The sequence below is a fragment of the Pavona decussata genome, unplaced genomic scaffold (assembly GCF_977016875.1).
Source record: "Pavona decussata unplaced genomic scaffold, jaPavDecu1.1 SCAFFOLD_67, whole genome shotgun sequence".
NCBI lineage: Eukaryota > Metazoa > Cnidaria > Anthozoa > Scleractinia > Agariciidae > Pavona > Pavona decussata.
In genome coordinates this window covers 959,366-1,031,454 of record NW_028145486.1, presented here as the reverse complement: position 1 = coordinate 1,031,454, position 72,089 = coordinate 959,366, and the positions used below count along the sequence as shown (strand labels likewise).

The window sequence follows — 72,089 nt, the reverse complement described above, 5'->3', positions numbered from 1 at the left end:
TTTTTCCTCGTGTAGTTCGTGAGGTTCCCGTCGTTTACATCAGCCTGATCATAGGTATTACAGCATGTGCTTTGTTGGCATTTTTCTGGAAAGAAACAAGTTATATCGCAGGCGTCGAGCGAAGCACAGCGTTGCTAGTCCTTTGTTTCTTTGTTGCAATGGTTGATTGCTCCTCGTCTGTCACGTTTCTACCTTACATGGCTATTTTCCGAGGGGTATACATGAGCCCATATTTTGGCGGCCAGGGTTTAAGCGGTCTGCTGCCAAGTCTTGTGGCATTAGGGCAGGGTGTGGGAGGGGGATCACATACCCCTTGCGTGGTGAACCCCACGGAACCCCCAGGGAACACTACCAATGGAACATCAGGAAATGATACTGCCGGTGGAAGCCCGGGTCCTGGACCAAAATTCTCTGCTGAAGTGTTTTTTTGGTTCTTGAGTGCAATGATGGTGGCTTGTTTTTTGGCATTCCTGGGTCTGAATTACCTCCCTGTGGCTAGGCGACAGCAAGTGCGCAGAGACTATGAAGGAGCTGACCAAGGAGCACAAGCAGGTGAACAAGCCTTGGAACTTGTATGCCAAGAGGAAACACAAGGGGAGGCGAAAAACTCACTGGATGAAGACTACCAAGTTGAAACTTTGTCCTTCAGTAGCACTGTCTGGCTCTTGGTAATTATAAAGATGGTCAGTGGCTTGAGTAACGGAGTAATACCAGCTATCCAGTCATACGCCTGTATACCATACAGCTATTATATTTATCATCTGACACTCACTCTTTCAAATATCGTTAATCCAGTCGTATGCTTTGTGTTCCCTTTCATTGCTACCACATCAGTAGTGATCATTACAATTCTGAGTGTTGCATACTTTGGTATGTGCACTTACATTGTCATCATTGCATCACAAAGTCCCATGGTCCTGCTACGGTGTCAAGATAGTGGTGCTGCCTTGATGGTAAGTAGACCATCTTGTAAATCAGTTTTACGCTGTACTGTGCGAGTCAGCTAGAATTCGTTCTGGAATGTTTATTTTGTTGAGAAAGGAAACCAATCAGAAATGAGAAATTAAACTGCAAGCTGTGATGCAGTTAATCTTTGTTGTGGTTTGTGATTTTTTCATTCATCTGATTGGTACTGGAACAATAAGCATTCTGGAAATGATTTTTAGTGTGCATAGTTTCCTTAGTCTGTAGACATTAAAAACATTACTGTGTTGTTCCAGAAAATATCTATACCCGGTAGCCCTCCCACAGGAAGGTTTTAGGTTTGGACCCTTCCCCCACCCCTGGAATTCAAATTTTACTTCATACTACCAGTAGTCCAAGAGGTCTCTTTGTTTCAAACGTTGTAAAGCTACATGTAGCTTGATGAACCTATACTAAGGGGTTTAATGTTTTGCCACAATGCGACTATACTTATAGTCTGAAAACTATATTTTTCATGATAGATGTATTTCATAAGTTAGTGACACAGGTAATTACTGGGAAAAAGAAAGTCTGAGTTGTCCCAACAAGAGTTGAACCTAGGACCTTCTAGCCTGTGAGCAAGCGTTCCCGTACAATCTAATTTTTTCCGCATTCTGGCTACGCCAAAATTTTGGGGCGAGAGCAAAAAATCAGTGGACAGGGGTGGGAGTAGGGAGGCGAGTAGTTTGGATGCTCTTCTACTGAGCAACAGGAGACTAACGGGAGCTCAAGGCCATTAAACTAGGTTCACATGACAAACATCCTGCATATGTGGTATATGTGAAAGAAATGTGATATTATGTTATGTCATGATAGAATGATGTACATGTAATTTTTCCAAAACAGTACATGCCTGTGCCACTAACTGAAAAATACATCTAGATCATTTATTCACCAGGCTTAGAACATGACTTCACATTTCTTTTAATATATAATTTTCTTGTAGGTTGTCATAAGTGTCAGCGCTATGGCTGTGGTGACGTACATCAAAGTTGCCATTGGAGGAATAATGCGTCAAAAGGGTCGTAAACATCTGCTGTGGTTTGGTGTCAGCACTCAAGTTGGGTCATGCAGTGGTGCTTTGGCCATGTTTGCTCCTGTGAATGTCTACAAATATTTCAAGCAAGAGTGAGAATTTGCTAGTTCACTATCTTTTTTTAGTGTTCATTTAAGTTGGAGCGAGCATTTGCTAGTTTAGTATTTTCTAACTTGTTAAGTAAAGTTAGAGTAAAAATTAGCTAGTTCCGTGATTTGTAGGGTTCAAAAACGTGTAAGTTAGAACTTGTGAATCTGAAGAGTGAAAATTTGCTAGTTCAGTGTTTACATGTAAGTCTCAACTTGTGAATCTGAAGAATGAGAATTTGCTAGTTTACTGTTTTTGTAGTGTTCAGTGAAGTTAAGAATTAGATGTATTTAGTCAGTTCTTAATAAATTCCATGGTGATGAACATCTGAAGAATCGTTTTCCTTTTCTTGGAGAAGAAGACTAGTTTTTTAGTCTGATTAAAAATGTCAGTATGGCTGGCATTTCAGACTAACTAGTTTTTCAGCAATAAGCTGTCTCATTCTTGAAAAACAGGTATTTTTGACCTTTTTTCTAGGTGAAAATTTCTGTTCAAAAAAGTAAATAATTAAAAGTAATGTGTAGTGAACTCAAACAAAGAGCAATGTATCCTTAGCTATTGATCACTTATGCAAAGAAAAAAGTAGTAATTGAAACCTGTAAGAAAAGCTACAATTTGCGTGTCAGAGGAACACCTGTTGACATGGTTTTATTTGTTGGTAAAGTGTCTGTTCAGAAGGCCTTAGTTGCATTAGAATGTTTTAATTCAGTAGAGGCGAAATGTCACCTCGGACTTTCAAAATGTGGCAAAATTAAATCCCTTTGTATTTGAAGGGACAAAAACTATCAGCAGCTGGAAAATTAAAGGATTAGCTGGCTTCTGTTCCCTAAAATGTCTTCAATTTAAAAATTCAGTTGTAAGAGAATTCAAACAGATTGATCAAACTGTTTTTAGCTTACACGAATATCCTGCATTTTAAAGGACTGCAAAATGATTTTGGAATTTAAGTATTTTTATTTATTTATTTATTTAGTTTTTTTATGGATGTCTCTGAAGTGACAAACAGCCAAGAAGATTAACAACGTTGTAGTATGTGTACGCCATTTCATGTTTGAGGCATATTTTGCATAAATTGTAATGAGCGAAGAGTCGATTAAAGGAGTGATCTAGGAAGCAAATATTTAGCCCTAACAGTGATTAGCATCAAATTCTCCTTATAATATCAATGCTTATTCAGCCCCTGAAGTCATGAGCATTAAGGATATGATCACCCAAGGTGGATTTTCTTGATATTTTAGTAACTTCTCCACAGTACTTTTATAAGAAACGTATGGTGACAAGACGGGAGAATTTGTTCGTTGATATAGTTAGGGGTTTTAAGGTTAAGATCTAGTTTAACTAATTAATAATTTATTTCTATTTATCACGATGTTGTATTTAGTGAACATGCGTTAATTTAAAAAGATGTTTGCGGCAGTTAGCTGGATAAATGTTGCTAGTCGGTTCTTAAACTTACGACAATGAAGCCAGTCTGAATATGAAGCTCGTTTTTTGTAGTTCGTCAGTTGCAGAGTTTAGCAGCAAAATTTGCTCTTTTAGTTTCATGTGTGCAATTGTCGGTATTAAAACGAGTTTAAACAATTAAATTGAGTGTAAATGAGTGTAGATTTTGATTAAAAGAATATTGAAAGTAATGACATTTCTGGGTATACATCGTAAACGTCGAATGCATATCATTCATGGAAAGGCTAATTTGCAAATTCTAATATGTCTTGTTAAATGCTTTAACAAGCAATTGGCCATTCGATCTCTTAAATTTTAACGTTCTCTATATAATATCTAAATTAATAGAAGAAAGTTCCTCGCAGTTAGTACGCAACTTAAGCAGTTGCGAAAAGAAAGCCTGAAAAAAATGACCTCTGCGATGCCGATGCAGTACTCTACCAACTGAGCTATCAAACCATCTGGGAGCTGGTCATATTGTGAGTTCGTAATATACCCATGAAGGATATATAAATGAATATGAAACATATATTTTGAACTGCGGATGAAAGATTAAACTGCTTAAGTTGCATACTAACTGCGAGGATCTTTCTTCTATTTAATCTTTCATCCGCAGTTCAAAATACATGTTTCATATATTTATATTCATCTAATATATCTAAAATTAGTTCATCTAACAAGTGCGCAAGCTGCCCAACTGAAACAAACGTCTCGGCTTCTTCCATGCATGTCAAACAGCCATTACTTGTTGTGAGTGAAAGACAACTCCAGACTACAATACAGTTCGATCGTCAACTGGAAAGCATGTACAGTTAAACTTCTCGTAAGCGACCACCCAAAATGCCAAGCTAAGATTTAGTGGTCGCTTACGAGAGCCGAACCACAAGGAGTCTCTTTTTATAGGTCTGACACAGTGTAGTACATACAGCGAACATGGAGATCAGATCAATTGTCAAGTGGTCGCGTACAAGAGGTTACTGAAAAGCAATGAAAAAATTATATTGCCGTCACCTCAAAAAGTCACGGTCGCTTACGAGAGGTGGTCAAGAGGTGAGAACTATAGCGCTTTGACTGGGAAAAATTTGGTGTTTTGGACAGGTGGTCGCTGTGGATAGACGGTTGCGCGTCGAGGTCACTGTATAATCTCGCGAACTCAAGTGAAATCGCCTGCCAACTCGGATTTCTTCTACAATTTTCTAGTCTTCCGCAATTTTGACAATTTTCATGCGGTGGGACAAATAAATCTTCCACCTTCAGAATTTTAGGTCGATACATGTAGTTTAATCTTACTAATGGATTACTTTTGCAACTACCATTGTCTGCATTCCCCATGCAATTTTTTGGATCGTCGAACGTAGACGACTGTGATCAAAATGACATGCTAAAAATTCATTACCTATTAATAATCAACTGAAAGTCATTCCTACAACGAAAGATGTGTTCGTGCTTTTAATTTGCCCTATTTTGTAGAATCAACGCCAAACAACTTTTCGTATGCTCTCAAGGCCTTACTACTTTAATTCTTTAGATAAATTCGATCTCTTTTCTCCCTTAAATCTAACCTATTATCTCACCATTTCTAACTTCACATATAATTTTTTTCAGCTGTCCATTGATCGTTTTCCGCGTATTCGTCTGTGATTGTTTCAACTGAGGTCACTTACTGCTCGTAATTGTGTCAACCATCTCACAGTTTCCATACGATGTTAATTTTTTCCATGTATGCAACAGCACTGTAACGAGGACACCTTATTCTATTAGCCCATAGGTTCCTTCTAAGGCTTCCTTGTCAGTTTTTTCTTTTCCCTTCCGAAATAAATACTGTTAAGTAAATAAAATGGGTCACCCCTGACGTCACATCGGTCTGACCTGGCGGGTAGTATAGCCTCCCATCAGTCGTTTTAAGGGGACTCGCATTACCTCCTCCTCCCTGCTCAAACGTGCTTGAAATGAATAAGCTTTCCGGGGTGATTAAAAGAGGATGTACTGTATTTGCTAAAGAGCACGTTTGCCTGGCTTCACGGACCGCATTGAACGGCAGCCGGCTAATAAACGAATAGCCAAATAGAGCCTTTATACTACCCCAAAAATAGATATGCTGCCTCGCCCAGTTTGGCCTAACAGCCAGCCCGAAGTAGTTCTTTTGTAAGATGTTTTGCAAACAAAACAAAGGTTAGCTCGTCTAAACAAGAGGTCAGAGACAATGGACAACTCAACTCAAGAGCAGCAGTTTTCCCAAACGTGGATTTTGGCATTTCTTAAAGATGACCTTTGAAAGTTAAAACGCGGGTTAATGGGTCCTATTCACCTAAACATCGAGCACCTCTGCTGTCCTATTATTCCAAACGTTCACTAAGTCAGAAACTGTCTCTCTTTTCCCCTCTTCCTCAGCGTGCAATTGCGATCGATCGTTCGATTCGACATGGCCATTCTTCTTCTGTAAAACATTCGCGTTGCTTGCGGTGAGGTCTGCATTCGAATCTTTGGAATTCTTTGAATTTTCTGAGCATTCTGCAGCGTCTTGCGAGGGTTCCAAGAAAGCTGCCAAACCGCACTATACTTTTCTGTTTCGATTTCGCATTTGCGTTTTCGATGCCCACCATCTACATCATGCGGAGTTAAATTCATAAGCGTGCTGCTCGTGCGACAAACCTTCCAAAGGTTCATGATTTCTTGCTCAACTGTCACCCTCGCTAATCAGTCGAAACGGAATGCACCATGTTCAAGCTACCTCCTCTTCTCTTATGCATGCTATATCCACGGGCCTTAATCCTTACGTTTTCGCTTACTTCGCCACTCGACATGCTATCATTGCCTTCACCTTTTTGTTCTAACGACTCCAGAACCCTCTCTGCGCTAAGGGAAACGTTCACGAACGCTTCACAACCGACGCCAAATGTTTTGACTCGAAAGAATAGTGACTCGCAGAATACATCGGGGAAAGGGAGGGGGAGCTAAGGAAGCGAAAAAAAATGAGGGAGTTCGGGACCCTTCCCTCCCCTTCCCCGATTACTTAACTCGGCGCCTCACGGCCCGAGTACAAAGAACGCGAAGAATTAAGATAACGCGACCGAAAACTTTACTCGTGCCACCCGAGTACAAAAAACGAGACCGAGGACAATAACTCGTGGCCCGAAGTCTTTATCTCTCGACCCATCGCGACCAAAAAAAAAAAATAAAAAAAAAATTTGATAATGCTACCGAAACCTTAACTCGTGCCGCCTTACGGTCCAAGTGATAACTATTCACATATTCACATATATACTAGCGAATGAAATAAAGGACCCTGAACGCTGGGTCCGGCAACAACTCCTATCTTGAACGTAAACATTATTTCTATTGTTGCCGCCGGGCTGCAGGTTGTAACTATATGACCACTAGTTGCTGTTCTCAGCTTGAGGAAGTTAATGGGGTGATCATTTTGAGACATCCTCTGAATATATTTACGGCAAAGCTGAGTTCGCCTTTCTCTTCGTCTTGCTTTTATACAATTCGTGTTTTCAAGCTTTTTCTTATTACTGTAAATGGTTTGAACCCAGGAGTCATGTCATAAGAACGTGAATTATGATCATCCGGGTGAGTGTGGACTGTTTGGGGTGACATTGACTGACGTTTCAACAACCTGAGCGGAAGTCATCTTCAGAATCATGTAAATCAGGAACAACCAGAGACATCTACCCCACAATAGGCCTTATCACGGTTTTCGACGCCATTTTGACGAGTAGGGAAACACGTCTGAAATAACAGTGTTTGTATGGGAATCCGATGTCAAATAATTTTCATAAAACATTGCTTCTGAAAAAATCATGAATTGGAAACTTTTGGAACCGGGGAAAGGATTTTAAGAAAAAAATTGGAGGGATGTAGCTGTGCCAGAAAGCGCCCAGTCGTGTTTTGAACTTTCCATACATTTCCCTGTATTTTTTTCCCGCGAACTATTTTTAGTAGCAGTTCACGGCTGGTTCGCTATACAGACAAATGTATGGAAAGTTCAAAACTCGACTGGACACTTTCTGGCACAGCTACATCCCTCCAATTTTTTTTCTTAAAATCGTTTTCCTAGTGCCAAAAGTTTCCAATTCATGAATTTTTCAGAAGCGCTGTTTTTTGAAAATTATTTGACATCGGATTTCCGTACAAACACTAGAGGTATCGAATGGTCTTTGCGAGCAATGTGTTTATTTTTGCGAGCACGAGCAGTTGTCAATTTTTCTTGCGAGCAGCGAGGATAGGATAAATGTTTTGCGCCAAGTAATAGGTAATAATCTGGATGACATCTCCAAAACAGAACAATAGTCACAGGCTGAACTGTTGAAGAAAGACTGAAACTAGAGGTAAGGATGTTTAAACCTTTTTGTTTTAACCTATCATAACTGATTTGTCGTTTAAATATGTATAAAAAATAACTACAAAGGAGGATTAACGAAATTTCGAGCAATTGTTAACGAGAATGCGAGCATGCGAACAGTTGCAAAAATTTTGCGAGCACTAGCAAGCGAGCACCCGTCTAATTTTTGCGAGCACTTCGAGCAAAGGCCAAATTTTGCGATCACCGGTGCAAAAGTGAATGGTGAACTCCCCCTCCCCCATATGTCCAACATACAGGGTACATCCCAGAGTTAGATAAATTGTCAAATAAATAGGCCTTATCACGGTTTTCGACGCCATTTTGATGAGTAGGCAAACACGTCTGAAATAACAGTGTTAGGGGTATCGAATGGTCCCATTTAAAGGGACACAGTCACGTTTGTGACAGCGTTGCGCATTTAAATATAGAAAATGCGGTATATAAATGCATTACCATTATCAGTAAATTTTCCATGGTAGCAAGAAAATGAGTGTTCTAATATGACATTAGGTCTATAATCACTATAATAATTTTGACTGGCAAACACTTCGACTCTACAAGGTTTGTTTAGATTTTTCAAAGGATGCGCTTCTCAGCGCGAGACTTGAATGAAGTGTGATATGCAAATCAGCTAAGAAATGGTATCTAATGCGCATGTGCACCAGGTGACTGTGTCCCTTTAATGGTTCTCACTTGCACGGTAAATGTCCCGGTCATTCCCGACGCGGGGGGGGGGGGGGGGGAGGGGGGTGTCCAGCGGTTTTAAATGACTGGTGCACTTTTTAAAAAAAACTCCAGTTATGCGTGACGCCTGGTTTGAAATAAAAATAGCTGGTGGCACGTGAAAAGTGCTCAATTGTAGCTCCTTGATTCGATTGTCTAGCAAGATCCGTGATCTTGTTTATTTGTGGCCCGTGATTCGTGAGTCATGAGTAAATCTTCGTGAAAACCGAGAATCTAATACTGTAAGCTCGTATACCCACAGGCGTCCCAAGCTCACGTTTAGAGAAAGCGAAAAATTAATTATCTATTTATTCATATATGCGTCACGGCTGTGTGAGTTGGAACGTGACCTTTCATCTTACGCGGTGTTAGGTTACATGAGAACCGTTGAGAATTTGAGCGCTTTATAAGACGTATGGGGAATAAAATATCGTTCATTTAGAACGCTAAATACATTAAACTAGTAATAGTTTTCACTAGAGCTGCCCCCGCTTTTGAAGATCTGTTTAACACCTAGGCTCGATTTTCGCCGTCTCCCGGGTCCGGTCTGTGATCCTCCCCGAAGAGATGAGTGCGGGCTCATTTTCCCGAACAGCGGCTGGTAATCGAGCCTATTTAACACCTGTATATGGTTTTTACTGGATATAAATTCTGTGCATACGATTTTTAAAAAAGAAACGTTTGAATATTTATTGAAGTTAACATCCATGTAACTGGTTAGCATATTTATCTGTAAATTTGACATTGAAATCTATTACAGTCATACAGTTTTGTTTTGTGAAACAGCAACGTATTGTATGTATAATTACCTGCCATATATTATCCATAAATCAGTTGATATAAAGGCTGGTTTCCATATGATCGCAGACGATCGCAGTCGTTAAAATCTTTGCGACTGCGATAATAAACACATTCATAACGTAGACCGTTCCTACAATCGTCGGAACACACGAGCGTTGAATCGTGGGAGAGAACTCGAAACTTTGGTTTCCATATGATCGCAAAATCGCAATTGATCGCAGATGATCGCAGACGATCGCAAGAGATAGAACATGGTTCCATCTTCTGCGATCGTCTGCGAAACGCTGCTCGAAGATTTGAACTCGTGGTTTGAAAGGCTGCTAAAGATGCAGAAGATGGCGAAACGTGACTTCGTGGTTGCAAGACCTTGACACGGCTGCTAGAAGATGGCAAAACGCGAACTCGTGGTTGAAATGCTGCTAAATGATGGCGAAATGCGAACTCGTGGTTGCAAGACCTTGAAACACTGCTAGAAAGAACTCGAAATGCTGCTAGAGGACGACGAAACGCAAACAGTTGCTCGCAAGACCGTCAAACGCTGCCCGATGACAGCTACCCGACAGCACCTTGCGCGCTTGCTGAAATATTACCCGAGACGACAGTGCGCGCCTAGTTTGATAAAATCGAGATTTTTTTCGCATACTAACAAATTTACTTACAGTACTTACTTTCTTACATTTTGAAATTCCTTATATGTATACACGCGGGGAATCCTAGGGTGCCTCCTCGGGTTTTGGCCTCTGGGCCAAAACCCTGCGGGGGCAAATATCCTCATTTTTTACGTAAGATGATTAAAACAAACTCACCTCTTGTGTGTCCGTTGTGCTTTTGCGTTATTTTCGCTGTTTTGGGCGTTTTATGCCACCACTGTTCTCTCCTTCATTAAACGAAGTGAAGGCAGCACAGCGCGCCGGGTTTCGACCGTTTCCAACTCGGAGGCGGTTTGCGTCCAGAAAATCCATCCGATCGGAATTTTTTTCGTCCACAGTTAAAGCTCTATGATCCTTGCACCCGAAAAAATGTCTCTTCTTCGAAAATCCTGGCGCATTACGCTTAAGATGAGCATTTTCCACCGCAGATTCCACGATCGCTCCTTTCTGCGGCACCGTGTGATTTTGTGGTCGATCACGGCCGCAGAAGAAGCTTGGGTCCAAGGTCAAATTTCGCGCTACCCAGGGTGGTGCAGTCAATTAATGTTCATCACTTACCCCATCCCCCGATCAGCAAACGCAAGGCTGTCTTCAGCGTATTCGTAATTGGAAAGGAACCCGTCAGAAAAATATTGAAAGCAGAATTTCGATTGAATAACCTTCCTTCTGTTTCGTGAAAAGCGAAATTCAATTTTTATAGATGCAACGTCATAAACGAACGAACGAACGAAATTGTACAATGTTCAAAGCTTTGCATCTATACTTGCCAGAATTTCCAATGCGGCGGATACCTTGAACCTTTGCCGCTTTTTACTCTTTTAGGATTCGATTCGTCGTCGATTTCGATGGGTCTCTTCGCCTTCGATAACATTGCAGTGCTCGCAGTCGTGCTCGTAAGTGCTCGCGGAAAACCCCGCAGAACTGATTCAAATGGTGTCCGTTGTTTATCCCCCGTCGCGTCACCTTATGGCGCGTTTTTAGTGTCAAAATTCAAACTATCAATTCAAACATTCGATCCTTCAATTCAAACATTCAATCCTTCAATTCAAACATTCGATCCTTCAATTCAAATCTGCAATTGTTCGGTTCAAACTTTCGATCCTTCAATACAAACATTCAATCCTTCAGTGCAAAAATGGAATGGGTCGATTCAAACATTCCATCATTCAATCCAAATATGGAATTGTTTGTTTCAAACATTCGATTCTTCAATCCAAACACCCTTTTCTTCAATCCAGAAATGCTATTCTTCAAGTTAAACATGCATTCATTGTATTGCTTGGCCTATCGTTCAGTTCAAGCATGCATTTCGTCGATTCAAACATGCCATTTTTCAATTCAAACATTTGATCATTCAATCCAAACGTGTATTTCTTCAATCAAATCCTGAAACTCAAACACTACACCATAAATTCCGCGTTCAATTTCGATAGAAAATGCTGAAATCCTGCTGTTGAAACATTCTGCACTTTAATTTTAAGATATAAAATCCAGATTATAAATTCAAACATAGTCTCACAATGTAGTTGTGCAGTGACTCGATTCAAACATTCACTTCGGCGATTCAAACATTCAGCTCAGCAGTCCAAACTTTCAGTTCCTCTCCAGTAGTCTGGAACCGAGGGGACTCTGTAAAACAAGGATACGGACGGGCGGGCGGATGCGGACGGCGGATGGCGGACGGCGGATTAAATTTATTGGTTAATTGTCACCTTCTAAGAAATGCTAGCTTTGGCTTTTTTTTAATTTTATTTTTATTTATTTATTTTTTAATTTGAATTGATTTTATATTTTATTGTCAGTCAAACAGCGAAAACGCTATGGAATGTTTCTTCTCGTTTTTCAACCAAATCAGTCTGAGTTTGCAGTGGAACTCGGTACATTAGTACGACACACCATCCGGAAAAACAACAAGTTCACATTCATGAACATTTACAGGATAATCTGATTAACAGGTAAAGTACTGTACGAGCTTTTGTTAGGCATTAAAGATTGGAAATCGTGGTTATTGTTCGAATAGGCAGATCGATACAAGTTATTAAAAAATTATTTTAAGATGTCCAAAGATTTCCCGGCGTAGGATTTCTGAACGTGTCATTTTCTTCCCTTTAAATTTGTACACAAGCGAAATTTTCCTTGCAATATGGAGGCTTTTTTTGATTGGGTTTTGCGTCTTTTCGGTTTTGATATTCATTGCGGATTTTGGTTTTTCTCATCTTGGAACATTCAGATTATTTTATCTGACAGAAAAACATGTTTTTTTCGGTCAGTTTCTGGTTTTCCTCCGGTTGCCTCGGCGGCGGCCTTCAGTCCCCAGTCAGGTCAGGGGTCGTCTTCTCCGTGAACTTGGTACAGTCGAAACTCGATTATCTGGACTCGTTGGAACTTGAATAAAATGTCCGGATAATCGAAAATATGAATATTAATGAGACAGGAATGTAAAAAAAATGTAATAAAGAAAGCAGAATTTGTCAAACAAACCGGTTGATGCTTTGAAGCTTTCGCGATCGGTCGACTCCGCGTTCAACTACGCTGAGAAATGTTTCGCTTTTCTCCTGAAGAAGCGGACTTGAAAATTGGTGTTCCACTGCTGAGTAAACCAGGCCCCAGTTGTTCAAAGAGTGGATAACTTTATCCACCGGATAAGTCGCTATCCAGCGGAGCAAATGTACTCCAACTACCGGTAACGCCTTTTGGCAAGTTTTCCACACAATCCCATACTTAAATTTGACATATGTTTCTACTCTATCCATAAATTATAGGGCTATTGGGAAAATCTTGCACGCATTTCATCTGCTGGATAGCAACCTATCCAGTGAATAAAACTATCCGCTCTTTGAACAACTGAGGCCAGGCGTATAAAGTTTTATCCAATTGCTCTGACACGTTCGCAAATCTGACGCAGGGAAATCTTTGGACATCTTAAAATAATTTTTTAATAACTTGTATCGATCTGTCTATTCGAACAATAACCACGATTTCCAATCTATAATGCCTAACAAGAGCTCGTACAGTACTTTACCCATTAATCAGATTATCCTGTAAATGTTCATGAATGTGAACTTGTTGTTTTTCCGGATGGTGTGTCGTACTAATGTACCGAGTTCCACTGCAAACTCAGACTGATTTGGTTGAAAAACGAGAAGAAACATTCCATAGCGTTTTCGCTGTTTGACTGACAATAAAATATAAAATCAATTCAAATTAAAAAATAAATAAATAAAAATAAAATTAAAAAAAAGCCAAAGCTAGCATTTCTTAGAAGGTGACAATTAACCAATAAATTTAATCCGCCGTCCGCATCCGCGCCCTCCCGTCCGTATCCTTGTTTTACAGAGTCCCCTCGGTTCCAGACTACTGGAGAGGAACTGAAAGTTTGGACTGCTGAGCTGAATGTTTGAATCGCCGAAGTGAATGTTTGAATCGAGCCACTGCACAACTACATTGTGAGACTATGTTTGAATTTATAATCTGGATTTTATATCTTAAAATTAAAGTGCAGAATGTTTCAACAGTAGGATTTCAGCATTTTCTATCGAAATTGAACGCGGAATTTATGGTGTAGTGTTTGAGTTTCAGGATTTGATTGAAGAAATACACGTTTGGATTGAATGATCAAATGTTTGAATTGAAAAATGGCATGTTTGAATCGACGAAATGCATGCTTGAACTGAATGATAGGCCAGGCAATACAATGAATGCATGTCTAACTTGAAGAATAGCATTTCTGGATTGAAGAAAAGGGTGTTTGGATTGAAGAATCGAATGTTTGAAACAAACAATTCCATATTTGGATTGAATGATGGAATGTTTGAATCGACCCATTCCATTTTTGCACTGAAGGATTGAATGTTTGTATTGAAGGATCGAAAGTTTGAACCGAACAATTGCATATTTGAATTGAAGGATCGAATGTTTGAATTGAAGGATTGAATGTTTGAATTGAAGGATCGAATGTTTGAATTGATAGTTTGAATTTTGACACTAAAAACGCGCCATATCACCTCGCTATGTCATTGGTTGATCAGGACAATGGAGCAAGGCGATAGTTCACTCGGGGGATGGGGTAAGTGATGAACATTAATTGACTGCACCACCCTGGGTAGCGCGAAATTTGACCTTGGACCCAAGCTTCTTCCGCGGCCGTGATCGACCACAAAATCACACGGTGCCGCAGAAAGGAGCGATCGTGGAATCTGCGGTGGAAAATGCTCATCTTAAGCGTAATGCGCCAGGATTTTTGAAGAAGAGACATTTTTTCGGGTGCAAGGATCATAGAGCTTTAACTGTGGACGAAAAAAATTCCGATCGGATGGATTTTCTGGACGCAAACCGCCTCCGAGTTGGAAACGGTCGAAACCCGGCTGTGCTGCCTTCACTTCGTTTAATGAAGGAGAGAACAGTGGTGGTATAAAACGCCCAAAACAGCGAAAATAACGCAAAAGCACAACGGACACACAAGAGGTGAGTTTGTTTTAATCATCTTACGTAAAAAATGAGGATATTTTAATGTATTTAGCGTTCTAAATGAACGATATTTTATTCCCCATACAACGTCTTATAAAGCGCTCAAATTCTCAACGGTTCTCATGTAACCTAACACCGCGTAAGATGAAAGGTCACGTTCCAACTCACACAGCCGTGACGCATATATGAATAAATAGATAATTAATTTTTCGCTTTCTCTAAACGTGAGCTTGGGACGCCTGTGGTATACCAATTAACTTATTGTAAGCGTTACTTTCCGGTAATAGGTAATTGGTATTTTAATACCTGTCACGTATTTTAAATCTCAAAATATAGTTGTTCGAAAATTCTGTGTCCTAACACTATGAAAATGTAGTTAAAATTCTATCGATGCCTCGGAAGAACAGAATCCGGCCGTCGAGGACGATTACTGGCCCTTTGAAGTGGAAAATACCGCTCCATTTGACACTGAACGGAAATTTCGGAAATCCTAAATACTGTAGGAACTTATGGCCTTATTGGTCGAGCCCGAGGTTGTCCAAAAGTTTCGAAACGAATCTTTCAAAAATTGTCGTTCCATTTGATTCTGCACCGGAATTTCCGGAAATTTTGGTTGAATGGATTGCGACCGAGCAGCTATTGCCAACCCTGTTGGTGGAGAATCGTTGCGTGACAACCCTAGTAACGGCTACGTGGGGCACCGTGACACGGCTTACCTAAAATCAAGAATCCGGATTCCGGATTCCGGATTCCGGATTCCGGAATCCGGAATAAAAAAACAAAAATGAAAATTCGTCGACATGAAAATTTCAACGAAGGTTAAAGTCATTTGGGAAACAGTTTTTATAGCTCTTGACAAATTATAATATCAGTCAGGAGCCCAGTGAAATTTTCAAAAGTTTGCCTTAGATTTCAATTACTTAAGCAGTTGAGCCACTCATTTGGAATAAAGGTTCCCAATCTTCAAACGTACTCTTAAATACCCCCACACCTCTTCCTACTCGTTAACGCTTCCTACTGCCATTACACGTAAAGAGACAATGAAAGGTAACTAGAGAAAAGAGTCAGCGTTGCGTTTATATCACTCATCAACTGTTCGCAAGACTCACTGTCTTTTCATAGTAATATAAAAAGTCTTGAAACAAGTGGGTATGTCTGGTGGCTTAGATTTCATCTTAAAAAAAAAGCTTCGAATTGGCACCGACCCTGGATAGACAGCGGGCAAAGTTATTTATTCATTTATCAACTCATCCGTTCGTCCTTCCGTCCGTTCGTTCCTTCATTCATTTATTCCCTTCGTTCCTAGACCTTCCTTCGCTCACTCACTCACTCGCTCGGACGTGGTTCTGTCATGCCTGCCGGAATACATTCGTACGTTCAATCATGTGTGTATGTATTCATTTATGCACCTTTTTACAAAAGAGTGTCGAGCTGCGGGAATAAAGGAAACGTTTTATGTCGATGGCCTTTTTTGAAAGACAGTAAGAACTTCAGGAGTATGTGAACGATTTCCCATAATTTAGTAATCACAATAGCAGGATGTAGATAATAAATTATTTTATATCCTCTAATTCCAGGTACCTTGGAAGCCGTAGATCTATTGATTTTGATTTAGAGGTAATGAGTGTAAATATTTTAAGCCCCATTCCCACCCTTATGCGCAAACAATTTGTTGAGCCGTAATATACGTTAGTCACAATGTTATGACACGTGTAAAGATATATTTCCATCGTCACCATTGTGAATGCATTAATTTGCCTACTGTACCTGTCAAAATACCACCAATCGTACACATCTCTCTCCTCTAGCTCTTCCGAAAGAACGAAAATCCCCTACTCACAAGCCAATCAGCATACGGCAAGTTACACAGAAAAAGAAAAATAGAAAGAAAAGAAAGTCTTTCCTGATTTACGGATTCCGTGTATTTGATTTTATAAACATAGATAGTTGTCGTTCTGGTGTGTTTTAAAGTTTTACGCTTCTAAGGGACTGCCTTAGAATACTTTAGAATAAAATTTTGCTGGGCTCCTGACTGATATTATAATTTGTCAAGAGCTATAAAAACTGTTTCCCAAGTGACTTTAACCTTCGTTGAAATTTTCATGTCGACGAATTTTCATTTTTGTTTTTTTATTCCGGATTCCGGATTCCGGATTCTTGGTTTTAAGTAAACCCCCGTGACACCGAGGCGACGCTAACTGGTTTATTACGCGGGATGCCCTGAAGGGGCATACCGTGTCTAAAAACGGGTCGATTTCTTTTTTTTTTTTTACGCGGGATGCCCTGAGAGGGCATACCGTGTCTAAAAACGGGACGATTTCTTTTTCCTCGTAGCTACAAATCTGCACATTAATTTATTACGCGGGATGCCCCGAGGGGGCATACCGTGTCTAAAAACGGGACGATTTCTTTTTCCTCGTAGCCACAAATCTGTATATTAATTTATTCATTAAACTCTCCCCTCTCCTACTCGGGATGTATTGTTCTGATTGTCTTCAACAAAAGCAGGCCAATCAAAATCCATTCTTGGCGCTTATATTGCGAGGGAGGGGACCCACTCAGCCCTACCTGTGTGACGTCAACGCATCATTTGATATATTTATCAAAAACGGATTAAATTTGTGGCGCGATATTGTTAACATGTTGTGGACTCAAGTGTGCCCTTTTCAAACGGAAATTTCACCATTTTGAAGCGGTGAATCGAAAGAATAACTTCTAAGAAGCACTCGACATCTAAAACGGTGGAAATTGGAGAGTTCCTGGCGAAGGAATCGTGCTTTCTTTGACAGTCTTAGACGACGATTGCAGACAGAAAAGAGGTCATTGAGAAGCTTACGTTATCGCAATGGAATTCCCGCAATTTCCCTTGAAAGCCTGAGCACAAGGGAAACAACGTAACGCGATCGTCGTGACTCAAACTATTCCATTAGCAAGGATTGTTTTATAAATCTGCGAAACATACAGTTGGAATAAATGAATCAGCCGCAGCATCACGCGTAATGCCAGTATAGCAGGCATCTTGTTACGCGGGATGCCCCGAGGGGGCATACCGTGTCTTAAAACGGGTCGATTTCTTTTTACTCAGGATGCCCTGAGGGGGCATACCGTGTCTAAAAACGGGACGATTTCTTTTTCTTCGTCGTAGCTTCAAATCGGTACATTAATTTATTCATGAAACTCACCCCTCTCCTACTCGGGGTGTATTGTTCTGATTGTCTTCAACAGAAGCAGGCCAATCAAAATCCATTCTTGTCGCTTACATCGCGAGGGAGGGGACCCACTCACCCCTACCTGTGTGACGTCAACGCATCATTTGATCTATTTATTAAAAACGGATTAAATTTGGCGCCATACTGTTTATAACATGTTCTGGACTCAAGTGTGCCGTTTTCAAACGGAAATTTCACCATTTTGAAGCGGTAAATCGAAAGAATAACTTCTAAGAAGCACTCGACATTTAAAACGGTAGAAATTGGTGAGTTCATGGCGAAGTCCTTGACCACGACGCGAGACTAAAAAGAGGTCATTGAGAAGCTTACGTTATCGTAATAGAATTCCACACATTTCCGGTGAAAGTCTGAGTCGCGTAACACAAGGAAAACAACGTAACGCGATCGTCGTGACTCAAACTATTCCATTAGCAAGGATAGTTTTATCAATCGGCGAAGCATACAGTTGGAAAAAATGAATCAGCCCCAGCATCACGCGTAATGCCAGTAAAGCAGGCATCTTGTTACGCGGGATGCCCTCAGGGGGCATACCGTGTCTTAAAACGGGTCGATTTCTTTTTTTTTTTTCTTTCTCGTAGTCACAAATCGGTACATTAATTTATTCATTAAACTCTCCACTCTCCTACTCGGGATGTATTGTTCTGATTGTCTTCAACAAAAGCAGGCCAATCAAAATCCATTCTTGTGGCTTATATCGCGAGGGAGGGGACCCACTCACCCCTACCTCCCAACACACAAACGAAACAACGTAACGCGATCGTCGTGACTTAAACTATTCCACTAGCAAGGATAGTCTTATCAATCGGCAAAGCATACAGTTGGAATAAATGAATCAGCCCCAGCATCACGCGTAATGCCAGTGTAGCAGGCATCTTGGTTTTTTTTTCTTCGTCGTAGCTACAAATGTGTACATTAATTTATTCATTAAACTCTCCCCTCTCCTACTCGGGATGTATTGTTCTGATTGTCTTCAACAACAGCAGGCCAATCAAAATCCATTCTTGTGGCTTATATCGCGAGGGAGGGGACCCACTCACCCCTACCTCCCAACTCCGCTCCCCTCCCCTGGGTAGTTTAGACACTCTTCCCAGATCGCGCTTGCTTTTACAAACCAAGATGGCGGCAGCTCCATCGAAGCGTAATCCCACGGAAAAATAGGGGGACTGTGAACAGTCTAATTAGCAAGGATAGGTTCATCAATCGGCGAAGCATACAGTTGGAATAAATGAATCAGCCCCAGCATCTCGCGTAATGCCAGTATAGCAAGCATCTTGTTCTGTGATGTCTTCTGTTGAGTACACCCGTTTACTCTCCAAAATAAGACAAGAACTCACGGATTTGGAGAAAATCAATCAAATACTCTATCAATGTCGTACTGGAGGATTAATATCAAAAGAGAGTGAAACATACACCACCAGGAAAGTGAATCCAGACGAAGACTTTTCAGTCGTATTAGAGAAGTTGCTCGAAGATTTAAAAGCGAAAAACAATCTAGGAATTGATAATCTCGACGTGCTTAGAGGCCTTCTGGAAAGGGAGTGGGCTCTGATTGAAAAAATTGACAAGTTCGAAGGACTAAGAGAGGATTTCAATAGTTTGTTGGACGATGTCATTCGTAAACCATTTAACGATGATTATACTTTACAGAAACTGTTATCCCTCTGCGCTGATGACATTCCGGAGGTTGGAACAGACGACATAACTGACGTTCGGAAATTGTTCAAGGAACTTGAACAAAACAACCGTTTCGTTGGCCCTAAATTTCGAATTCTAGAAAAGATTGTGAGGGAGACCGGAGACCAAGATCTAATGAATGACTTCAAAGAGTACCAGAAGAAATGGGTAGAGGAAGAAATAGCTGAGAGAAGGAAAGGTAATCATCCCTTTTACTTCCAAAATGTCAGTTTAAACTTATTTGCTTTCTTTTATTGTGGTGGGTATTTAAATGCTGCGCAAAGTTAATTGTATCAATATGTGCTGTCTTTCAGACTCCGACCTTAACGAACATTGGGCCATTCCATTTAATATCTGCACCCCCCATATTGAGTTACTGGGAAATCTGAGGGGGAGGGAGGGGGTCTTTAAGAGTTATTTCTGCGGGGCATTTATGTCGGTATCTTTGAACTCTTTCTTTTTTCCTGAGGGGGGATGTGTCGGCACTTTGATCTTAATTTCTGAAGGGGTCTTGAAAAGTTATTTCTGATGGGGGTAGACACAAAAGAACTCAATAGGGGTGGTGCGAATAATAAAGGGAATGGCCCATTTGTGGCCACTCGCACAGAATCAGTCAGAGTGTATAAATTTCCGAGTATTTATAATATATTCAGATGTTCTCGCTCTTGCAGTAAGCCTGAGTAAGAAATTGAAAACTCGTGGAACGTAATGAAATAACTCAATAAGTGAATGATTCTATCGTTGTTAGTTCTCGAGGAAACTAAGAATGTATGTTGACAATAAATTACATATCAAATATGATAAATTTCGCCGCTCTCTGGCTGTCTGTGATATGCAAACATTATATCACGTATGATTCTTCGCCGCTCTCTGCCGGACTGCGTCTGCGATATGTAAATTGTTACTATAAAACGTCGCTGAAAGTGATAAAGCTCATTCACCACTACAACAAAATAAAACATGCCTACCAAATTGATAAAGAGAAAGTTAAGGTACAACTGAACACAAAGGGCTGGGTCGAATATGAGTCGTGGTAAATTTTCTTCTATGTTTAAACTGCTCAAAAATCGCAGATCCTCCTGGGGGGGGGGGGGGGTGCTCCCTCATTTCTTTTGGCTCGTCACGCAATCCTTCCTTGCTAACCTGAGTACCAGGCCTTCCTAAGGGGAGTGGGGAGTGGAGGAGGAGGGGATGGGTACACGAGATCGAGATGACATCAATATCCTCTGCTCGAGTAAAGGTCGAGTGTGCTTTTGGCATCCTTGAAAATCGTTTGAGAATCCTTATGAAGCGATTTGATAGTTCTGTGGCATTTGCGATCCAATGCACTGTGGCTTGAGCAGTTTTGCACAATATGTGTTTACGAAATTGAGATGACTGGGATCAAGGAGATGCATGGTCAGCCGAATTCAGATGGGGATGTTTTGTGCGATTTGGACGACATTTGAGACCTCCTAAAAGCAGTGTTATAAAGTTATTATTATTATTATTATTATTATTATTATTATTATTATTATTATTATTATTATAATTATTATTATTATTATTATTATTATTATTATTATTTGATGTAAGGGTTTGCCACCCCAATGCTGAATCGTATAAGGACCTGGAGCCGCAACAGATCTATGGTACACATGAGAATGAGAAAAAGCGCCTGTACTCAAGGAGAGTTCTCGACATTGAGCATGGAACATTTACACCTTTGGTCTTCACTACAACCGGCGGAATGGGCAGTGAATGTTTGAGATACCATAGTCGATTAGCGGAGCTGATTGCTATCAAGAAAGGGGAACAATATGCCAAAACCATGTCATGGATCAGATGCCGAATTTCATTCGCACTGTTAAGATCCACACTCGTCTGTCTTAGAGGTTCTAGGACATTAAGAAGAATTCAACGTGACATCAAGAACGCGGACATTGACATTGAAACTGCAGAAGGGGCCATTTGAGAGATGCTTATTTTGTTTATTTTTTTTTCTTTTCTTTTTATCAAGTGGAACTGATTTTAAAATGCCGAATTTAATTTTAAAAAAAAAAACTTCATGACATTTGTTTTTTTTTGTTTTTTTTTTTCGTTTTCTTTACAAAAACATTATTGCTTGAAAATATTATCTTTCTTTTTAATCGAAACGAATTGTGAATAGTTTTTTTTAATAGCTCTTTTTTATATACTTTTAACTTGTAAATAGCAATTTGTGTGGAATATTTTGATAAAGAATTATTACTTTTATAAAAAAAAATTATTATTATTATTATTATTATTATTATTGTTATTATTATTATTATTATATTAATTTATAGACAGTTGTTTATATCTGCTCTGTTGAAAACCACCAGACCACCAAGAAGTCTTTTTTAACTAAAGCTTTACCAAAACTTGTATTTAAATTTCTATTAATTTTTCAATGAGAAGAGTTAAATAAAATTTTCAATATTTTAATTTAATTAAAAAAATAGATAATAATAATAATAATAATAATAATAATAATTAATAATTTTTATTAAAATATTCCACACAAATAGCTATTTACAAGTTAAAAGTATATAAAAAAAGAGCTATTCAAAACCTATTTACAATTCATTTCGATTAAAATAGAGACTATTTTGAAGCAAAATTTCAGTAATAATTTTTTTAAAATATTCCATTGCGAAAAAAAACTGAGACTACTTTCAAGCATAATGTTTTCGTAAAAAAAAAAAAAAACAAATGTCATGAAGTTTTAAAAAAAATGAAATTCGGCATTTTAAAATCAGTTCCACTTGATAAAAAGAAAAGAAAAAAAAATAAACAAAATACGCATCTCTCAAATGGCCCCTTTTGCAGTTTCAATGTCAATGTCCGCGTTCTTGATGTCACGTTGAATTCTTCGTAATGCCCTAGAACCTCTAAGACAGACAAGTGCAGATCTTAACAGTGCGAATGAAATTCGGCTTCTGATCCATGACATGGTTTTGGCATATTGTTCCCCTTTCTTGATAGCAATCAGCTCCGCTAATCGACTATGGTATCTCAAGCATTCATTGCCCATTCCGCCGGTTGTAGTGAAGACCAAAGGTGTAAATGTTCCATGCTCAATGTCGAGAACTCTCCTTGAGTACAGGCGCTTTTTCTCATTCTCATGCGTACGATAGATCTGTTGCGGCTCCAGGTCCTTATACGATTCAGCATTGGGGTGCAGGCCTTTAGCCAGGATTTTGAAAGTGGGAGTCCAACTTTTAAAGGCCCACATAGCATGCTCCTAGGAGGGTCTGGGGGCATGCTCCCCCAGAAAATTTTGAAAAATTGAATCCTCATAGACCTGATTTCCGCGATTCTGACAGCTGTAAACGTCTTTCAATTTACCTATTAAACCGCTGTTTTTCCTTGATAATTTTACTAAACTATCCTTTCTTCAACTTACCTTGTTTAACATTGAATTATATTTGGGACAGGAATTCCAGTTGTTATGAAGAGTGATTGAAATTTGAAGTTGTCAAGCCATGATTTACACGACAGAACATATATGCGTGGTCGAACTGCATTCTGGTCTACAATTGCCAGTCTCCCAATCTCAGAAATGCAACATCTTTTATTATTTTCAGTAAATGTGTTAGCGCAAAGTCTAAGACCTGCTGGCCTAAATTGTACGTTATTTGGATTTTATATTCTGGCGGTCGAAAATTACTCTAGCTGCCTCGTAGTCGACGTCTTCAATTGGAATCCCGGCGTAGACAAGACTCGTATCCTCATAAATAATCACCAACGTGCGTATTTATTTATAGCAGCCGGCAAAGTAGCCTGGGCACGACTTGGTAAGCCAATATCACTGAACAGCAGCTTTGCCTGTGAAATCGCTTTGCTCAACTTTGATTCATTTGATCAAAACAGAAAGGAAACTCGCTAAAAAGTGTTAATATAGAAGAAAAATACAACAGCAGCACTAAAACAACTCTTGAGAGCAAAAAGGAATGTACGTTTTATTTAACAATTAGACAGCGAGCTCGAGGTTTCTATCGGCTGATAGTTGGCGAGGGGCGAAGCCCCGAGCCAACTATCAAAGGCGATAGAACCGAGAGCGAGCCGTCTAATTGTTTTAGCATACCTCAGTGATCGATCTATGAAGCAAAAAATCTTTTTATTTCATAAATTTTGATATATTTGTGCAATGATGCATGCTAAATCGCGCGCGCTCTGACAAACTGCCGTCTATCGATCGATAGACGGCACCTGTGTAGCCAATCAGATTGCGCGTTACGCAATAGTCGGTCACTGAGGTATGCTAATAATTTATAGACAATGTTTTGTTACATTAACCACAGAAGTTCGTAAATGGCCGCCCAAAACAGGCCGTCGAAAATCTCCCATTTCTGAGAAGTGGCCGTCCTTTGGACGGCTGGACGGCCACCTGGCTAAAAGCCTGTTGGGGTGGCAAACCCTTACATTAAATAATAATAATAATAATAGTAATAATAATAATAATAATAATAATAATAATAATAATAATAATAATAATAATAATATGTGTGCGAAATGTATGTACTTGTTGGATTAAAGTTACGAATATTTAATGTCATAGATCTAGCGGGAAAAAAAAGTCACTGGCAATATTCAATTTTTAATGAAAACCCTTATATTTCAGATCGATTGTCAGCTCCATTTGCTTACTTGTTTAGGAAATGTAAGGCTGTTGGAGGTGAGTATAATTGGTCTATTGTTTTGAGTGTCAAACGGAGGCAGCTTAAATTACATGGACGTTTACTGTTTGTTCGCTATTCTTGCTTTGAGCAAATCCAATATATGTTACTATATTTCTTCTGAGTTTTAGATGAACTTTTCAATACAAATTTAGTCAGCATATTGAAAGCCTTGATCTCAGATAACCAAAAGCGTGGCTAGAAGCATAAAAATCTATTGTAGAAACCTCATGAATTCACAGAGATAAAAATGTTACCGTATTATTCATCGCGAATGATCCCGTTTATATCGTTGAGTCTTCGAAGAGTGAAAGAAACAAAGCCTCTGAACTTGAATCGTGAGACGAACACAAAGTCTGCTGGCTGCCCTATACAAACTCCAAGGAGTTTTGTTCGTGTTTTGTCTGATTCAGCACGGCAGCATGTCAGTTCCAGTAATGAAGATGAATCGGTTTACAACAACATTCCGGATTTCTGACAGATAAGACTTCAATAAAATTATTTAAGGCAGTTCGTAAGGGTTTTTCATTGTTGTAGTGTTCGTGAAATGATAAAAGCTTAAAAGAAATTGTATCTGTGCATGTGGACAAACTATAAACAACCTCGTAACTCAGCTGCAGGGCAATACTTTTAGGCTAGTTCTAACGCCATAGCGCTTACCATGGCAACAGGTCAGCTCTACAAAACGGACCCCTTAATTTCAGTTTTTAAAAAGTATCTCCAAAACTAAGTCGACGGCCTACCTCTAGTAATATGACAAAAAGAGTTAAGTTATCCAATAGATCTTGTGTTATTTCAAAAAAGGCATTTTCTCACCTACAGAAAATTCTACCGGATTACTATCTCCTAAATGTTTCTATTTAAAGTGGCATATTGAATGTGTATATGCATGCAAAAAATCAAGATAGGTCGCCGCGCAAAATTTCGAGATAAAAACGATTTTACACTGCATTTCCACTTCCGGTGTTCTGCGCGAGCGGATTTGATAGACATTTTGATTCATTTAGCTGACGCGTACACCTTGCTGTAGTTATGGTGTGGGTGGGTTACGTGCGCGAAAGTCAGCCCCTGATAAAATCGAGACGGGGGGGGGGGGGGGATCATTTGGCAGGCCATTGTCTTTGAAATGACAATTTTTTCTGGCTTGTAGGACACGTGACACCCACGACCGAAGTTACAATGGCGTTCCTCTAATTCTAATTCTAATTATATAATCTGCAAAGGGCATGGCCCATCACTGCAGATGTGCAAACGTGCAGGTGCAAAAAAGTTTACCAGGGTCAGCGTCATTCAGACATAGTACTTGGCGGCCTTTTTAAAGGCCTCGAATTTGTACTCGAATTTGTACTTATAGCCATTTGGTTTACGTTGATTCTTGTAAATGAATATTGAATCACTTTGAGATGTTCATTTGGATTATAAGTTACCTGATTCTATCCTACTCGCTTTATGGTGTTTTTCTTTTCTTTTCTTTTCTTTTTTTTTTTACCCTTTTTCTCCTGACATGTTAATTAGGTATTCGTTTCTTGTACTTACTGATCAGCTTTCAATTCTCATCGTGTAGAAAAAGGTAATATAATCGCTGGTCATGGACCGATTAGAAGTTGTCTTGCACGCTTTTTTTCTCATATTCATCTAAGATTTCCGTTAGTTCGTTGGGTCTGTTTCGATCATTCCACTTACTGTCTGTAGTTTGGGGAACCACTGTTATATGAGACCATGAGTTGTCAAGGAAGTAAAAACACCAATAAAACATGAGATTAGAACGAAGGATAAAAAATCTACTTTGCGTTGATAAATTCTGACAGAAAAATAAATAACGTCAAGATTTAACCTCAACTACTTTATAATCAACCAAATGCCCGGAATTCCTTTTAAGGTTTGCTATTCTTGAGCGATATGAAACAGAAGTAGCCTAGTGGGTGAAAACGTACAGGAAAAGATTTGGTTCTTTCTGTAGTTAAAGGGGCAACTACTCTCTCCATTGAAATAGGACTTCTCGAGTCTTCAAGCAGCGAGCTGTTCATCCGTTGTGAATCCCTTGATAGCTCCCGCAAAATCATTTGAGGGAGGTTTGCACCTTGGGAAAGCTGATTCCTGTCCGCTAGTGGTCAACGGTTAATATTCCAGATAGAAGCCATAAATCTGGCAGATGTTGCCAATGGCTTTTTAGGGGAAATAGAAGACAGAGAGTAGTTTTTTGGGAAATGTTCTTAAAACGACATCCTAAAAATGTGTCGTTTGCCACGAAATAGGAAGTAGATTGACCATTGTTCACTCTTGTGACTAGTGCCATGCATCATTGTAGTTATTGAACACTGTAGTAGCAGAGAAAATTTACCGGGAAAATTATTTTATTACAGGGAAAAGTGGATTAACACTTTAACAACTTGTACCCCCTTGCCCCTTTTCTTTTCCAAGCACCTTCCACCCTAGTTATTTGGGTCTAGCTGTGAGCCTGCTTTTGTAGCAATTATAACAAACTGGTCACAACTTGTTAGCAAAGATGTATTTCCTACTGCTTTAAGGAGTCTTACTTTTGTGTGTCATTTCCGTAGAATTGCTCCTCCATTGTAGCTTCAAAATTCCAGGCAAGTGTTTGGTAGTTTCTGTTGGGCTTATTCTCCATGCATACAACCCGGCCTACGTAGAACAGTTTGAGGGCGCTCTTAACAAGATCCTCCCGCTGGCAAATAAAGTAACTGCAATTATGCCAGGCTCGGTGTGCTTCGCAGTTCAAGCCGAGAATAGAAAGTCGCTCATGGCACTCTGGGAGCAATACCAAGATGGTACTCTTCAAAGAAAGTTGCAAAGTTTCCTGGTGACGGAAGACATCAGACAACTTGCAGATGGAGAACAAGTCTTTCTATCTATTCATATTGATGAGCAGGACTTCAAGGATTCCTTATTAAGGTTTATCATTGCAGAAAGAGACGGTAAGGATCTGAACTGAGTTATTGTTGCTTTATAGGAGATGTGGTGTGAATCTTTCTTTCATGCGGTTTATAATGCTAACTTGATTCTGCTTATGCAATAAAGACAAAAATGTCCTCGTAAACTTGTACCTTTTATCACAAGAATCAGGTTAATGTTTGATATAACGTTAATTTGTTCTTGAATTAAATTTTGTCACGATGTGATGACGCCTGAAGTGTACCTTAGACGATGAGATCTCCTGGAAACAAGCTACTTTCTTGTTTTGTTTGTGTATCCCCGAATTTGCCAAAAAATGGGCTGCCTTCAGGCTCTTCATCTTCCAAAAGAGGCCCTTATTTTTACTATTTTTTTTCTTATCTCACCTGCTTGCTAGATTTCGTGTTTGCATTCTGCTGTATTAATTTTCTCTATCTCTCGGTATAGTTTCTGATGGGCTGTATAATCAGTGCGCCTAAAGTTATAAATACCGTAATTTTGAATTTCATTCATCTTCATCTCCACTACTGGTTCAACTGGTTAGTCCACACGGACATCAACCAGCGCCATGAAGCATGTTAATTTTAAAACGTAAATATAATACTCCATATCAAACAAATAGAAAATAAAAATAAAAAACCTCGCCTTGTTATATTAGATTTTTCATTTTCCGCGCTTTTCCATCGAGTTTTCGATACTAGATAACACAAAATAAAATAATGTTAATTCAAAAAGGGATTGCTGTCAGGCAATCCCAGGCGGTGTACTTCGTAGTTCATTCCGAGAATAGAATATCGCTCATGAAACTCTGTGAACAATATAAAGACGGCACGCTTGAATGTTGCAGCACAGGTCACCAAAGCGTATATGACACAGGTTACCATGCAAGCGTGATTTAAGAGTTTGTATGGAGTTAAAATTAAATCGAAATTTAGACAACAATTTTCCCTAAAAAACCCACAAAAAATATACTTAAGTCTGAAAAAGCTTACCCGGTGTGTTTTGCTGTGTTTTCAATGCTCTTCAGTGCTTCCAAACGCTGTTTTGAGCGGTTTATCTCTCAGCAACTGGTCCACGTGCATCACTGTATTGTGTTAATGGAAAGGTAGGAAATTACAAGTCGAATTTCAATGAAATTTTGCCCGTCATTTAAGGAGAGCACTTCGAAAACCTCGCTCAAAGTTGCTTGAAACTTAAGCTCTCGCTTACCTACCTCACCATATGGCAAGAAGGATGATGTGCGGTCCCTCCTGGGTAGCTCATTTACGGAGGAGTTCATTAATTGAGACACAGGCCTTTGTTGAAAACAAAGTTCATTTCAAATCGGGTGCCATTTTTGCCGCCGACCGAGCCGTGTCCCTGGAATGTTGGAACAAACTCATGGTCAAACCTAGGCACGAATACTAAAATGTGCCCAGCCGGGGAAATCCACGGGAAGCCTTTGGCACGTAACAAACCACACACACCCCCTCCCGGCTAAGTGCAGTACTGTACCAGCCAGCCGTACTTGGCGTGACAGCACGAAACGTCTCTTGAGAGTATGATTTGACTTTTGTGATATTATTTTTTTTTTTATTATGAATTGACTTCGCAATTTTCCAACTCGTTAGCTTACGAGTTGGCTTTTATTGAATAAAAGCTGACTGAAAGAAATTGTCTTTGTATACACCTTCTCCAAAAAACCTTGAATTTCGCAAAGTTGTTGTTTTGTCGAGAACGGCAACATTTTTTAAAAAACGTGTAAGGTCAATGTTTTGCTCATTAAACCTTTTGTATTTCGAAGTTCTCATTACCGGTTTCTTCCTTGCGAACAGGAGGGCAGAAATAAAAAATAATCTAAGTCGTTTGACAAGATCTGGCAATGAGTGTTTAGTCGTTTTCAGTAGGTCACAGTCAATACAATCAAATTTTGGTACGAAGTTACATCCGCTGCAAGATGTAGTCACTTTCGTGGATGAGCAAATATGTCGAGGTAATTCGGTTTAAGTTGTATATTTTCTCTTGTCACGTTAATGCAAACTTAGCTCAATTATGCCATCTTGCAGGCTAACTGATGAACAAGATAATGTTTTACGCGTTACTGAAAAAGGCCACAACAAGGTCGGCTGGCTGGTACAGAACTGCACTTAGCCGGGAGGGGGTGTGTGTGGTTTGCTACGTGCCAAAAACCGTGGATTTCCCCGGCTGAGCACATTTTAGTACTCGTGCCTAGGTTTGACCGTGAGTTTGTTCCAACATTCCAGGGACACGGCTCGGTCGGCGGCAAAAATGGCACCCGATTTGAAATGAACTTTGTTTTCAACAAAGGCCTGTGTCTCAATAAATGAACTCCTCCGTAAATGAGCTACCCAGGAGGGACCGCACATCATCCTTCTTGCCATATGGTGAGGCAGGTAAGCGAGGGCTTAAGTTTCAAGCAACTTTGAGCGAGGTTTTCGAAGTGCTCTCCTTAAATGACGGGCAAAATTTTATTCAAATTCGACTTTTAGTTTCCTACCTTGTCATTAACATAATACAGTGATGCACGTGGACCAGCTGCTGAGAGATAAACCGCTCAAAACAGCGTTTGGAAGCACTGAAGGGCATTGAAAACACAGCAAAACACACCGGGTAAGCTTTTTCAGACTTAAGTATATTTTTTGTGGGTTTTTTAGGGAAAATTGTTGTCTAAATTTCGATTTAATTTTAACTCCATACAAACTCTTAAATCACGCTTGCATGGTAAACTGTGTCACATACGCTTTGGTGACCTGTGGTTGCAGAAGTTTCTTTGTCTTGGGTTCTGCATTTTCCGCGGGTTTTCAGTTTGAGTTTTCGTTGTCATTTTCTTGTATAGTTATCTCAAAAATAGAATGCTAACAACGGTTCCCTACATAAAAGGGACAGTCACCTAAGCGCATGCCAACTCCTCAAATCGGAACTTGAAAGTTCAGGCTGCATTTTTCAAGTTTGAAGTACAATTTCAAAATGGCGTCGCGACTAGTGGAAGCAGTCACGGTGGAAAACGGAAAAACGCGGCGAGAAAAAGGGGATATAGAGAAGAGATAGATCGAGCTAGGACTAAGCTGGGAAAGATGTCATAAGAGAATATTTGGGAATGGAAGTGTATTCAGTCGTGCTTTGAGGTATAACACTTCTCACGTGCAAGATACTGTTCGCAGGAATTTGTGGACGACGACCGAACTTGCTTGTGTAGTTTTTGAGAACGTGCACCAACGGTGTACGCGGGAAATGAGGCATTTCTCCTCATTTGTCCTCTTACCAATTCTTTCTTGTCCGGCTTTTTAGTGATTCACTGTAGTAAAGAAAACAGTTCTGGGAAACGAAATTAACAAAGACTCGAAGGTTACCACTGAAATTAAAATCAGTATGGGTGGATTGCATTGCCGCCATGTTGGTGGTCAAAACAAAATTTGCTCACATAGTTTGCATAAAAATGGATGTTAACTCCCAGAGGAGAAAAATCTTATTGTTCCATACCACCAACATGGCCGCCATGACATCATGACGCCATGGCAATCAACTTATACTCAAGAATCACACTTCAAACCGGCGGTAATTGAGTGGAATAGCGCAAAATGTTTAGTCAATTTGAGGGCTCTTGACCTACAAATCGTCGTTTGCAGATAGATCTACAGTCCCTTAAAGATCAAATAGTGTGTTGAGCTTAGCAATCCGTTGAGATATTTTGAGGAAAACAATATTTGTGCGAGAGGTCAGCACAGGGCACTAAAAATATATTTAAGTTTACATTGAACCCAACTAAATCATCGCCTTCACAGATGAATTCTCTATTTTCGGGGCTTTCAAATGTCATCTCAAACTTAGTAATCTTTTGAGATTTGACTTGAGATAAACTTGAGACTAATTTGGTGGTTAAATTCAACAATAGTGGCTCATTTTGAGTGAGGGCATATGATTTTGCTTTACAGTCTTACAAAAAGACGAACAAGAAAAGCCAATAATAAGAGCAAGACGAAACTCTGACTCAGTTATGTACGTCAGATCAAAGGAGAATGAAGCCTCACTCATTCATGCAAAACTGAGACAAATTGAGGCCAAATTCCATGCTCAAGGATCAAAGGCCTCAGGAAAAGAATTCAAACAACTTGGATCCAAGACTGAGAAGGGAAGTGGCTCAACTGAAAAGGCTTTGCCTTTTAAAGAGACAACCGCAGATGGAAAAGGTAGGGCAGTGTTGTCATTAGAAAGAAATAAGCGTTTTTAAACGCTTATTTTTTATTTAATTTATTTTATTTAATTTTTTCTCAATATCATGACGCGTTTATATGGCCACAGTATAACTGTGACCTTGAATTCAAAGACTCTTACTTTTTTTATGTCAATAAAGGGGCTCATAAAAGATTTTTACATCCAAATGAGTATGGAAAGCGGCTCACACATTTTTTCAACCTCGTTCCTAAAGCTTTTCCCTTGTAAAATGGGGAGGGGCGGGGGAAAGCCCTGGCATCGGCTGGTCACGTGTTCACCATTATACAACCCGCTGGGAATCCCAACAATCAATAAGCGGATAATCCCCCAAGTACGTTGTTGTTCAATTTTTAGAAGGCTGATGTCACTAGTAAATCGGACAATTTTTAATCAGTTGACCTGAATAAGCTTGTGTATGGCGCAGTCAAATGCAAAAAATATTCACGCTCGTAGTCCAGTCAGTGATTCGGCTTTGTGGTGGTGCGTACAAAAGGCGTAATAAATCGGCAACAACAAGAACATTCCTCGTGCTTGTGGAATTGTGATAAATGAGGATGAGTGCCTTCCAAAGGACTGGGGCTCCACAGGGCATGGAGGAGTGGAAAAATACACACACATCTTACTCTTTGCCGTTGTGTTCTATTGTTTTTTAAAACAATAGAAGTATTTGTGTTTGTCTCTGTTAAGTAAATGTTAAAATTACAAATATATGCGAGAAAGACTTGTCAGTGTTTTATTTTTATTTGAGCTAAGAATCAAATTTTCTTAAATAAAGCAAATAAAAATAAATAAAGTTGTGGTTTTTTTTATATCACCTTAAAGCTTGAGGAGAGTGCAGAGCGAGAAGATATGTTAAGTTCCTTTGTGAAGCAATTATTATCATAATCGTAACCTAAAGATACCTGGTGAGTTTTATATACACTGGACATCTTTTTTAACAGCGGTAGGGTGTCGACGTAATCACTCATTTCAAATCCGTGAAGTTGAAACTATTTAACTCTGCTTTGTCCAATAAAATATGTTTAATCGGTTTTGTTGTTGTTGTTCTTATTTTTTCAAGAAAAAAAAAATCTAATGAAAGAAAACAACAGCCTCAAAGCCCAGATGGAGAAGATACGGGGCCTAGTTGATGAAGCTCTGTCACCTAAAGGAACTTCAGAACGCAGTGGAGGTAAGACATTAATGTTATAATGGCCCTGGCAGAACCCTTGTTGTCTTGCATACTTAATCTAGAAACTTGGCACTGTCTGTTACTTGCTCAGCAAAACAAACAAACATAGTGTTTTATGGTAGAAGCAAATAAAATAAAAAATAAGCAATCTCTGTGGTGAAACGGCTTGAAAATATTGCCAAAATTCGTGTGGAGGTTGTTTCTGACGTCACCGTCTTCCTTTTTTTTTTTTTTTCACTTGTAAAGATCTTTCACGCCTCAAAATTTTCTTGAAATTTCCAAATTGGTTGCATTTTTGTAAACATCTCAGCAACTGCTCCATCGACTTATTTTTAAGATTTTCATCAGGCGAGCTTGAAAATGTAAACAATTTTATCCCAAATTTTAATAGAAATTGATTTCCCTGATAATGTTAGATATAACAATTAATAGGCCGAACAAAAAGACGGAAAAGTTTTAGTTACCAATTTAACTTTGAGATGGTGTACTAATACATTTGAATTAGTGTGTATGGCTCTTTCAAGATTTTTGCATCATAGGTACGCAGTAGAACAATAGAACGATATTGGAACATCGTACACACTGCTTTGAAAGATATTATCAGTAAATGACGAGGAAACTGATGCATGGTTTTATGTTGTTGATGTTGATGGGCCTGCTATTTGTTGCTTACCCACTTCTTGTAAGCTTTATTTAGTGCAACGTTATCGCGCAATCACAGCAAGCACCATCAAGACGCCTTACCCAGTGATTAAGGACAAGACCGATCTTCAGCTATTGTACCCTGATCGTTTTAGTGGAATTGGCAAATTTAAAGGGGAACACCACATTGTCACTGATCCTGATGTACCCCCCGTGGTGCATGCACCGCGAAAATGCCCAATATACATTAAGAATGACATCAAGAAGGAACTCGATGAAATGGTTGCTCTTGGAGCAATTAGGCCCACCGACTGGGTCTCGAGTGTAACTTACTCTCGAAAATCAAATGGAAGATGGCGTGTTTGTCTCGATCCAAAAGATCTCAACCAAGCAGTTAAGAGAAGTCATCATCATACGCCAACGAAGAGACCACCCACAAGTTTAAAGGAAGCTCAGTGTTCTCAAATTTGGATGCCCGCCATGGTTATTGGTCTGTGGTTCTAGATGAGGATCCTCTTATGTCACAACCTTTAACAGCCCATTTTGCAGATTCAGATTTACCTTTCGGACTATGTCAAGGCCAATGTCAAGGCCCAGCCCCTTACCGAGTGATGAGCTTCCACAGAAATTGTGCTTAATGCAGTGTTCTGATGCAAGGTTAGACACCTTTAAGCGAGACACCTCATTAGGTCCCGAGCTTTCCGTCCTGCAAGAAATCATTTACTCTGGCTGGCCTGAAAAACAGAAACAAGTTCCAGTCCAGTTGAGAGATGAGCTGTCAATCGAAAACGGTCTTGTTCTAAAGTGGTTATTCCAGAAGCACAAAGAGGTGGCATCGTCGAGAAAATGCATCAGGCTCACCAGGGTGCTGAGAAGTGCCAGATACGAGTAAGGTCATGCGTGTTTTGGCCAAATAGCAACCAAGATGTCGAAGCTAGAGTGCAGAAGTGTGAAATTTGTCTGAAAAGCCAAAACACACAAGCTAAGAAACATTGGAGCCACATCAAGTACCCACACGACCATGGCAGGTTATTGCAACCGATTTGTTCTCTTGGAATGGAGGTGAATATCTACTTATGTGTGACTATTACTCTAAGGTTCCCATTGTCAAGTAAATACCAAATGGACAGTGCAACGGACAAACAGTTGTAGAAATTACAAAGTCTGTTTTGTCAGAACAAAACCCAAAGTCATAATTTCGGGCAATGGTCCCCATTATAATTGAGAAAGCCACAAGCAGCTCTCCCAGGAATGGAGTTTCCAGCACATAACGCCCAGTCCAAGATACCCCAATTCCAACGGGTTCATTGAGAGGCAAGTTCAGACTGTGAAAACACTTTGGACAAGGCTAAGAAGTCTGGACAGGATCATTACATGTCATTGCTTTGCCTTAGGTCTACCCCTAGTGACCCACAGCTTCCATCACCTGCTGAGCTACTGTACCGGCGTTAACTTCAATCAGACCTTCCCACCAGGATAGGAAATCAAGTACCCAACAAGGACGCAATAACGCAACACCTGTCTGAGCGCAAACAGCGGATGAAGCACTATCATGATAGGGATGCACATGAGCTCAGTCTCTTGACAACAGGACAACCTGTGGGGATACAAGACCAGGTCACAAAGAAGTGGTTTACAGGGATTGTGACCAGCATGAGACCAGAGCCCTGGTCATATGAGGACACAAACTCAATCTGGCTCAATCCTTCGCCGCAACAGGCGCCACCTCCGCCCAATAAGCACAAGACAAGTTCGGAAGTCTGAAGATGAGCGTTCTATTGTAGATCCTGAAGAAACTCAGACTGAAGCACTCCATGATTATCCAAGTACTCCTGTGGTACTTTGCCAAGCCTTACGAGGCGACAAGGGAAGAACTGAGGGCAAGTTGCAGTGCCTAACCTACCGAGAAACATTGCACCGGTACCACTCTTATCCAAAGAGGAGCTGCACACGCGCCACGCATCAAGATTTTGGGAAAAAAATTTAAGTTTTCATGTCAAAATAATAAATCAAAGAACATCAGCTCGGTTTATTTAGTGTTTTAAATTCGGAAAGTTGTTTTACGTTTTAATTTCCCAGAAATGACATAGAAATTGTTTACAGCGACCTTATAACTTTCTTATGAATAGATAGCTTTTACGAAACGAAAATAACACCTTTGTTATGAAATCCGGAAAATCTCTTTATTTTGAAAGAGATCTGATAAATTAACCGGTTAAGGTCTCTTCGGTTGATTATTTTACGTTCTCTGAGGCTCAGCTTTTTCACTCATTTATTTTTATAGACACTCAGAGAAGTAAGTCAGTATCTACTGCTTTTCTTTGTTATCCCAGCCACGAGTTGTTACCCTCGGCATCCTTAAAGCCTATGTAGTTTGTTATAGAGCTTGTAAGTTCTTGTTAAATTGATCTTTAAAGTTGTGCTAAGTTTAAGCCTCGTCATAAGCGCCCACGGTGATTCTTAGGGGTGAAACAAAAATCCTTTGAAACTCGCAGTACCTATAGGATCCGATCAAGTGGATTGATGTTTTGGGATAAGTAAATGAAAAGTCTCTCGACACACAAGAAATGAGCAAAATCTATTTTTCAAGTCCGAACAGCCAGAACGTTTTAACGGAGACTGCCCCTGAGCATTAGGCTACAGAAACACGACATTGATGTGTACGAGGCAAACCGCCTAGTTGATGACCTTAAAGGCGACCTCAAACTATCTTGAGACCTGAAGCTGGCTTGAGACAATTGCTACTCTTGCGAGGAAAGTCGGCATCGAACCTTCCATTCTAAGGCCGACAGGAGCATCGCAGTAACGTGGAGGCAACGACGCCCAAAGAGTATTATATATTTCAAGAGAGCCCTTGCAATTCCCTTTTTAGATCACGTAGCTACCCAGAAGGACATACTGTCTTCGCTTCCCTGCTTTGTTCCAAAGCTGCTGGTCTCTCGAGAACACGATCACCTCAAAGGTGCACTTCAGTTTTATCGCCTCAGGTCACCGACTTTGATCTCCTCCTTTGCGCTGAAAATAGCTGCAGCATGACCAATCTTAACTACCTGACAACGCGGTTAAAGCTCTGGCGAAATGCGACTATGATTTCTATCCCAACGTTCAGAAGTTGTTACGAATCCTCTGTACCCAGCCAGTAACCTCTTCAGAATGCCAATCTTTTAGTACTCTACGCCAACGGTAGACTTACTTACTCGCAAGTATGTATAATGAACAAGAATTTTCCCTTGCTCTCATAAATATTCACTATGACCAGGACGTTGACTTTTTTTTAAATTTTTTTTTTATTCATAGCAACGGCACATACAAACAATACTACGTTACATGACTATTTGAGTTACACTACTATTGCTACATTACATTACATTGCTTGACCTACTTACAGAAATTGTACTTACATTGCTTGTATTCTTTTTAACTAATTACGAAATAAATACACGTGCTACGTCATCCTGCATACGATGCTAACACAACACACACACACACATACACACACACGCACCCCACCCACACATACAAGAGATAATAAAAGATTCCCCTTACTCAACTTTCATACTTAAAGTGCTTCACGCATCGTAGTTGCTGAGAGTGGTCCACTTAGCTCTATATTTTTCGTAATTAGAATTTCTAATGGCTATTTGTCTTTCGCATTTGATCTTGCTGTCTAGTAAGGCAAGAAAGACCTTTAAATTTGGAGTCTCAGACTGGTTTCTTGCAAGAAAAACATGATATTTAGCAATAAGAAGATAATGGTTTAACGCGTAGAAGGTGGTCGTTTCAGGTTTGTAACCGTACAGGATTTCAGTATTCCTAGGACTAATGTTGTCAGAGCGCTTAGCATTCCACCACATCATTATGTCTTTCCAAAAGATTTTAACGTCGGGGCATTCGCAAAGCATGTGAATAAGCGTTTCGTTCGGAAAGAGGCAGCGTTCACATTCTGGAGAAGCCTTTATATTCATTTTGTAAAGAGAGTGATTAGTGGGTATGATGTTATGAATTAGTTTAAATTGGAAGCTCCTCAGTTTGTTTTCGACTGTGACTTTAAAAGGAAGCTCGTATACTGCCTTTACATTCAACCCTTGTTTTCTAAGATTGATTTCAACGATGGGGGGAGAAAAGGATCTTTCTGCAAGCATCACACGGGCTTTTTTTGTAGAGGAGATGTCAAGGGATGGAACTGGTTCGTTATCGCCGTTAGTGAGATTACCTACGATTTCGCTTTTCCAACTTTTAGGGATTGCCGCAAGAACACCAGCATAATCGAGAAAAGTAGAGCGAACGCTATATTTGCATTTGAAGTTTTCGAACGAAAGGAACTGGCCATGGATGTTTAGGAGGTCGCTTATTTTCAAAATGCCTTTACTAGCCCATGATCTATAATAAAACGATTTTCCGTTTATCTTTATAAACCGATTGTTCCAAATGATTTCTTGTTTGTATTCATTTGCGTTACGTGGGTCTTTGGAATTGAGCTCTTGCCATACAGCTAAAACGTCTTTATAAAAAACAGAGAGATTTTTGAGGTCGAGTAATTTAAGATCGTAGTTACATTGAAATAAGAGAGTTCCACCGACCTTACCTAAAAGCGAATCAAGGAGGGCACACCAATGGCGGTCATTTGCTAGACAGTAACGATTAACCCACGAAGTCTTGAGCGATTTAACAACGTCAGCAAAATTGAGCATATTAAGACCACCGTGGCTTATTGGGCCGGTCAGAGTTTTTCTTTTGACTTTATCTGGCTTAAATTTCCAAATAAAAGAGAAGATATTGCTGTTGACTTCTTTTACAAATTCTTTGGGAACATTTAATTCGGAACAAACATAAACAAGTTTGGCGAGAGCTAAGTTTTTGACGATGGCAATTCTGCCTAAGATCGTTAAATGTCTACTTGACCAAGTATTTAGAACTTTTTTGAGTTTGGCAAGCCTCTCGTCGAAATTGATTTTATTCCCAACCTGAACATGATAAGGAAAAGCGATTCCAAGCGCAATGACGTATTGCTTCGGCCATGAAATGCCAAAAGGTTCTTCTTTGCCTAATCGGCTTTTCAAAGGACCAAGCCAAAGACCCTCGGTTTTAGACTTATTGATTTTCAAGCCGGAAAGGTCACCGATCTGATCGAGAAGAGTTAGTAGGGACACCGCGGATGAATCGTCGCGAATGAAAGCGGTGGTGTCGTCAGCGTACATACTGAGTTTAGTGATCTTATTTCCGTTTTCAAGTCCTTTGATTGATTCATCGATTCTTATTTGGTGGGCGAGTGGCTCCACAGCTAGAACAAAGAGTAAGCCTGAAAGAGGACAACCCTGTATAACACCCCTTTGGAGAGAAAAAAATTCCGACGAGTAGCCATTATTTACAACACAGCTAGAAATGTTGGTGTAAAACGTTTTGATCCAGTTGAGGAAACTTGGACCGAAATTCATAGTGTTAAGCACTTTAAAGAGAAAGTCCCATTCTAAAGAATCAAAGGCCTTTTCAACGTCAAGGAAAAGTATCATTCCGTCCTTGTTTTCATATTGTTCAATTATACCCGAAATTAAGCGAATATTTTCACCAATAAATCTACCTTTGATGTACCCAGTTTGATCACCTTTTTTTCAAGTACGGAAGTACTTTCTCTAAACGTTTCGCAATACATTTGGTTGCTAATTTGTAGTCTGTGTTTAGAAGAGAAATAGGGCGCCAATTTTTTAACAGAAGAGGATCTTTATTTTTTTTTTGGGATCAGGGAGATGATTCCTTGACTCTGAGAGATAGAAAGTTCTCCTAGTGAGGCACTGTGATTGAAGCAGTCTATCAAAGGACCAGAAACATCGGGCCAGAAACGAAGGTAAAATTCTGCTGTTAACCCATCTGTGCCAGGAGTCTTGTTAGGTTGAAACGTTTTCAACGCGGCAAGGCATTCCTCTGCGGTTATCAGACCTTCGCAAAGGTCTTGCTTTGTGCTGTCGAGTTTTGGTAAGGATTCACAATCGAAAAAGGTAGAAAAGCGTTCAGCTGAAAGCTGGTTTTGAGAGGTGTAAAGCTGATTGTAAAAATTTTTCATGGCGGTTAACGATATAGTTTTTGGATCCTCTACAGTGCTACCGTCAGGTGTCTTCAGCTTTGTTATATGTTTCTTTACATAACTTCTTTTTTTCTAAGTTAAAAAAGTATTTGTTGCATTTTTCTCCTAATTCATACCATCTAGCCCTACTCCGGATAATAGACCCTTTAGTTTTTTGCACGGCAATTTCATCTAATTCGATCTTGAGTTTTCTAGCCTTGTTTACAAGGGAGCTATTTTCTGGGGTTTCGTCGATACGTGAGTTGATTTTCTCAAGCTTTTGGAGGAGGTTCAATTCCGTACTTCTTTCAGTGTTGGCTTTCTTTTTCGCAAAACGAATTGCAAATATCCGGATCTCCATTTTCAACATTTCCCAAAATAACCTTTTATCAGCAACATCCTTGTGTTTTTGGGCGGCGTGTTTGATGATGAAGCTCATTTTTGTGACGAAATCTTCATTTTCTAAGAGTGAATTATTAAATTTCCAGTAGCCTGGGCCTCTTTCTTCTTGTTTGTCTTCAGGCTTGATCGAGATGGTGACAGGGGAGTGATCTGAATCATGATAGGCGGAAATGTCGGTTTTCGAAACGCGGCATAATAAATGCTTCGAGATGAGCCAGAAATCCAGTCTACATTTGATTTTCCCGGAGCTATTTCTCCACGTAAACTGTGTATCATGTGGATGTTGTCCTCGCCAGGGATCGACTAGGTCATAGTTGCAACGGAGTTCGTCGATCGAATGTATTACACTTTTTTTGAATTGAATGTCTTTACCTCCAAATTTATCGGAAGCGGACAGTGGGCAGTTAAAATCTCCACCAATAGGAATTTTGTCAGTTTGCTGGCCACGAATAGACTCGGTTATCTTCTGAAAAAATGAAATTTGCTGGTTTTGGTCGTTTGGGGCATAAATATTAACGAGGCACAATTCGTCTTCGTTGACGGTGGTGTTTACAATAATAAATCTGCCGTTTTTATCCGCAGTAACATTCGTCACCTCTTTACTAAGCGAGGGACTGAAAAGAATCATAACACCTCTACTGTGTTTTGAGCCGTGCGCAAAGAAAATGTCGCCTCCCCATTCTGCTCGCCAAAAATTTTCCAAGCTAGCATCGCTGTACGTCTCTTGCAGAAAAATTACATCAAATTTTCCAATATGAAGCCACCGGAAAAGTTTTCTTCTTTTGATAGGTTTGTTGAGGCCTCTTGCATTAAGAGAAACAGCATTTAAGGTCATATACACACTAGATTTATGAATTTCTTTCTAACGCAATTCATGAACCACAGCTTGCAACGTTCGATAGTGTTTAGCCTTGCGATGGAAATGTTTTGTGCAGATGGTGCGCTGACAACAATTTACAATACGTTGAGTAAGGCGGGTACAAATCACGATGAGTACAACAAGTGTACTATGGCAACTAACACTTAACATAATAGAAACACTTATTAAACTGCGAAGCAGCTTATTGTATAGAAGGAAATAAGTGCCATTTTTTAAAGGCATGTTGAAAAGAGACAAAACCCTCCTACAAAACTCTCCGCCAAAATTTAAATAATTAATTGATGAAGTGAAAGGGAAGCGAGGGTTTTGAAAGGGAACGTTTGAATAATGTTATGTTACATGTGGGAGAGGGTGGGAAAGAAAAATATTATTTGATTATAACCTAACGAATATTGTCCAAATCTTCGACTTCATATACTCTATGTACTTGATCGCTTTGGGACTTCCTGACGAAAATTTTGCCGTCAGTGGTCCAGGCGCTATGCCAGTTGTTGATCTTTTTAACTTTTCTTACTTTAGCGAACAGTTCACGCCTATAGTTAGTTAAGTTCTCATTAATATAAACAGCTCCTGCATTATGAAAATAGTTGTTTAGACTTACTGACTTCAGGTGCTTTTTGGATTTACAGAGTTCATTTTTGGCTCTGTATGATCTGAATCGTACAATGATTGGTCTTGGACCGCCGTTAGATCTTCTCGAAGCCATTGTATGACAGATGTCGATGTCATTGTTGACAATATGTACATTGAGAACCTTTCCAAGCTTGATGATCTTGTCAGACAGATTTTCTTCTGAAGACTCAGGAATGCCGTGAATTTCGAGATTATGTTTTCTAGTGTATTGTTCTAAATCGTCTATTTGGCATATAGCGGTGTCCAGATCGCTTTTAAGACCATCTAGATCGTCGTTTAAGTCGGCAACTTCATCTTCTGCTTTGCGAACTTCTTTCTTGAGTGAGCTCGACCAGGACGTTGACGTTGATGATGTCATTGAAAGTTTTGCTCAAAAACACCTGCGCGTGTTTCTCGCTGACCTTCTGTCTCCTGATTGAGAAATAAGAACACAATCCTAGAAGAAAAAAAACTATAAAAGAGCAGAGCGTACTAGTTGACACGTCAAGAAATGCTTCTTCTAGTGACACGCGTATGCCCTCTGAACGGCTGTATAATTGAACTACCTTGAGTGACTGATAACCGACGAGTTGGACCCCCTCTCCCCCCTCGCAAGAAGGCTGGGAACGCCCGTGAAAATAATTTAAATAAATTGTGAAATTTTCTTAGATATTATTGCGAAAGCCTATTTTATTTTTGTCAAACATATCTTGTTTATCAGCATCTTTGAAAACTAGTTGTTCCTAGTAGCTGCGTACTGTTGGACGATAATGAAACGTTATAGGGTTTCTTTAATACAGACCATTCTGAGTGAAAATTTGAAAAACTGTATGTCTTTGAGCTAGAAGGGCCTTTAATGAGTTTAATTGAGCTTATACACGTATTTACTAAAGTTATCTACAAGCTGAAAGTTCACAGAAGTACCTGAAGTAAAATTGATCAATTTGGATGAATTGGGTGCATTTCTGGCGATAAATGAGCAGAATAACACCAACTTCTGGTTTTTAGCCTCGTTTCCATGTTGCACCAAAGCAGGAGTTATTGGTCATTAGAATTTTGACATGTTCCCGTGCTTGGATCCTTTGGGACTTCTAGTATGTTCATCTGAGGACCATTCCTTAATGATTGGCGAAGAGAAAGCTTCTGTTGCAATTAGTGGCAGGTCCAGCCACAAAATGACTGGACTAAAGCCCTTTATTCCACTTCTGAATTTTCCTCTCACTTTACAAGGATTACGGAACGACAATCCACCGTTTTGTCAGAGCTGTGATTAAAATCACATGCCATCTCTAGTTATCAGGCTAACTGATAAATACTGAAATGAGAGGCAGATCATATGATTATCACTAAGAGAGATTCAACACAGTAGTTTATTCTCGAACCGTCTTATTTTCAGTTCCCTGATACTGAAAGAAACTAACGTTTCTTCTATTCCGTCTAGTTATAAAAGAGGGCACAGTCGATTATGATGACTTACAGGCGTTGTCACAGAAGCTTGGGAAGTCTTGGGAAAACGTTGCTCGGCGTCTTGGAATGAGCGAAGCACTTATAACGGGTTTTCACAAGAAAGGCGATGGTTACTCTGATGCAGCCGATTTAATGTTGTGCAAGTGGAAAGAAAGAGAGGGTTTGGACGCAACTTACCAGGTGTTGTACGACTCCTTATGCCATGCAATGGTAAATCGTCAAGATTTGGCGCAGGAGTTTTGTGTTTCCATTGGTAGGTAGATATTTACCCTCATTGGTTCGATTAGGCCTTCTAGACAAGTTCAAATAATATCAGCGTTCGTTTTATTGATAAGCGAAGAAAGATGGTTAATTTTCAGCTCAACTATAAGTATGAGCGATGCAGCATTCAGCATCTCATGAGCATGGAAGACGGAGAAATTTGAGTCCCGATGGAAATGAAACCCACGACCCTCCGTACACCGGTCGGGTGCTCAAATCGCGGAAAGCGAGAGACTGATTCACCCGGTTCATGTGTGACACAAGTACTACATCCTGCTGGTGACTTGGACCTAACGTTACAAGTCTCCATGTAATTTAATGGTTAGTCAAGAAGTGACTCTTTGTCCCTTGCGCTGTTGCATAATGCATCGTTCTTATTTGACGACTAAACTTCAAATTTACCATTACTCCTTCCCTTTGAATAATATTAATTTCAGTTAAAACGGAACCAGGGTCTGGCAGTAATTAAGCGGCTTTTTTGTTGTTTGATCGAGGGTATCCTTCTTTTGGAATTTCAATTCAATTATCTTCATTGAACGTTGGTAAGGTAAATGTGTTTCAGTACCGCTGTAGGTGGCGGTTAATAAACTTAATCTCGTGCCAGAGCCAGAGTCCAGAGTTATATGCATGTCACTGTGACAATGATGACAAAGGGGTGGGGTGGAGGGTTGAGATTTTTGAGAGGGGAGCACAATTTCAAGAGAGAGGAAGGGGTAAGGTGAGGGGAAGGGGGCTATGATACCATACGTGAAAAGAGGGGTATGGTATCTAAATTTCTTTGGTTATTTACGACTAACACTAGTTTTTTTTTTGTCTTTTGCTTTGTTTGAAATGCACGTGACTAACAAACGCGCTTGAAGACGTTACATTTTATTTTCGGTGTTCGTAACACCAGAAATGTGATCCCATAAAAGTTTCTAGCTTTCACATTTTTTTGCGACATTGAAATGCATTTGTTAATCTATTTTGCTCACTATTTTTTTAATTTCATCGTCAAGAAACCACAGAAAGTGAATTGTCGTCACGGAAACGAAAAGCCGGTACAGCCGAAGAGGGCCTTGAAAGCAAGAAATTGAAAGATCCACCTTTGGTGTCAGGGAGGAGAGGTATGTTTTTTCTTTGTTGTAGTTGTTGTTGTTTTTTTTTTTGGGGGGGGGGGGGGGGGTTTGCATTTTTCTCCCGCCTTTCCTTCACCTAAGAAAATAGGGGACTACTTGAAGGCTACTCGTTGGGTAGAGGGGGCATTCAGGGAGACCTTTTCTCTTCATACCTGTTTAAAATTGCTTTTGAGATTTTGCCTGAACGGATAACAGGTGATAGCAAAATTCAGGGTTTGCAATTTTGGAGGAAATAGTTAAGTGTTCTTTATACGATATGACTTGTTTTCCACCAGGCGCGGATCATATGTTACACTATTTCCGGTTCTTGAGTACGTTGGAGACTACACTGGTTAATCACAAAAAAAACAAAAAACGACCCTGTTAGCTCCTGGTAACAATGCTATTCAGGATATGGCTTATCAAAACCTTTGGAGTGTATTTCGGTTAAAGAATAGCATGATTTAAATTTTACTCAAATATTGAAGCCTATAAAGAAATCAAGAAACATGTGGAAATGGAGAAGTATTTTGCTATTCCCAAACTTCTGTACAGAGCTTTAGAGAGTCGAGGCTATATGTTACCACCTTTACTGAAAACAACACCACCGTCATGTACCGTTCTCCATTCCAGTGTTTCAAAATCCATATGAAGTCCTCACGTCGGTTTAATCGTTCGAGAGTAGTTCGTCGAATTGAGATTCTCAAAATTCCCAATATCCTCTTTCTCAGGGGTTGAGTGTTCTTTAGGCTATTTCTTTTAATTTCAAACTCCAAAAACGTGTATTTTAATTGAAGGAGGAGAGAAACTTAAGCGAGCCTTGAGACATTCTCGTCCCCAGAGCCCCAACGTTGTTTTTTTTTTAATTGTTGAACGAGTGGCTCTGGGTCCATCGCAAAATATCTTTTTTTTCATTGGCTGTCGAAAACCTGATGCGCTGAGAGGTGAAAAATGCTACGCTTCTGTGCATTTGTCCTTACTTCCTAATACTGAGCAGTACTGAGCAACAATAATACTGAGCAAGCGCAATGGTAATTTATCACACTGAGTGTGCGCTACCGGATGTCGTGAAATTCACGACATCCGGTAACGGCTGTTACCAGGGCCTACGATCAAACCGCTGACCAAACGATCGTAGGCTCTGGGAACGAGGATGGCCTTGAGAGTACCCCATATTTGCTAAGAGCAGCAGTTCTGCGTGTCGATGTCGAACTTTTGGAAAATTTCTGTCCTAAAAAGGAAAGTTGCGCTTTTTGGTCAATGGGAGAATTTAGCAGACAACAGCTCTACTTATTGTTTTCATTCTAGAATAATTTATTCGTTGCGTTGACTTTTTGTCCTTGTTTTTTGTCCCGTAATGGCGGCTGAAGGTGAATACATAATACGTAGACTGACGAATGTTTTATGACTTTGATTAAATTCCGATTAAATTAATATAAAGTTTACAGCCCATCGATCGACCAAGCGAGTGAGTTAATTTTTCTTCCCAACTGCAATAATTCGTTGATTGCACATGCGCAATTCACGAGTGGGAAATTGCTCCCAAAATATTATTTAATTTTTCCGAAATACGTAAGGAAGAGTATACATCTCCATAATGCCGCGCGGTCCATGAGACTTGCGAGCAGGCTATTTTTAGACCTGTGATTCGTGGAGAATATCGGCAGAACCAATCAAAGGCCACAGTGTGTACCAATGGTTCGGATTGTATCCATACTTTTTGTAGTTATCTTCGAAGCCTGCAACGAGTCAAGACGTATGGCGTTAAACGATTGAAAGGACAAAACAGAAGTCAAAATGTGGTCCACTGACAGACTTCGAGGATTTATCAGTGACCAGTAGTATTTTAGGTTTAGGAAACACCGCTTAGTAAGTGTTCAATATTATTCAAAGTCAGCACGGGCAATTGCATTTATATATGTGTGCTCACACTCTACTCAGTCCTCCTGCTACATGGTCACAGCATCACTTTCGCATCTCGGGATGGTCCGGCAGAGAAACTCGGGTTTCTTAAAGGGGAAGTATCGTGGGGGTTTTGATATCTTTTATTGAAAATGTTGAAATAAGACCTTCAATCAGCTGCCAAATAATTCTAGAATGGCGAGAGGAAAGCAATCAACTCAATTCTTGAAAGGAACAACTTGTGATCTGTTCTAGCGCATTTTGGAAACAAAAATGTGAGAACTTGAAAAACATTAGCCTAAAATGTTTTAAATTTCAATCCATTACGACCTACTCTGTTTCTGACCGGAGGCACTAATCGACCCTTTTTTTGCACTTGGCCCAGTTGTTCAAAGCATGACTAAGCTAATCCTGGATTAACGTGAACTTTGATTCCAGTCATCATTTAAGATACTTCCAAAAATTTTTGTCCCTGAATTTTGACTTATACTTGTCTTTAACATGAGCTTAAAATTATATATAATGAGCGAGATGAAAACCTCGGTTAACTTTAATCGTGGATTAGCGTTAATAGGCTTTCGAACAACCGGGCCCTGGGCCATGGGGCGATAATTTATAACAATTTTGACAATTATTTCGTTGTTTCTGGTGACAGACAAACATTTCTGGGTTTTGAAATGACAGCAAATTTGCGTGGTACTTCCTCCTTAACCTTAAGGAACTTGCCTATTAAAACAAAGATATTTTTGTATGGTTTATGGCTATGCGAGCAGATTTTAGCAATGTTAGGCGGAGTTCAAAAAGAAAATAAGGGGTAACCACGCGTTAAATGTTAAATGTTTGCAATTGCTTGCAGACCAATTGCGGTTGTTTCGCCCGAAGGTTAAGTCCACTCGCCTGAAACGGTTTCAGGGTTTCTACCCCGAGGATGGCAGAAGTTCCATTCAAGAGTCACAGTCAGATCTGATTGGTCGAGGATTGCCTCATATCCTGCTTTATAACCCACCCATTAATTTTCGCGCGATTTTATTGGCTACTTTACGTCACGTTGTGCAAATTTACAGGACAGTTATCACGCAATAACCCCCGCCTGTGTCGATATTTGCCCTCCTATTATTTCCATTGAACAGAAACAAATCCAGCAAAAAAAAAAAAGCCAGCTCAAGAGTTTCACCTTTTCATCTTTATTATTTTTCCTTTTAAGAAAAACAAAGTCGTTTTGTAGATGTCCAGTCATGCTTACATCGAAAAGCTGGTCGCAAATGTAGTTCCGAAAAGTACAAAAATGTCAACAAAACATGCTGTCAACGTCTTTGAAGGTGTAGAAAGTTACGTGTAGACTTTCAGATTTAGTCCTACGCAAACTGAGTCAGTTTGTCAAGTTTTGGTCCAATCACAGTGAAAATAAAGTTCCTGTAAACCAATCCAATGTACTTGTTTACGTCAATCGTGCGCATCCGCCATCAGATCAGTACTGGCTTTTTTACGAGCGGTTTTCGCGCGATATAAAAATTAATGGGAGGGTTATAAAATAAATAAACCCCTTTCTGGCTTGCTGGTATGTCGGCTGATAATGTCCTTGGCTAAAAGATTGTCCTTAAAATTTTACATTTGCCCTCGAAGCTTTGCTTCTCGGCCAAATATTCATTTTTCGGACAATCTCTCAGCCGCGGACATTATCAGCCGACATACCAGCCGCCTGAAGGGGTTTATTTACTAAATAATCACCGCGCGCGAGATGATTATAGCGGAACCACTAATTTTCAAAATGGCCGCTTAGCGATTTGTTGATGTTTCTGAGGAAGAAGTAAATAGAATGAAAGAAAATGCAATTACGGAAGGCACTCAAGGTGCAGCTAAGTCCTGGGCCTGACACTTTTCGAAGGCAAGATATGGCAATTTTGCTAATTGTAATAAAAAAAACCTTGTTAATTGCAGTGGAAATGTTGTCCATGTCGATGGCTTATTTCGCGCAAGGTTTTCTTCATTTAACAGAACGATTTTCACTAACAAAACGAATTTAAGACATAATTTGAAAGCATGGAAGTAAACAAGATGAATAAATGTCCCTCTACGTTTTACGTTTCAGTGACTAGAAAAGATGGCAGTTTTTATAATCTAAAAACTATTTAATTGTCGGTTCGAGCGGCTCTCGACCACCATCTAAAGTCAACGCCTCACAACAAAAAATTCTTATCTGCGACAACCGTGTACCTGTGTAGTGAAACCAATAAAGGACTTAATACGCCTTATCACGATTTTCGACGGCATTTTGACCAGTAGGCAAACAGGCTTGAAATAACAGTGTTTGTATGGACATCCGATGTCAAATAATTTTCATAAAACATCCGTTCTGAGAAAAAGGATCCGATCAAGTGGATTGTAAATTTGGGATAAGTTAATGAAAGTCCCTCAACACAAGAAATGAGCAAAATCTGTTTTTCAAGCCCGCACAGTCAGAACTATGTAACGGAGACTGCGTCATAAGCTCTTTATTCCACTTCTGAATTTTCCTCTCACTTTAAAACGATTACGGAACGACAATCCACCGTTTTGTCAGAGCTGTGATTAAAATCATATGCCATCTCTTGTTATTAGGGTAAGATTTAACACTATAATTTATTCTAGAACTGTCTTGTTTTCGGTCCCCTGATACTGAAATAATTTAACGTTTCTTCTATTCCACTAGTTATAAAAGAGGGCACAGTTACTGATGAAGATTTAGAAGCTTTGTCACAGAACCTCGAGAGGTCTTGGAGGAGCGTTGCTCGGCGCCTGGGAATTAGCGAAACACTTATAACGGGTTTTCGCAAGGACAACGAAAGTTACGCTGAAGCGGCCTATTCGATGTTGCGTACATGGACGAAAAGCATGCGTTGGCGAGCAACTTACCAGGTGTTGTACGACTCCTTATGCCATGCAATGGTAAATCGTCTAGATTTGGCAGAGGAGTTTTGTTTTACCGATGGTAGGTAGATATTTACCCTGATTTACCCTCACTTTCACTCCAGACAATAGCAGCGTTCGTTTTATTGATAGGCGAAGAAAGATGGTGAATTTTCAGCTCAACTATAAGTACAAGCGATGCATCATTCAACATCTCATTAGCATGGAAGACAGACCGAATTTTGAGTCTCAATGATACCATACAGGAAAAGAGGGGTATGGTATCTAAATTTCTTTGGTTATTTAAGACTAAAACTAGTTTTTTTTCCTGTCTTTTGCTTTGTTTGAAATGCACGTAACTAACAAACGCGCTTGAAGACGTTACATTTTATTGTGGGTGTTCGTAACACCAGAAATGTGATCCCATTAAAGTTTCTAGCTTTCACATTTTCTTGCGACATAGAAATGCATTTGTTAATCTATTTTGCTCACTTTTTTTAATTTTATCAACAGAAACCACAGAAAGTGAATTGTCGTCACGGAAACGAAAAGCCGGTACAGCCGAAGAGGGCCTTGAAAGCAAGAAATTCAAAGATCCACCTTTGGCGTCAGTTGAACCAAGGAAAGGTATGTTTTTTCTTTGTTGTTGTTGTTGTTGTTTTTGTTTTGTTTTGCTTTGTTTGTTTGTTTGTTTGTTTGTTTCGTCTTTCTCCCGCCCTACCATCCCTAAGAAAATAGGGGGCTACTCGATGTCTACTGGTTGGGTAGAGGGGTCATGCAGGGAGACCCTCTCTCTTCAAAACTGTTTGAAATTGCTTTCGAGATTTTGCCTGAACAGATAACGGATGATAGCAAAATTCAGGGTTTCAGAATTTGGAAGAAATAGTTAAGTGTTCTTTATTTAAGGACGATATGACTTGTTTTCCACGAGGCGCATATCATATGCTACACTATTTCCGGTTCTTGAGTGCTTTGGAGATTACACTGGTTTAAAGGTTAGTCACGAAAAAAAAAACAAAAAACGACCCTGTTAGCCCTTGGTAACAATGCTATTCAGGATATGGCTTATCAAAACCTTTGGAGTGTATTTCGGTTAAAGAATAGCATGATTTAAATTTTACCCAAATATTGAAGCCTATAAAGAAATCAAGAAACATGTGGAAATGGAGAAGTATTTTGCTATTCCCAAACTTCTGTACAGAGCTGTAGAGAGTCGAGGCTATATGTTACCACCTTTACTGAAAACAACACCACCGTCATGTACCGTTCTCCATTCCAGTGTTTCAAAATCCATATGAAGTCCTCACGTCGGTTTAATCGTTCGAGAGTAGTTCGTCGAATTGAGATTCTCAAAATTCCCAATATCCTCTTTCTCAGGGGTCGAGTGTTCTTTAGGCTATTTCTTTTAATTTCAAACTCCAAAAACGTGTATTTTAATTGAAGGAGGAGAGAAACTTAGTCGAGCCTTCAGAGTACCCCATATTTGCTAAGAGCAGCAGTTCTGCCTGTCGAAGTCGAACTTTTGGAAAATTTCTGTCCTGAAAAGGAAAGTTGTGCCTTTTGGTAAATGGGAGAATTTAGCAGACAACAGCTCCACTTATTGTTTTTATACTAGAATAATTTATTCGTTGCGTTGACTTTTTGTTCTTGTTTTTTGTCCCGTAATGGCGGCTGAAGGTGAATACATAATACGTAGACTGACGAATGTTTTATGAATTTGGTTAAATTCCGATTAAATTAATATAAAGTTTACAGCCCATCGATCGAACAAGCGAGTGAGTTAATTTTTCTCCCCAACTGCAATAACTCGTTGATTGCGCATGCGCAATTCACGAGTTGGAAAGTGCTCCCAAAATATTATTAAATTTTGCCGAAATACGTAAGAAAAAGTATACATCTCCATAATGCCGCGCGGCCAATGAGACTTACGAGCAGGCTATTTTTTAAGCTGTGATTCGTGGGGAAAATCGGCACAACCAATCAAGAGTAGAGAGTGTACCAATGGTTCGGATTGTATCCATACTTTTTGTAGTTATCTCCGAAGCCTGCAACGAGTCAAGACGTATTGCGTTAAACGATTGAAAGGACAAAACAGAAGTCAATATGTCGTCTACCGACAGACTACAAGGATTTATCACTGACCAGTAGTATTTTAGGTTTAGGAAACGCCGCTTAGTAAATGTTCAATATTATTCAAAGTCAGCACGGGCAATTGCATTTATATATGCGTGCTCACACTCTACCCAGTCCTCCTGCTACATGGTCACAGCATCACCTATTAAAGTCACTTGCGCCAATGTTACGGTGCTTCCTTTTGTTACTGCGTATACGTCCGGCGCATCTCGGGATGGTCCAACAGAGAAACATGGGTTTCTTAAAGTGGAAGTATCTTGGAGTTTTTGATATCTTGTTGAAAATGATGAAATAAGACCTTTAATCAGCTGCTAAATAATTCTACAATGACGAGAGGAAAGAAATCAACTCAATTTTTGAAAGGAACAACTCGTGATCTGTTCTAGCGCACTTTGGAAACAAAAATGTGAGAACTTGAAAAACATTAGCCTAACATTTTTCAAATTTCAATCCATTTCGACCTACTCTGCCTCTGGCCAGATGCACTAATCGACAGTTTTATTGCACTGGGGTGATAATTTATAACAAACTTGACAATTATTTCTTTGTTTCTGCTGACAGACAAACATTATTGGGTTTTGAAATAACAGCCAATTTGCGTGATACTTCCCCTTTAAGGAAGGTGCCTATTAAAACAAAGATGTTTTTGTATGGTTTATAACTATTGCGAGCAGATCTTAGCAATGTTAGGTGGAATCCAAAAAAAATAAATAAATAAATAAGGGGTAACCACGCGTTTTTAAGGTATTTGTAACCTTCAATTTGGACGAAAACGGCATACATTGTTCTATATTTTACAGCTTTTTCGAATGATGGCTAATGCATGGCTACCCCCAATTTTCGTTTTGTTTTCCAGCAGCCCTTGCTAAGATCTACCGAGTTTTAATTTCCTTAAGGTGACTCGACCCAGTTAGTTTTTGGCGGTACCACCCTACTTTCAAGCTCTCTGGTATCCCCACCTTTGCTTTTATCGTAAGTTTAACCCACAGAATGGATAACATATAGATCAATCTACAATATAGCAAAAAAATTTTGGCGATCGGAGTAAATGTCACGTGGTTATAGTGCCACGCCCCTTTGAGGTCTGAGTCGAAATTCTGCTGTTGCCGGCTTTTTTTCGTAAGAATCTCTCGGCTACACATAGTGCGCAATAGTGCCTTGCGCTGAACAAAGTTTCAACAAAATCGCAAAGACCCAATACGAGAAATTTAGCGCTTTCCAAATTTAGGTCATAATTTATGTAAAAATGATAAGCAAACTTTAAACGATTATATCTAATAAACTATGAGATTAATTCCTTTATTTTGGGGATCTTTATAACAGATGGGTCCTTGCAAATCAGCAAAATGCTTTAGGGCCTTGTAAATGCGCGCGATTACGAGCAATGCAAACATATAGAAATTACAGTTTTAGCTATTTGTTGACGCTTGTCAGCGTTTCAGAGCCCTTCTCACAAAAAAAATCATTTTCTTAAAAATTCGTAGTTTTTTTCCTTCAAATTTTTTCAGGGCCTCAATTGATTGACTAACTACCTGGATGCTGAATTCCATGTTCATTGAAAAACTGTGACATTATCTTCTATAAGCCCAAACGTGAGTAAACATTGAAGATTTTTAGCGTTTTGGCCGAGTTTGTGCTTTGGGAGTTTTCTATTGTTTCGAGTCTGTCATGATACAGCATTCTTGTTAAGCACGCGTTCAATGTCCAATGAGTGCATTCGGAAGTCAGGCAAGCGTGGTCATTGCCGCGTGCTGAACAAGAATGCTGTATCAAGACAGACTCGAAACAATAGAAAACTCCCAAAGCACAAACTCAGCCAAAACGCTAAAAATCTTCAATGTTTACTCAAGTTTGGGCTTATAGAAGATAATGTCACAGCTTTTCAATGACAATGGAATTCAGCATCCAGGTAGTTAGTCAATCAATTGTGGCCTTGAAAAAATATGAAGGAAAAAAAACTACCAATTTTTAAGAAAATGATTTTTTTGTGAGAAGGACTCTGAAACGCTGACAAGCGTCAACAAATAGCTAAAACTGTAATTTCTATATGTTTGCATTGCTCGTAATCGCGCGCATTTACAAGGCCCTAAAGCATTTTGCTGATTTGCACGGACCCATCTGTTATAAAGATCCCCAAAATAAAGGAATTAATCTCATAGTTTATTAGATATAATCGTTTAAAGTTTGCTTATCATTTTTACATAAATTATGACCTAAATTTGGAAAGCGTTAAATTTCTCGAATTAGGTCTTTGCGATTTTGCTGAAACTTTGTTCAGCGCAAGGCACTATTGCGCACTATGTGTAGCCGAGAGATTCTTACGAAAAAAAGCCGGCAACAGCAGAATTTCGACTCAGACCTCAAAGGGGCGTGGCACTTTAACCATGTGACATTTACTCCGATCGCCAAAATTCTTTTGCTATATTGTAGATTGATCTATATATTATCCATTCTGTGTGTTAAACGTACGATAAAAGCAAAGGTGGGGATACCAGAGAGCTTGAAAGTAGGGTGGTACCACCAAAAAATAACTGGGTCGAGTCACCTTAATAGTCATAATTAACCGCGCAATATACTTCTGTGTTACGAGGCACCGTCCTTAAGTATGCATCTTCCCTCTTTTTTGTAGCCAAGTTCGGCAGACAAAAGCGAAAAATGGAAGAACCTGGGACTTCAACTGGATAACGATAGAGTACAGCTAACGGCATATGATCAACAAAATGACCAAACTGGACGAAAAGGCGTATAACATGTTGATGGATTGCGGGAAGCAAGGAGAAGGCTGTGACGCTACCCAAAAGATGTTTTACTGTGCTTTGTGTAGTGAGGTAGTTGCTTAGAAGCTTAGCTCAACAATTTGTTGCGTTACAAGTAAACCACATGAGTAACGTTTTGAACAAGTATGTGGACGAATAACAACTCGGAAAAAGTTTAGGACGTCGTGCTACTGCTGCACTTAACTCATAGTATGACGAAATGATGACATTAATTGATCGACTTTGAGATGGCTTGAAAACCAAACTGGCCGTTTTTCCCGCGTAGAAAGCGCCGTGGTGACGAAAGGCACAAGCACAACTTTGTTCCAACGTTGTGTTAGTCGCTGTATCACTGCCGGACCGAGCTGTATAAGAAGTAACGATAAATGTATTTGGAAACATGATCTATTCGTGGTAAGAGTTCTGTTTTTAGCGGTGCTGTTCAAGTTTGAATGACTGAAATCGTGTAGTAAAGGAAAGAATCAATAAATCAGCCAGTTTGAAACAGCAACACGGCGTTTGGAAAAGGCCTATATAACTTACATGTAAAACCAAAAAGTCTTTCTTCAGTTGCAGCTTCATTTTAAATTGCATTATTAGTTGCATAGTCTTAGAAAGAATTATATCTTGGGTTAGGGTTAGGGTTATCTGTTCTTGCTGTTCATGTAATTCTGAGTTTTTTGCCGTATTACTGTAGACAATGCGGTGTCAGTTAAATACTAGCTAGTTTAAACTTTTTTAGTCGGTGTGTCCTTCTCTTGCTACGGCAGAAAAGCAATCACCTTAAATAATGAGAGAATCCATCCCGATTGGCATCCGTTTTTCGGGGTTTTACTGAGCAGGGGGTGCAGGGATGTTGGTGCGGTGAGAGCACTGCCCCTAGCCCCCACACCCCACCCCAACAATATGGCCATGGGTCTATTCCTCGATTATCGGTCAATTTTGTTATCGGGTTGTCCTCTCTCCACAAAAATGAACATCTCGAAATTCAAATTTGAACAAGAAGGAGTGAATGAACTGACGCACCCTGTGGATGAGCCACTAAAAAGAAACTATTTAATTTGGCTTCACCCGTTGCTGGATTTATGACACTATTGAAGAGGAAGGAAATGTTAGCCAGGAATCTGTAATCATGTAATCATGGAGGACCATGAAGAAGGACACGAGATTTATTTCAAATCCTCAGTTGCATTTAGAAAAAGAATACATTCTAATTCTACAACATGCAAGTTGAGCAAGGTTTTCATAGACCCTTTTCATATACATATCTGTTTAAGTGAATTCAAAGATCCGTTGTTGTATGCTTGCAGACCGCATCCGGAACGGTCAATCCGGAGTTAGTTGGAAACTTAACCTATTGTATACAATTGTTATCATTTAGCTTCATTTTTCTGTCCGGAAATTTCCATTAAAAGATAAATTCCTTTTATCGTTTGTCATAGGAACAGATACGTTATTTTTACGTTATTTTTAAGTCTTGTTATTATTGCATTGTAGTTAGATACCCTATATACTATTGTATGTTATCTAATTGTTTGCCAATAAAAACTTGTCTACATTGGTTTAATGAACGATACCGAAACCACAACACATTCTTCCGAAACGCCAACAGACGCAATGCAACGGAACTATCTGAACAATATATGGACCCTGAAGGACGCAAACAAAACATTTCTAATTAAGGACGGTGCCTACTAATACCGAAGTATTTTTGTGCGGCTTATGACTATGCGGGAAAAACAGATCTTAGCAAGGCCTCTTGGAATCCAAAAAGAAAATTGGGGGTAACCACGCATTTTTCAGAGATAATTAAGCAATAATATCTCTAAAAAGCGCCAAAATATAAAGCAATGTATGGGATTTTTTCCATAAATTGAAGTTAAGTTATCTCTGAAAAATGCATGGTTACCCCTAATTTTCCTTTGAGATACCAAAAGCATTTGCTAACTTCTGCTTTCTCCGTATAGTTTTAAACCGCGCAAAATTATCCCTGTATTAGTAGGCACCACCCATAGGAAACCCGAGTATCTCGAGATGCGCAGAACGTATGCGCAGTAACAATGGTAGGCACCGTCCTTAAATGGAAAGTACTCAAAAAGTGCAAACCCGATAATAACACTAACAAGAAATGTAACCTATGTCTTCACGAAAAGTTTATTTTCGTAGAAAAGATCTTAGTAGCCTGAACAAACGCGATGAATTACCAAGTTCAAGCCCCCACAGAAAAAGACATGTACTCAAAACCTCTCGAATAACGTAAAGTAACCGTTTGCATCATGGCACGTGAATTGTATCTAAATAGATATGTACCGAAAACCTCTTGTATAACGTAACGTAACCGTTTGTTTCATGGCACGTGAATTCTATCACGGCACGTGGAATTGTATTTTATCGCCTAGCAGCTGCTTGCTTTAAATCGCCAGTTTTTGATTACTTTATATAGCCAGCTTTTGAATCTTTACGGTCATTCGTTGAAGTTGCGTGATGAGTGTGGTCAGCTCCTGACCATATACGAAACAGAGCTGTAGCAATAAAACGATGAATCACTTCTGAAGCCTTGAACTATTTTTTCCTGAGTGTATATCTCTATATCTGTCGATTTTGTGGAGTTAGCGATGCTGGAAGTTATCACTGCTAAAAGATCGTACGCTTACGCACCACGCAGTCAAATATGGCCCGAGTATAAGCTGAAAACAGCTTTTTTAAGATATTTTTATTGTTCCTATAATAGTAGTAATTTAATAATTTATTGATTGTAAATTTATAGCCCTTTAATTCAGTTGATTCTGCAATGTGGCAAATAAACGGTATATTTATTTATTTATTTATTTATTTATTTATTTATTTATTTATTTATTTATTTATTTATAAAGGCAACTTCTTCAGCTTAAATAATTTGCCTGCTTTTCTTCAGCCAGTCTACAATTGCCTGAATTTCAAATCGACAGAAAACAATCTGCCATTTTCCATCGTCGGGGAATTTAATATCAGTTCATTCTCGTTCAGCCATCTGACGACTGTTCAGGGTAGTCAGGGTGTTTTGCAACTTTTCTTTCGTGATCCCATTCGCTTCGCTAGTTCGATCGCTCAATGTATGCAAAAATTGCTGTGCGGCGCTAAAATGAAAACCGCTGACCATAGAGTCACTGCCCCGCTAATTCGCCGGTCCGGGAGGCAAAGAAGTTGAAGTGACAGTCCATGTTTTGTCCTTGGCCTGTGTGGCCTGCTGAAAAGAGCCTTTACATCTCCGTGATCTTCCGTTCTGTGATTCTGTGTTGCAAGAGCAGCAGCTTCAGTTCACTTTTCATAGTAATCCCACTGATATATATTGGTCTCAGCCTCCGTTTTTTTTTTGTAGGTTTACAAAAATAAGAGCTGTAAGGCCTGTACACCTGAGTGCCAGGGGTTCCAGAATGCCATTTCGTAACGAAAATGAGGTCTTAGACGATTTCCGATTAAATGTTAACGCTGCAGAAGTATAGTTTTAAACTAGTTTCAAGAATTATTTTTTGTTTCGTGCGAAAACGATGGAATCGAATGACTGTTTGTTATTTACACTCTAACGGAATTTCTGTGAAAACTACGATAGATAGTTCTAAGATGATGATGTATAATTTCGTCCCTTTTGATCTAGGTAGGTAGTTTTTTCGTGAAAAGTTTGCATAGAGTCTCGTTCGCTTTTAAATTGATTGTATTTTAGTGATTATAGACCTTTTTCATAAATGGCGGCCGATAAATTATTCTTTTGTTTTCATGAAAATTAGCCTTACTAGCCTCGTCAGCATGTGCAAAATTCAAAAGAATCTTTACTCTGAAATGAGGTCAGTAGGGCCAATTAGCATATATTGAAAAGAATAATAAATCGGCCGCCATTTATGAAAAAGTTCTATAAGTTTTGAATTTTTAATTAAAGTTGTGATACGATTCTTAGGTAACTTACAACAACAATATAGGAAACTGTGAGCAGATGAGGGCTATAGACTATCCAAGCCCATAAGCACCAAGATTACTGATTTGTTGTATGTTGACGATCTCAAAGTCGACGCCGCGTCGGAACTTGGGAAACCAAGAAAGAAGTATGCAGAGGAGTTAGGATCGAATGAAGCTAGAGCCACGATATCCAGATCCATCGCGTACTACAGCAGAGAATGAGAAGATAGAGGGCCACAAAATCGGAGTGTGGACTAAGAAGGCCTGACAAAACTAGCAGTGTGAAGACGTTAGAGAACAGAGACGGCAGGGAAAGCTCCATACAGCGCGTTGGGAGGATAACGACCTTGAGCACCGACGCACACAATAGCCGGGATAAGTGAACTCCACGAACAGCCACTTCGAAAAAAACTTGACAATGCAAGGAAGACCAAATCAAGCGAAGAGTCCATGAGAGTCGGACGTCAGATGCAGACTGATGCAGTCAGATGCAGAATGAGTGGAAAGGCGCACGAGTCTATCGCACATGTGCTGTCAAGCTACAGTGCATTGACACAGACGAAGTATTTATCAAGACACAACGGAGCGCTCAAAATGAAATGAAAAAAGGAAAAACAACAATTATAATAATAATCATCGTCATCATCATCATCATCATCATCATAATAATAATAACAATAATAATAATAATAATAATAATAAAATTAAATAAAGTTATAATAATAGAAAAACACAAAGAAATAAATAAAAATACAATAAAATAAATCGGTAACACAGTTCTGCGCAATAGTTGTTCCATGTAGCCATGTAGATGAACTCGCTCGTTCGTTCTTGTAAACTTGCCAGTTTTGACTTCCTCCTTATCCAACTATCTTGCCCACTTGGTCTTAGAGATGGAGTGATCCTCAATAAGTCGTCCGATTCAGGGGGGGTTAGCCTCCCTCGCAGACGCTCTTTTGGTTCGTTATGCAAACGAGGAAAGATTGGGGAGTAAAGATTGCGTGATGAGCCAAAAGAGCGTCTGCGAGGGAGGCAGGCTATCCTATCCGATTCTCTGGCACTGCAGCATGCAGAGCACCATTCGCGTGTATTCTCGGTTTTCACTGTCACGCCATTGAAAAAAAAATCAAAACCATTCCATGAATGAAGTCAAGAAATTGACATGGTATAGAGGATAAACAAATAAGGCATCTGTCCAAGTGTCAGGACTGTGCGGCATTCCGTACTCGAGTTATTTGACAAAATGTTCCACACAAATTTATAGAGCTAAGTATGGAGACGCCATGTTTGTGTCCCTCTGAGGGGCACAAACATGGCGGCCGGAAATACGAAAAAACATCTGGAGTTCACTTTTGCCAGAAAAGAGGTTTGTTTGCCCTTTTGAATTTTCGAATGTTTAGATTAATATTTCTACTCAAACATTAATTGTTTAGAATGCTGAAAATCACCCGAAGAGTCATTTTTAAGATACGGAAAAGCTCTGTCACGGCCGTCCTCCTGATGTCACGCACGATGGAAACTCGGAAATTGAAACTGTTCTATTTTCAAAAGGAAGCACGACATCGAGCTAAGAAATTGTGAACAGATATATTTTTAGGTAATCTTTCCTTGAATGAAGGTAAAAATTTTGTAGGCCTCCCAGTTTTGAATTCTAGAATTCTTTAGTCCCCTTTTCGTCGGGAGGGGGTGGCCTGGTAAGTAAGTGTCCCAGAAATCCATGCGCCACCGGCCGGCAAGCTATAACTCGTCGCCACGTCTGTTTTTGTTGCAAAAAAGCTGTGTCAGAAATATAAATGGTTTGTAGGCGATTTTGTATCGTCATATCTTGCTTCACCGTTCGGAGATTAATTGCCTGAAGCACAGAGTACGAGATTTTTCAAGTGTTTAAAAGAAACATCTACAGACATGGCGGAGAATGAGTTGGGAGTATGGTTTCGAAGCATACCCATTGTCACAAGATGGTGGTTTTCTCTGTCTATCATTTTCCCTCTTCTGGGAAGATTGGGATTGATAAATGGGATGTACCTGATACTAGATTATAACAGCATTATCCATCGTTTCCAGGTAAGTTTTTGCTGTGCAGATGTCTGCAACTCGTTACTATGTACACATGTTTTTTGAAGGCTCACGATCATGGAAGGTAGAATGTTTGAATCAGCTGTATTTTTGAAATAATTGTCAGTAAGAATTAATTAACTGAGAAGATTTAAATCTCTACCTCATACACGGCAACAGCTGCATGGTTATTAAACCGTCTTTCAAACAAGTGGCTCAAATTTGTCCCAGAAGTTTGTAAGCCCCTTCCAAACTTTGAGTTCCAGAATTGAAGGAAATATTGCATAAGGTCATTCCCATAAATTATTTCATTTCTTGTCAGCTGGCTGACCCAAATATTTTTTCAAAAAGTAAAAAAGAAAACAAACCTTTTTTTTACAGTCAATGCCACACTGAGGCCTACTCGGAAAATGAAACTCCGACTGCTCCCAACATCAGTTGAATGTTTGACCTTCTGATTAGTAGTTCAGAAACTCTGCCACTGAGCTACAGGAGACTTGTTGGAGCTTTACCATCAAAACATCCTGCATACTGCAAAGATAATGACATGCATATTGAAAGAAATGAGATGTTACATTTTACTCCCGGTAAATAAATGATAGAGGTCTCTTTCAAATACCCTATCATTTGTTCACACCAGGCTAAAACATAACAATTTCTTTCTTTCATCATTTTTCAAACTGATGGAGGTTCAAGCTTTCGATGAAATATATGAAACATCACTAAAAATAGTCAATGCTTATTTTTCCAAAATAATTTCTCATTTTTAACCAACCAGCTGTAAATTTTTATTTAAACTAGATTAGACCTTACATTGTAAATTTTTAAGTCTTGTTTTGTAATTATTCTTAATTTATTTATTTACACATGACCCCACAAGCTGCAGAGCTTAAATACTTATCGTGTTTAAATAAAGGTTACTTACTTACTTACTTACTTACTTACCAACAAACCAACCCACTTTCACAAAGTGAGAGTAACTGGAAACAGGATAGTTTTGGGTATGGCTTAATGGATGATCAAACCAACAGATCTTGTTGTAGGCAGGTACAATGTACTACATGTAGAATGCACCAGGCCTACACGGAAAATGTACTACGACTATTTGTTACTTTCCTGTCAACAGCAATATGTTGTTTATGTTTTTTTATGCAATGTTTTTTTTAAGTTAAATCCCCACCCCCATCACTCTCTCAAGAAATTCCGATTGAAAAACTGTGGCTCTTGAGACTCCGCAGAATTTCCAGTAACCTTCAATGGTGCCAGGAGATCAGTAATTAATATTGTTTGAAACCACAGGGGGAATGAAATCCAGTGCTGTTCAACAGTGCTCTTAGTCCTTGGCAGTGTTCTCTTCAAAGGGACAGTATCACGCTATTTTAGTAACACATTGATTTCGCTGTTGTAATGCACTAAAAATCGCCGGTTGTACTATATTTTGGTTCAACCTTTCGTCTTAGAATCACTATTAATATTTCTTTAAGTTAGCGATTGAGAAATTAATTAACACAGTGTTCAAAGTTTAAATTTAGTGAATTTTGGCCAAATATCATGATATTTCCCATCGATCTCCCATGATACTGCCCCTTTAAGTACTTTAGTAGATGGGTAGGTTTAAGAAGCAGCTGTAAATGGGTGTTGTACTGCAGAAATGTCTGCTTTTCCCTAAAACGGTATAATTATGTGGAGAACATAGAATTTGAAGTAGCTGTCTTTTAGTTGGCTGCCAGTGAAGTGACAACTCTATCCTTGGGATGATGCTCATTAATGTATCTTTGTTCATAGACTGGTAATTAGTTATTTACCAGCTACATTATATATTACAGTTAGTGTAACTGTGCACAAGAACTGGTTGCAGATTGAAGTAATGGCTCATAAGCATCCTCTAAACCTAATGGTTCATTAGGCCAGCCAGAGATTTAATTCTGGTCTCCTTATCGTATGACCTCTTTGAGTATTGCATTTTCCTCTGAATGAGATCTCTAGTGCATTGTGTCTATTTAAAATGAATCAGTGCTCTGGTTCATTGTATATTCCTTGTCTGGTTCATTGCTGTATGTGCAATTTAACATTATAATTCATTTTAATTTCAGATCTGGAGATTGTTCACAGCATTTGTGTTCTACCCTGTTGTACCCCAGACTGGTTTCCATTATCTCATTAACTTGTATTTCTTATACTCATATTCATCGAGACTTGAAACAGGTAAATGCATTGTTAAGTACCGAGAAAGTATTTAAGAAACTGTTATCAGGTCATGAAAGTTTGGAATGAAATGTACAGCCCAGTGATGGTCACAATTGTGTACAGTGTGGAAAGTTTGCACTTCGTTAATGTGGAGGCCTAATCAAATAAATTGTAAGTTTATTAGTTTCTTTAGGTCATCTCACCTCTTTTTCTTTATATTTTTGTATGCATAGCTGTAAGTCCCGTGTTGTAACTTCTTTTGTGTTGCAAAGTAAGATTGAAATTATTAAAATACATGTAAACTGATTGGGAATTTCGTTCATTTTATTTCTTGCTGTATTTAGGTTTCTTTAATTCAAACATTTTTTCCTTAGTTTAATTACAAACAAATACAGGTAGGATTCTGCTGATGCATAAATGTTGGCTGGATAGCCTTTCAATAAAATACTGTTATGTGTAAATTTCTATCTCATTAATATCCTGCATATTTTCAATTACCTCTTGATTATCTGGATCAATTCTCTAATACCAGGCAAGTTGGGATAATTGAGGTTGAACTGCAGTTCTTAAATTTTGCCCGGTTAAAATTTATAAACCATCTACATGTATACCCTTTCTCAGAAAAGAAAAAAGACTGAAATGTTAAACCTATGAGGTGACTTTGAATTTCAAGTGCTGTGTTGCTTTAAATGCATTTTGCAGTAATTGTACTAATGTAACTTGTTTATGTTTTTTGCTCAGGTCTCTTTGATGGCAGACCAGCGGACTATTTGTTTATGATTCTCTTCAATGGAATTATATTAATTGTATCCTTCATGACCTATTTATTGTAACTTGTTTTAGCTGTGTATTGTTAATTCTACATGTTTACGCATTGCACCTTATGACTGTGTATCCGCCCTTCTTAGATCGTAAGTTCTTGTTGATTTCTTTCTGGTGAATTGATTTGATTTCTCAAACTTGTACCATGCCATTTTTGATGGACATTTTTTTTATGTAAATTGAAATGAATGTATGTAGTTTTATCCATGTCAAATGGAAACCAATGTTTTGTGCCATGTTTAATTTTATTGCATTCAAAACAGTTATTAAGGAATAAGAAGTCAGGTTACATTAATTAACTGTTCATATGTCTGTAAATTCATATTGTTAAAGGTATATTTCAGTGCATTCATTAATTATTACAGTACATGTACTTTGAGTGCTCCTTGACCTGAAATGTCAAATGCAACAGATCATAGGATTCCTCATACCCTTGAAAGTAAGTTGGTTTATTTAGAAATAATTTTTCTTTCCATGCATCCCTTTGAAGCTGCATGTACCGTAAAAACTGATGCCTTGTATTTTGTTTGTTGTTTAAATTACTTTTTTTTACCATTGTTTATGTTCATTTAACCTCCCAAATGAGCACAGTTTCAGGAACTGTGGCGGTGCTGCCCAGCAAAGAAAACAAAGTTCACATATGTTACTTTGTTGAAGCTGGAAATTGTGTCAGACACATTACTTAGCTTAAAGTGCCTATAAAGCAAAAAATTTTTTTGCGTTTTTGTGAAGTTTACCATGTCTTAATTACGAAATTATAAAGGAAATGCAGTTACCCTTCGCTGCCATGACACTCGTGTGTTCCAAAGTATTTTCTACGTCACAACCTTGTCATACGATGGTTTTGGCTGTGCGCAACATGGAGACACTTTACGGCGCTAAATTCGAACCTTTCAGGGATCATAATTGCGGATTGAGAAGGTTTTGTTCAGTAAAACCCACATATTCAGACCGAGAAATTCATAAACTAACAAACTGTGACAAAAAATTTTTTTACTTCATAGGCACTTTAAGGTTTTTGGGTTGTTACATGTAAGTTATGCACATATCTGGTGTGATAATAAATTTTCATGTAGAAAACCTTTGTTTATTGTGTTTCAGCTTCTCATGGATCCTCTTGTTCTAAGTGTTCTGTATGTGTGGTGCCAAGTGAATAAGGACACGATTGTACAGTTCTGGTTTGGAATGCAGTTTAAGGTTAGAGTTTGTTGTATACACAAGTTTGCACCATCAATTTTTTTGGGTTTAAAATTTTTCAAACCAGTTTGATTTCTATTTCCTTTTGTCTTAGATCATGGTAATGAATACTGCACAACCTCAACTGAATTATGTAAACTGGTTTGAAACATTTTAAACCAAAAAAAAAAAAACACACACACACACACACAACATAACATAACATGTACACTTGCACCATTAAGTTCTTTGACGAAACCTTATGACCAATAAAGAAAGTTGTAATATTAATTACAATTTATACTTGAATGATTAAATTACAGTGGAACCTCCTTTAAGGGGACACCCTTGGTATAATGGAAAGTGTCCCCTCACTGGAGGTGTCCCTTGAATAGAGGCTGGGCCAATTTTTGTTAATAATTAACCACCTAAACAAAACGTCTGTTTTCCTGACAAGGATTTAACCCTTTCCTGCCCGAGGGAAATGCCGAATTTTCTAAATCGCGAACTATGAACTGGAAGACCACATGTGATATACCATTTAAAAGGTATTTTCTGGGGCGGCTATAAATCACACCAACGGAGATGGAAGAGGTCACATATTAGAGTGAGAAAAGTCCAAAACGAAAGAAGAAAAACTTTGAAAATTTTCCTATTCGATGTACATACTGGGTATCCCCCTAAACTATAGCTTAATATACAGCTCTCAGTGCATTGCTTGTTGTAAGATATCAACTGGACCCTTAACGTACAAAGGAAAAAAAATCCAAAAGTTTGAGGGGTGGTAAATCAAGTCTCATATAGGAGGGGGGCATGATTTTATGCCTTCAATTTATAGATCTTTCCAAGATCTTTTGGTTGTGCAAATTTCACACAAATTGACCAAATACTGAGCTCATTATTGTGTCTTGTGCCATATGGCACTCTTGGGCGTCAAAGGGTTAAGCTACCATAAAATTCTTGATTTTGATTTTTAATTTCAGCAGAAAGTGAACTTTGGCTGTTTCAATAATTATTGCTTTGAAAGCTGTCATTGTTTGTGGTTAGAGTTTGTACCATAATTTCTTATCAGTTCTCTTTGGTGGTCAGTCATGTACCAGGAAATTAATGCCTCCCCTTAATTTAGATTTCAGTAGCATTTGACAGGTTAGTGAAGAGATCGCAGGGTCCGAAATTAACTTTTTTAGGCAGGCGCCAAGTGGCAACTGAATTTTTTTTTTCAGTCGCCATATGGAAAAATGTGGTCGCCAAAAAGCAGAAAAAAAAGTGTCAATAAAAATTTTCCTTCGAAGCGAAACACAAACCAAAATTTTGGGTTGCCAGATGGAAAATTCTGGTCGCCAATTTTTCTTTTAAGAATTAGAACGAAGAGAACGCGTTTGGGGCCGCAATGGCGATTTATACATCTACCACTGAAAAACCACGACGAACGAATCAAGTATGCAGTTTCTTAAGACTGCTAAATGTTTCAAGTCAACTTTGTGCCTTCTCTTGTCTCTGCCTTTTGGGGAAGAAATGTACCCGATTGAAAAACTGCTGGTTGGTTCTTTACTCTATGTTCAAAACCGTAAACGATCTTTCCTTTCGGGTTCTGTCAAGACGATCGACGGATCGCCATGTTGTTCGCACCAGGCCACAACCGTGCAGCATTTCTCGTTCAAAAAACATGGCGGCGAAGCTTCGCACTGCTCGAGCTGTGAAGCGTTGTGATAGATTTATAATAACAGGAAAATCGGTTTTATACTTCAAAAGCAGTGGAAAGGTAAAAAGTAAGTGACCAATTGGCGGGCGGCTTTGAATTTCATTTTTATCAATTTGGCTGAGTATCAAAGTTATTGTTTGTATAATGATCGTGGCATGAAATAGTTAATCGCCCGCTGGCGACTAGTTGTGAAATTTTGGTCGCCAGTGCAAAATTTTTAGTCGCATTGGCGACTAGGAAAGCGCAATTTTCGACCCTGGATCACTCATACACTGATACAAACTAAAGATTATTTATGAATGTTTGTCTGGGACATAGGTTTATGTCGCCTAATATACAATGTAGCAATTTTTTTTAATGGAGGTGTCCCAAAAGAGAGGTTCCACTGTACTCCATCTTGATTTCTATGGATGTTGTATAGTTTCTTTGGCCTGTGTCCTCATCACCAAGCTGTGAAATTTAATGTTGTGTTATCTTTTGTCTCTTTTAAATTCTTAAAAGAAATGATTTAGAAATACATGAAACAAGAAATATGAGTGATAGGAACCGACGTTTCGGTGCATCTTGCGCCATTATCATTAATTATGTAACCTTGATAATGGCGCAAGATGCACTGAAACGTTGGTTCCTATCACTCTTTTAAATTGTCTCATAAATGGAATTGTCTCTTTTAAATTGAAGTTAATCCTTCTTGGTCAGTGTACTTTTATAATGATCGGTCTTTCCTCACTTTACTGCAAGTGCACTGGCAGTATATCACTGATTGTTTTTGTGTTTGTGTTCACAGGCAATGTACCTTCCTTGGGTGTTGGCAATATTTAACATGATCATCCAGGGAGGGTATGTATACATAATTGCTCATGCATGTAGCACCTGGTATTTTGCCCGAAATTATAAATTACCTGTAAATTTGGACATGCCAGAGACATGCTTGCCATATAATGTTTAAAAGTGAAGACATTAATTAAAAATTTATTTTTAAATCTCAATAAGTTGGTGGTCATTTTAAGCAAATCTGATCATCATTCTGCATAAAGCGTTATGTTTAGTATATTTTGTTTGCCTGTGTGTGTTCCAGTAGATTGGAGCTTTCAGTTTACTTGGACTTTTTGCAACATCTTTATTCCTAGAAAATTCCTGCTGATCTAAAATTTCTTCCAGCTAGCACCTTTGAAAACTTCAGGAAAATTCTGTGCTTTTCCTTGCACAGCTGAAATTGTAATGTATTGCTGCATTTGTTTGATTCATTATTGCACTGGTAGTCATTTTTGTGTTCTGTGAAGGAAATTTGGACAAACAAACTGTTTTGGGACATTTGGTTGGTAGCATTATTTGTGGTAATTTTTAAGTTGACACAGTTCTTAATTATGCTCTAACTTCTCAGCGTCGTCCTCATAGGGTTTAGGGTTCATTGGTGAGTTACATAAAACGTTTTTCAGGGCATAATTATCATAATGATAGTTGTCAAAATATTTAGTATCTTTTACTAGAGGAAGAAGATACTGCTATTTAAAACAGGATAATTCCCTCAGTAATTATAATTAAAATCAAAATTACTGTTATCAGCAGAAGCCTTATAGGTAGGGTAGCTGTGCATGTCAGATTTCCTGGATATTTTTCCTGTTTACCCTGGAAAACTCCTGAATTTTCGTTTGATCCTAATAATTTGCATTGCCTGTTTTTATTTGGTTTCTTTATAGTGGCATTATGGAGCTTATTGGGATCTTTGTTGGACACCTTTACTTTTTCCTCATGTTCAAGTACCCACAAGACTTTGGAGGAAGGCGCTTCCTTACTACTCCTTCCATTCTGTAAGAATATAATGTTTAAGTTAGTTTATTTCATACTGCGTACTTTTTCTGTGATGTTATTAGTTAACTGTTATCCTTTCTTTAGTGTACATATTAAGAGTTATTGTCTGAGAAAACCAGGCAGGTGGTCAAAGATCGGGTTCGGCCAAATCATTCCATACTAACATCATAGATAGGTTAGGTGGACTTATGGATAAATATACTAAAGTTTGCTCTTCAAGTGTTTTGGTATAGGAGAAATGAGATCCACTCTCCATCACCCCCTCAGGTCCTAGTTTTTCTGGTAAATTTGACCCAAATTTGACAGCCAGCAAAAACTGTACAATTTAGCGAACGAAGTTCATGTTTTGTACCTGATATAAATGGGCATAGGACTTCTTGTAAAAAGCCAGAGATATGCGAAATAAGCAAACGTCACTCTTCAACATTTAGTTTTGGAATACCTATAATTCGTATCTGCAAATGAGCAAGAAATTAGCCATTTTCGACTTCACGCAGAACACACAACTAAAATTTCAGCAAAAACTGGATGCCAAAACCAAACACTCTTAACTTCCATCTATTAAAATCAGCAATAATCTTTTTGGGCCATTCAAACAGCAAGATGCTACATCACCTCCATTTCTCCTACTACTCGATGTCACGTACAGCACGACACGACGCAATCAATGTGCTGTTTAAGCCGCTCCTGGATTTCGCATTGGGTTTGTCTTAAGTTAAAAATATTCAGTTGATCAAATTAGTTCCACAAAAAAATTCAAATCCCCTCTCTTGCGAATTTAACGGAAGGAAAATTAAGAAAACGCGAAAATAAACAAAACGACGCCATGTTGAATTTGTTCACTCGGGATACACTGGGAACTAGTTGATTGGTTGTAATTATGTAAGGGAGCCAGGGGCTAAGCTTCAGAGCGGAAAAACGTTCTGCGCAATTTTTCTGCGCATATCCGTTCGCGGGCGCAAGTGAACTGAAAACGCGGCCGTTCGATTCTGTTGCATTGTTGAGCAGTGGCTTTTGTGGTAAAAATACATTTTACCATCTACGTTTTTTCCAATTTCATCGAATATGCTATAAAAATCAGACCGGCCATTTTACCAACACCGTGTAAGGACAAGAACAAGAAGCTTTGTGAAACAAATTCAAAATTCCCGCTAAGCACAGTGACAAAAGGAATTATTTGGGAAGTTTCCGTAATTAAAGATATTTTTCCTGCCTTCAGTTGACCTGTGCAGATAAATATTGTTACACATCAGTTGTGTCATTGACCTGAGCCTACTAGATGGATGCACACACACCGTGTCAAAAACAAACTTTTTTTATTGTGCAGCTGATTGTATTTATCATGATCAACTTTTAGCAAATTATGCTGGACCGCAAGTAGCGAAAGCTAATCGAGGCGGGCAGTGAAAGACAAAAAGAAATATACAATACATTGAAGAGACATAAACTAAACTAAAGGAAATAAAGCAGTACAATATACTAAGAGATCGAAAGTAACGCATCGCATGAAATTGCTCCCTCGACACCGATAATTAGATCCTTGCGAAAAAAAAATTAAAAATCCGCTCTGGCAAACAATTTTATACTTTGGCAAACTCAGTAATTAACGATTAACTATTTTTCTACCCAGGGTTGAGCTCTCGACCTTAAATATTCAGGGGTTTGCTTATATAGTCGCTTTTTGTAAAAAGGTCCATGACAATAACAGACCCGTAGAGGCGATTTGTTTACACGCCGCGGGAACAATGAAGGTTTAAAGATCTTTCTTAAAGTCTAAGAAGCCCTAAGAAAATGGAAGCAAAGCAAGGTTACATCTGCAGCTATCTTCTTGTGTAGAATAATTATCGCTACTTACCGGGATATCTGCGGTAGCATAGTAAATTGTTGAAAATAAGAAAATTAAAATTGCCGCCATTTTTGAAACATTTGGTGCCCAGCCCTCACGCAGAGTTCGCGCATGCTTTTTGCGTTTTTCCGCTCTGAAAGGCTGGCCATGGATGATTGTTCCACGCTGTTTTTTCATAATTTAGCTTTTTGATTTAAGGAAGGCTGGTTTAGGCTCGTGCTGTAAATAACAAGGAATAACAGACTATTGGGAAATGAAGACACCAACGAGAGTGACAACCATTTACCATTTTCCTTGCTTATTAAATGGCCTACATGTTGTTATGCTTGCTGGGCAGGGAAAATCGTTTTGAAATTTAATTTGCATTTTGTGGGCTTTGATTAGGCGAAGTTTCTGGGTCAAGCTGTCTTGTACTGTCAAAGACGGGATTACAACGAATCAAATAGGAGCCAAAAACACAAGAGTAATTTGGAGAAACAATACCGTAGCCCAGTTGGAAGCCTTGTTTGCAGATTCACTTGCAGAAACTCTATTTTGTTTCAATACAAAGGGAAAAAAATCCGAAAAAATAACGTCGTATTATTTTATATCGTAAGAGACTATACACGTACGAAAGTATTTTATGACAATTTTGTTCTTACCATATTTACATTTATTACGTGACATATGGTCTTCGCTCCAGTCTTTTGCGACAGTATTTACATTGCAGTCAGAAGCGTAATGTACAACGCAAAATGAGCTGCTCATTTTCAACTGTTGACAGTCCAACACGGTCCAACACCATACGCGCCAAATGAGCTTTATGTTATTCCTCTAAAATCATGCAGAAAGGATTTAACAGATTATCTAACTAATCTGGGTGACAGTGGATCGAAGTCGAGGCTTAGGGACACGGATTAACGAGGCTGATGTTTTTCTCAATCGCGCCGGATTGTATTCTCTATCAGAGGAAGACAGGGAAATGCCCAAAGCACAAATACGAATTAACAACACATTACCAGAAGTTAAAATCCAGTTGTTCTCACCCATCTCACAGAGGTGAAGCGAAAAAATTAAAAAATCCTCGTCGGTTAAACAAACAGGTGCCGGAAGAAATATACCGGGAGTTTCAAGTTTCAGTTCCAATAGGATCTGGTATGTACAATAAGCCAATATTTAAATTATTTTCTCGAAATTCACCTATTTTTGGTAATTAATTTACTCCTTTTATTTTTACCTTACGTGTAGTTTCTTATCAGTTCGGAAATCTCTGCTAATTTATCAGATGCGTTGTTTTGTTACAATGTAACAAACATCTCATTCAGTTGAAATCAACATTTCAAATATTGTTTCAGCCCTGTGTAAACACTTGTCGAAAAGGCCATTCAAGCAGATTTAAAGTGGAGGATGCTACCTCAAAATTTGAGGACAAGCTTAACGTGAATGTTTTGAATTAATAGTAAGATTACTGTTCCCTTGGACCGATATATAACTTCTTTATTTATTCGACTCGGAGACAATTTTGTGATGATTCCAGTAGAGTTTAAGAGTTGGGCGTTGCAGATTCTACGTTGACGTGATGTCATTTGTTTATTCTCTAATTAGCGTTCTTGACGGTCCGGCAGCTTCTCCTTCCCATCTCCTATCATATTTATCAAGGTATTAAAGCGGAGATAATACAGCCAAAACTAATTTTTTGTTAATTTGTTGTGTACGTTTCCAACAGCAGCTTTTATAACCAAAAAGCACATACTCCTAACGGCCTTCTGGTGTACATGACAAGCCGGAATGATAAGTCCAACGCTTTTATTAAAAGCAAATGACGTATTCAGTGAGGGCTCCTAAGTTAATATTTCGCTTCACGACATGTGTTCATTGACAGACCAACGGAACTAGCAAAGTTCAAAGTAAGTAAACAAAAGATCGGAAGCAAAAACAAACATACCTTGGAAAAGGCAGTTATCTATAGGAAAAAAGAAATTCCAACCCAAAGGGGATCTGCAAGGAAAATTCTTTTTTCTAAATATCAAGCGCACATTTTCCGTCAGTTATCTTTAGTTTTACGCAGGTTATTTTAGAGGGAGAACAATTCCATGACACTGTTTCTACTTATTTCACACATCCAATCTGATTGCTTTGCGGTAAAGGTAGAGATCATATTTCAGCTGTCCTCAGTGATTCAGAGGGGAGCGTGTCGAGTAGAGAGATTAACCTAGGAGTGTCAATTTGTTGAGTTATAACTGTGATCAGTTTGCTTATGCATTGTACAGCGATTTGTTTTACTAGTGTTATGTAGTACAAGTGTCAAATAATGGTACTTCTTTCAAAGTTACTAAACGGAAACTTTCTTATCAAGGCATTGCAATTTTTGTTATTAAATTCAACAATTCCAGTTGTTCATGCTTTAGCGTGCATTATCGAGTTGTGAAGAACGCGGGAGTTGGATATCTCTGATTTCTTGACGGTGGAAATGTACATCAAAAGCCGCGCGCTCAAAAAAAAAATCCAATGAAGTTATTTTTTCACGCTATTGCGAGGTTCTGCTGGTTCTATTTTGAGCATGATTCGTTCATGTCATTATTTGTTCAGATCTTGAGCTGTTTATTGCGACAAACAGACGTTTCTAGCAACAATGCGCCAGCGATAGGTCCTTCCCTGTCCCCTCCCGACCCAAAGTAAAAGTAAGAAGGTCCCAGTCCCTTGAGAGCAATCCAACTCAAGATGGCGTCGTTCTGTTTAGTTCGTATTTCTTTTTAAATTTTCCTTCTGTTAAATTGGCCAGAGAGGAGTTCTGATTTTTTTGGGACCACTTTAGTCAACTGCATATATTTAACCGTGGAGAAATCCAATGTGGAATCCAAGAGCGGCTTAATCGGCACATCGCTTGCGTCGTGTCGTGCTGTACATAACAACGAGTGGTAGGAGTAATGGAGGTGGTGAAGCATCTTGCTGTTTGAATGACCCAAAAAGATTATTGCTGATTGTGATAGAGGGAAGGTAAGAGTATTTGGTTTTAGCATCCGATTGTTGCTGAAGATTTAGTTGTGTGTTCTGCGTGAGTTTCAAAATGGCTAATTTCTTGCTCAT

At 39.0% G+C, this 72,089-nt stretch overlaps 3 protein-coding genes across 4 annotated transcripts in view; all 3 read left to right on the top strand.

The window, feature by feature from the left end:
- Window positions 1-2,421, top strand: part of LOC146477953 (riboflavin transporter 2-like) — a 2,744-nt gene extending 323 nt beyond the window's left edge. Inside the window, exons 1-2 of the mRNA XM_085112652.1 lie at window positions 1-953; window positions 1,910-2,421. The exon at window positions 1-953 is cut by the window's left edge and continues 323 nt beyond it. Of these exons, the coding sequence (XP_084968778.1) occupies window positions 1-953; window positions 1,910-2,095 (1,139 nt within the window). The 3' untranslated portion in view covers window positions 2,096-2,421. The remainder of the gene's footprint in view (window positions 954-1,909) is intronic.
- A 16,604-nt stretch (window positions 2,422-19,025) lies between these two features.
- On the top strand, window positions 19,026-54,398 carry LOC146477952 (uncharacterized). Of its 2 annotated transcripts, XM_085112641.1 has the most exons (8): window positions 19,026-19,621; window positions 24,047-24,100; window positions 26,660-27,037; window positions 30,947-31,201; window positions 32,287-32,397; window positions 42,433-42,711; window positions 49,118-49,231; window positions 53,367-54,398. In XM_085112641.1, the coding sequence occupies exons 1-8, from the start codon at window positions 19,030-19,032 to the stop codon at window positions 53,420-53,422; spliced, it is 1,839 nt and encodes a 612-aa protein (XP_084968767.1). In that variant the 5' UTR covers window positions 19,026-19,029; the 3' UTR covers window positions 53,423-54,398. The 2 variants fall into 2 exon arrangements, with proteins under 2 accessions (XP_084968767.1, XP_084968769.1); XM_085112643.1 differs by lacking the exon at window positions 32,287-32,397.
- Window positions 54,399-59,151: 4,753 nt separating this feature from the next.
- The window catches only part of LOC146477951 (derlin-1-like), a 14,856-nt gene continuing 1,918 nt past the window's right edge, over window positions 59,152-72,089 (top strand). Inside the window, exons 1-7 of the mRNA XM_085112681.1 lie at window positions 59,152-59,487; window positions 61,572-61,683; window positions 62,407-62,471; window positions 62,900-62,926; window positions 63,589-63,684; window positions 66,153-66,205; window positions 67,066-67,176. Coding sequence (XP_084968807.1) covers window positions 59,329-59,487; window positions 61,572-61,683; window positions 62,407-62,471; window positions 62,900-62,926; window positions 63,589-63,684; window positions 66,153-66,205; window positions 67,066-67,176 — 623 coding nt within the window. The 5' untranslated portion in view covers window positions 59,152-59,328. The remainder of the gene's footprint in view (window positions 59,488-61,571; window positions 61,684-62,406; window positions 62,472-62,899; window positions 62,927-63,588; window positions 63,685-66,152; window positions 66,206-67,065; window positions 67,177-72,089) is intronic.

Coding starts and splice junctions, on each gene's coding strand:
- LOC146477952 (XM_085112641.1), top strand. CDS start 19,030: ATGTCTTCTGTTGAGTACACCCGTTTACTCTCCAAAATAAGACAAGAA. Junction 31,202..32,286: donor GACAACCGCAGATGGAAAAG/GTAGGGCAGTGT, acceptor TATTTTTTCAAG/AAAAAAAAAATCTAATGAAA. Junction 42,712..49,117: donor GGAGTTTTGTGTTTCCATTG/GTAGGTAGATAT, acceptor TTTTATCAACAG/AAACCACAGAAAGTGAATTG.